The sequence below is a fragment of the Pseudophryne corroboree genome, chromosome 2 (assembly GCF_028390025.1).
Source record: "Pseudophryne corroboree isolate aPseCor3 chromosome 2, aPseCor3.hap2, whole genome shotgun sequence".
Taxonomy (NCBI): Eukaryota; Metazoa; Chordata; class Amphibia; order Anura; family Myobatrachidae; genus Pseudophryne; species Pseudophryne corroboree.
The window spans coordinates 569,041,167-569,113,255 of record NC_086445.1 but is presented as its reverse complement, the minus strand read 5'-3'; the positions used below and the strand labels follow the sequence as shown (position 1 = coordinate 569,113,255).

At 49.1% G+C, this 72,089-nt stretch overlaps 1 protein-coding gene across 2 annotated transcripts; it reads left to right on the top strand.

Moving 5' to 3' along the window:
* Nucleotides 1-12,771: 12,771 nt before the first annotated feature.
* LSM10 (LSM10, U7 small nuclear RNA associated) lies at nucleotides 12,772-41,546 on the top strand. Of its 2 annotated transcripts, none has more exons than XM_063954381.1 (2): nucleotides 12,772-12,819; nucleotides 40,862-41,546. In XM_063954381.1, the coding sequence occupies exons 1-2, from the start codon at nucleotides 12,810-12,812 to the stop codon at nucleotides 41,233-41,235; spliced, it is 384 nt and encodes a 127-aa protein (XP_063810451.1). In that variant the 5' UTR covers nucleotides 12,772-12,809; the 3' UTR covers nucleotides 41,236-41,546. The 2 variants fall into 2 exon arrangements, with proteins under 2 accessions (XP_063810451.1, XP_063810452.1); XM_063954382.1 differs by lacking the exon at nucleotides 12,772-12,819 and adding an exon at nucleotides 12,876-13,100.
* The last annotated feature ends 30,543 nt before the right edge of the window (nucleotides 41,547-72,089 follow it).

Sequence of the window (72,089 nt, the reverse complement as noted above, 5' to 3'; positions counted from 1 at the left end):
TAGGGAGAAACTGGGGACGAGTCCTCAATTCTGCCCTATCCATATGGAAAATCAGATAAGGGCTTTTACATGATAAAGCCGCCAATTCTGACACTCGCCTGGCTGAAGCCAAGGCCAATAACATGACCACTTTCCACGTGAGATATTTCAGATCCACGGTTTTTAGTGGCTCAAACCAATGTGATTTTAAGAAACTCAACATCACGTTGAGATCCCAAGGTGCCACAGGAGGCACAAATGGGGGCTGAATATGCAGCACTCCTTTCACAAATGTCTGAACTTCAGGTACTGAAGCTAGTTCTTTTTGAAAGAAAATTGACAGAGCCGAGATCTGTACCTTAATGGAGCCCAGTTTTAGGCCCATATTCACTCCTGCTTGCAGGAAATGCAGAAATCGACCTAGTTGAAATTCCTCTGTTGGGGCCTTTTTGGCCTCGCACCATGCAACATATTTCCGCCATATGCGGTGATAATGCTTTGCCGTAACATCTTTCCTGGCTTTAATAAGCGTAGGAATGACTTCCTCCGGAATGCCCTTTTCCTTCAGGATCCGGCGTTCAACCGCCATGCCGTCAAACGCAGCCGCGGTAAGTCTTGGAACAGACAGGGGCCCTGCTGCAGCAGGTCCTGTCTGAGCGGCAGAGACCACGGGTCCTCTGAGATCATCTCTTGAAGTTCCGGGTACCACGCTCTTCTCGGCCAATCCGGAACCACGAGAATTGTGTTTACTCCTCGCTTTCTTATTATTCTCAATACCTTTGGTATGAGAGGTAGAGGAGGGAACACATAAACTGACCGGTACACTTACGGTGTCACTAGAGCGTCCACAGCTATCGCCTGAGGGTCTCTTGACCTGGCGCAATACTTCTCTAGTTTTTTGTTTAGGCGGGACGCCATCATGTCCACCTGTGGACGACCCCATTGATTTACAATCATTTGGAAGACTTCTGGATGAAGTCCCCACTCTCCCGGGTGGAGGTCGTGCCTGCTGAGAAAGTCTGCTTCCCAGTTGTCCACTCCCGGGATGAACACTGCTGACAGTGCTAGTACATGATTCTCCGCCCATCTGAGAATTTTTGTGGCTTCTGCCATCGCCGTCCTGCTTCTTGTGCCGCCCTGTCGATTCACATGGGCGACTGCCGTGATGTTGTCTGACTGGATCAGCACCGGCTGGTGTAGGAGCAGGGATTTTGCTTGACTTAGGGCATTGTAAATGGCCCTTAGTTCCAGAATATTTATGTGAAGGGCAGTCTCCTGACTTGATGTTATGCACACCAGTGCCAGCAGGAAAGTACTGGTGTCAGAACTGTTATGCACTCCAGTGTCTGCAGGAATGTACTGGTGTTTGAACTGTTATGCAAAACAGATGGACTCACAGACAAACTGGGGGATATGACATAACGTACACAGAAGGTGATAGGGTAACAAAATACACACAAAGTGAACAGAGAAGCCCAGAGGCTAAGGAACTGGGTATCTCCCTTGTATTAGAACTGCTAAGATGGAAAAAGCAAGATGTGTTTTAATACGTAGAGTACCCGAAATGCTGTTGCTAAGGGCAACAGCAAAACCCTAAAGGGTTACCAACGGGTGTGGCAGTAAACTCCTTGGTCAGAGATGGAATGATAGACACAAGGAGAATCTCCACAATCCTAATTCTCACTTGCAGTGCACAGGTTTTAGCTTACTGCCACTAAACTGACCCCTGACACCTAGCACAGTGAGACAGGATTAGACAGGCAAGTCTTAGAATACAGCCGCCAACTTGCTAAGTTCACAGAGTAGTAACAGAACCCCAGCAAGCTAAACGACTGACTCCAGTCTTACTGCTAGGTCTGGATTGGCAGAGTGTAATACCAAATTCCCAGGCCTATTTGCAGTAAGCAACAAACAAATACAAAGCTACACAGTACTGGCTAACGTTCATGAACTGACTAACCAACAAAGATTCAGCAGCATCTGCTTACCCTGAAAAGAGGCCTTATAAAGCAGGTGCTGTCCACGCCCCACTCAGACCTCACAGACTGTGAGCACAAAAACCAGCACCGGATCCCCTGCCGTGCACAGAGCCTATAACCACTGCACAGCAAAAGACCCGAACCGGAGTATCAGCTGCGCTCAGGTTACTCCACTAGCACTTGTCTCCCGGTTGCCATGACGACGTGGCAGCACAGGGCAGGAGACCCTAACAGTACCCCCCCTCTGACGAGGGGTCAAAGAACCCCTACCACCGGGTTTATCGGGGAACTGCGAGAAGAAAGAGCGTATCAGTCTGGGGGCATGAAGATCACAACTGCGCACCCACGACCGCTCCTCCGGGCCATACCCCTTCCAGTACACCAAAAATGACAGCCGACCCCGAACCACCTTGGAGTCAAGAATCCTTTCAACAACAAACTCCCTCTGGCCACGTATCAGAAGAGGGGAAGGTCTTCCACTGGTAGAAGGATTACTAATCGCCCGTTTTAAAAGGGAACAATGAAATGTTTTATTGATACCCAAAGAACGGGGCAGATCTAACTGAAATGCCACCGGATTGATAACCCTGGTGATCTTATAAGGGCCGATGAACCGGGGCCCTAACTTATGAGATGGCTGTCTCAACTTCAAATTCTTGGTAGACAACCAGACGAAGTCTCCTAATTTGAAGCTGCAGGGTCTTTTCCGCTTATCAAAAACCCTTTTGGTCACTAATGACACAGACACAAGGGCTTTCTTCACTTTCCGCCAAATACCTCTAAGGACCGAAACCACAGAGGAACCACCAGGCGTGGAGTCCAGGGGGTCAAAAGAATTGGCCTTAGGATGATGCCCATACACACAAAGGAAGGGAGAGATCCCTGTAGCAGAGTGAGCCGCGTTGTTATAGGCAAACTCCGCCATGGACAGATGAGCAACCCAGTCAGTCTGACACTTGGAGACATAACACCTGAGGAACTGCTCCAAGGACTGGTTCACCCTTTCAGTCTGCCCATTAGACTGCGGATGGTAGCCTGACGACAAGCTGACAGAAATCTGGAGATCGGAACAAAATGCCTTCCAGAATTTGGCCACAAACTGGGATCCGCGGTCAGAGACCACATCAAGTGGCAACCCGTGGAGACGCACAACATGCAGCATAAATAATTCAGACAGGCGTCTGGCTGATGGCAGCCCAACCAGTGGAACGAAGTGCGCCATCTTCGAAAACCTGTCAACGACAACCCAGATGGCTGTCATCCCCGAGGATTTGGGCAAGTCCACCACAAAATCCATTGAAATGTGGGTCCATGGCTTAGATGGGATAGAGAGTGGATGTAATGGGCCAACAGGAACCCCTCTAGGAGTCTTATTTCGGGCACAGATGTCACATGCCCGAACCCACTGATCCACATCCTTAGCCACCGAGGGCCACCACACCGCCCTAGATAGCAACTCCCGAGTTCTGGCAATACCCGGGTGACCTGCCGACTTCTTGGCATGGAATTCCAGGAACACTCGCTGTCTTAACCTAGGAGGTACAAACAAAAGACCTACCGGAAGGTCTGGAGGAGCCTGCTCCTGTGCTCTAAGGACTAATGATAAGAGGTCCTGGGTAATGCCCACTTTAATACATGATGGGGAAACAATGGGCAACGGCTCCTCGGTGGTCTCCTGGATTGGAGCAAAACTCCGCGAGAGCGCATCAGCCTTGATGTTTTTTGACCCAGGGCGATATGTTATCAAAAAATTAAAGCGAGCAAAAAACAAAGCCCATCGTGCCTGCCTGGCATTGAGACGCTTTGCTGACTCTAAATATGCCAGATTCTTATGGTCAGTGAGAATTGAGACCACAAACTTAGCCCCCTCAAGCCAGTGTCTCCACTCCTCGAGTGCATCCTTAATAGCCAACAATTCCCGGTTACCCACGTCATAATTCATCTCGGCAGGCGAAAATTTACGGGAAAAGTAAGCACAGGGATGAAGGCGATTATCAGACACTCCCATCTGAGAAAGCACTGCCCCAATACCCATCTCAGAGGCATCCACCTCCACCACAAAAGGACGCTCTGGATCTGGGTGTCGCAGCACCTTGGCCGAAACAAATGCCCTTTTGAGACGGGCAAAAGCCGCTTTAGCCTCACAAGACCAGTGAGCAACATCCGCCCCTTTCTTAGTGAGTGCCACCAAGGGCGCCACTATAGACGAAAATCCAGCGATAAATCGTCTATAAAAATTCGCAAAGCCCAGGAAACGCTGAAGCGCCTTCAAACTAGTGGGCTGCACCCAATCCAGGACTGCCTGTACCTTGGAACCCTCCATTTGGAAACCTTCTGGGGAGATAATATATCCTAGAAATGCGATTTGCTGAACTTCAAATTCGCACTTCTCCAGCTTCGCCCCAAGCCGGTGGTCTCTGAGTTTCTGGAGGACTAAGCGTACATGCTTCCGATGTTCCTCCAGGGAATGGGAGAAGATTAGGATGTCATCTAAGTATACAACTAAGAATCTATCCAAATATTCCCTGAGCACATCATTCATGAAATCCTGGAAGACTGCCGGGGCATTACAGAGCCCAAAAGGCATCACCAAATATTCATAATGCCCTGAGTGGGTATTAAAGGCAGTCTTCCATTCATCCCCCTCTCTTATTCGGATTAGATTGTACGCACCGCGTAGGTCAATCTTAGAAAAAATGGTGGCAGTACGAAGCTGGTCAAACAAGACCGAAATGAGAGGCAGTGGGTATGAGTTTTTAATTGTGATACGGTTCAATTCCCTGAAGTCGATGCAGGGTCGCAACGAACCGTCCTTTTTACCCACGAAGAAGAACCCCGACCCAACTGGAGACTGTGAAGGTCTGATAAATCCCTTAGCCAAGTTCTCCTGAATGTACTCTGCCATAGCCTGAGTCTCAGGACGTGACAGGGAGTACAACCTGCTCTTGGGAAGCTTAGCATTTGGCAACAAATCAATGGCACAGTCATAGGGGCGATGGGGAGGTAGTACCTCTGCAACTTTTTTGGAGAACACGTCCGCAAAATCTGCATAACACCCTGGCAATCCTGGCAAACTTAGCTGCGAGAGCCTGACTGGAAGGCTCAAGCAACTCCTGAAACAATCAGTACCCCAACTAAGAATCTCCCCAGAGACCCAGTCAAATTGAGGATTGTGGGCCCTTAACCAGGGTAACCCCAACACCAATGGGGCAAAAGTACAGACAGTCACATAAAAGGACAATTTTTCAGAGTGTGTGGCTCCAATAAACAAAGAAATCTGGCTAGTGCAAGAGGTAATTTTACCTTGGGATAATGGTTCCCCGTTTAACCCACAAATCTCAATTTCCGATGCCAAGGGTACTAAGGGAACAGAGCGTTTCAGGGCGAATTGGCGGTCCATAAAAACCCCAGTCGGCCCCACTGTCCACAAAGGCCTCAGTCTTGACAGTTTGACCGAGGATCTTCAAGGTCACCGGAATGATAAAAGTCTTCTTGGGAAATTCTGACTTCTGGCCTGACAGGATATTTCCCATCACCCTCAGGCCCTGAAGTTTTCCGGCTTTTCTGGGCATGATACTACCACATGACCTTTATTCCCACAGTACAAACACAACCCCTGCTGTCTCCTCCGCGTCTTCTCACGCGAGGAGAGGCGGGTAGCCCCAATCTGCATAGGCTCCTCAGAAAATTCCTCAGAGTCTGAGGTTCCCTTGGGAAGGAAGGAAATCTCAGTCTCCCTTTCAAGCCTACGCTCTCTCAGCCGTCTATCCACCCGGATGGATAACTGCATGAGCTGATCCAAGCTATCAGGCAAGGGATATTGTACCAGTTGGTCCTTTATCTGGTTAGAAAGACCTCTTCGGTACTGGTGTCTCAGGGCTGGGTCATTCCACTGGGTATCATGGGCCAACCTCCGAAACTCCGTACAGTAAACCTCAACTGGCCTTCGCCCTTGCTTAAGGATCGAAATCTGAGCCTCGGCTGAGGCCGTCTTGTCAGGGTCATCATACAACATGCCCAGTGCCGTAAAAAAAGCATCAACACTTTTAAGCGACGGACAGTCAGGCTGCAACCCATATGCCCAGACCTGTGGGTCTCCTTGTAGCAAGGAAATCACTATGCCCACCCGCTGAATCTCCGACCCAGAAGACTGAGGCCTAAGCCGGAAGTATAGCTTGCAGCTCTCCTTGAAACAAAAGAACTGCGAGCGATCTCCAGAAAAACGATCCGGGAGATTTACTTTCGGCTCCTTAACCCCTGCAGGTGCTGCTGCTGCGGGAGCTCCGCCAGCAGCCTGGGAGGTGTGCATTTTAATGGACAAATCATTAAATTGTCGAGTCAGGACCTGCACCTGATCGACCACCTGTTGCAACATATTTTGAGGGGTATGCTCCATATTCCCACAAAATTTCAACAGGAGTATTAGGCTGCTGAATATGTTATGCACACCAGTGCCAGCAGGAAAGTACTGGTGTCAGAACTGTTATGCACTCCAGTGTCTGCAGGAATGTACTGGTGTTTGAACTGTTATGCAAAACAGATGGACTCACAGACAAACTGGGGGATATGACATAACGTACACAGAAGGTGATAGGGTAACAAAATACACACAAAGTGAACAGAGAAGCCCAGAGGCTAAGGAACTGGGTATCTCCCTTGTATTAGAACTGCTAAGATGGAAAAAGCAAGATGTTGTGTTTTAATACGTAGAGTACCCGAAATGCTGTTGCTAAGGGCAACAGCAAAACCCTAAAGGGTTACCAACGGGTGTGGCAGTAAACTCCTTGGTCAGAGATGGAATGATAGACACAAGGAGAATCTCCACAATCCTAATTCTCACTTGCAGTGCACAGGTTTTAGCTTACTGACACTAAACTGACCCCTGACACCTAGCACAGTGAGACAGGATTAGACAGGCAAGTCTTAGAATACAGCCGCCAACTTGCTAAGTTCACAGAGTAGTAACAGAACCCCAGCAAGCTAAACGACTGACTCCAGTCTTACTGCTAGGTCTGGATTGGCAGAGTGTAATACCAAATTCCCAGGCCTATTTGCAGTAAGCAACAAACAAATACAAAGCTACACAGTACTGGCTAACGTTCATGAACTGACTAACCAATAAAGATTCAGCAGCATCTGCTTACCCTGAAAAGAGGCCTTATAAAGCAGGTGCTGTCCACGCCCCACTCAGACCTCACAGACTGTGAGCACAAAAACCAGCACCGGATCCCCTGCCGTGCACAGAGCCTATAACCACTGCACAGCAAAAGACCCGAACCGGAGTATCAGCTGCGCTCAGGTTACTCCACTAGCACTCGTCTCCCGGTTGCCATGACGACGTGGCAGCACAGGGCAGGAGACCCTAACACTTGACCATAGTCCTTGGAAATTTCTTCCCTTTGTGACTGCCCCCCAGCCTCGTAGGCTGGCATCCGTGGTCACCAGGACCCAGTCCTGTATGCCGAATCTGCGGCCCTCCAGAAGATGAGCACTGTGCAGCCACCACAGAAGAGACACCCTGGTTCGTGGAGACAGGGTTATTAAACGATGCATCTGAAGATGCGATCGGGACCACTTGTCCAACAGGTCCCACTGAAAAATTCTGGCATGGAACCTGCCGAATGGAATTGCTTCGTAAGAAGCTACCATCTTTCCCAGGACCCGCGTGCAGTGATGCACCGATACCTGTTTTGGTTTTAGGAGGTCTCTGACTAGAGAAGACAACTCCCTGGCTTTCTCCTCCGGGAGAAACACTTTTTTCTGGGCCGTGTCCAGAATCATTCCCAGGAACATTAGACGTGTCGTGGGGACCAGCTGTGACTTTGGGATATTCAGAATCCAACCGTGCTGGCTCAGCACTTCCTGAGATAGTGCTACTCCCTCTAACAACTGTTCCTTGGATCGTGCCTTTATTAGGAGATCGTCCAAGTATGGGATAATTAAAACTCCCTTTTTTCGAAGGAGTATCATCATTTCCGCCATAACCTTGGTAAATACCCTCGGTGCCGTGGAGAGTCCAAACGGCAGCGTCTGGAATTGGTAATGGCAATCCTGTACCACAAATCTGAGGTACTCCTGGTGAGAATTGTAAATGGGGACATGCAGGTAAGCATCCTTGATGTCCAGGGATACCATGTAATCCCCCTCGTCCAGGCTTGCAATAACCGCCCTGAGCGATTCCATCTTGAACTTGAATTTTTTTATGTATGTGTTCAAGGATTTCAAATTTAAAATGGGTCTCACCGAACCGTCCGGTTTCGGCACCACAAATAGTGTGGAATAGTAACCCCGGCCTTGTTGAAGTAGGGGTACCTTGATTATCACCTGCTGGGAATACAGCTTGTGAATCGCTGCTAGCACCGCCTCCCTGTCTGAGGGAGCAATCGGCAAGGCGGATTTTAGGAAACGGCGGGGTGGAGTCGCCTCGAATTCCAGCCTGTATCCCTGAGATACTATTTGAAGGATCCAGGGATCCACCCTCGGCCGGGCACGAAATCTAACTGAGGCTTGGAGGAGGGTCATAGTGGGAGGAGCCAGTGCACACCAGGTAGTCTAAGATCTTTCTAGAGTGCCCAGCCTCCTTCGGAGCCCGCTATTCCCCATGGTCCTTACGGAGTTCCCAGCATCCACTAGGACGTCAGAGAAAAAATTTTACACAAATTACGCTTGCGTATGCTACACCCAGCGCTAATGATCCCGCGATTTTACGCAAAGCTCGTAAAAAGGGTATCACCTTGCGCTAAGTTTTGCACTCACGAACGCGCGGTCCAATCGCACAGCATATAGGTAACGGTTACTTTTCCGCCGTACGACCAATGGAATCGATTTTTCAGGCTGCGAAACCTCAGCCGGAGTGTATCAAAACAGGCCTATATGGGTTCTTCGCTAACCCCATGGGCTGCGGTATCTAAACAAAAAACCTCGCTGACCTTTGGTCTGTGGTACTCTAAACCTTCGCTGACCTTTGGTCTGCGATATCTACTACCTTGCTCCTTTGTACTTTAATCTATGTTAACGTGAGCAAGCTACTCTCACGCCACCAAGTCTCCACTCACCTGGTGTGGTCTCCTACGGGATCCCGAATTCCCTGGGTCCACAAAAACCTTTATTATGTTTGCACACTCACGGTCGTTCACTCAAATACACTTTGGTTTTTCTGTACAGAAAATTAACTTTCATTCAGATAAACAGCACTAGTACCAGAGGTGATACAGTAAAAAAGGTTTTATTTAAACTAAATCTTGGACACTGAGCAATTTGTGCTATTATCGCGTGGCTACCGTCCCGCGCCTAAACTAAACAATGCTATTGTGTAATTTGTACTTAGCGGCCGTACCTTTACGCACATTGCGTAAACACGCGACCGTGCGTACGTCTTTACGTTGCGTACGCAGTCCCGTACTTTGTCCGAGACACGTGTACAAAGACCGTACGTCCGCAGTAGTACAAATCCCACACTTCTATAAATGTAAGCGATATTACCAATAATCGTTTACTTAACACAACACAGTATCTTTCTGTATAAACCTGTTTAACTAGGCCAGACTGTATTTGTGTTTTACGTTTTACTTCCTTAATATCTAGTCTATGTTTTAACTAAATAGCAACAAATTTCTCAGCACAGGTCAAAATGAATCTAATAATCACTACTTATGGCAACAATGCGAGCAGGTATACAAAGTACAGGTGTATGTGTGTGTTGTGTGCGCATTTGGCGCCAAACAAAAATTCACAGACTTTTAAAATAGCTTTGCGTATTTACCTTACGGGTCCCACCAGCATTCCTACAAACCATGCAGAGCAGACGCTTATCTTATCAGCAATTGAGATAGGGTTTACCAGTGTATTCTACGGCCAGGAAAAGGCTTACGTAGGATACCTGTCCGCCCTTTGCTGATAGATAAAGTCTGCTATCACCTGCTTGGTTGTGGGTATGAGGAAAAACCGGACGATGCCCCCAATTGATAAGGTCGATATTATCTTAAACCATAAAGCTATACCTTTAAACACACTTTTACCATGGAGTCGCTGCGGCCGCTAGACTTATTATACACGCTACGCACTTTGTACGCTATTTGCGCACAGAGTCCCGTACGTTGTACGGACTTAGCGTACACACGCCGCGCTGGGTACAAAGTACGCACAGCGTGCACACACACTCTTGATAACCTTTAAACCTTAGTAATGCAATGCAGTGATATTATACTTTAAACCTTATGCTGCGCTGACGGTATTAAGTACCCGCAGTGCGTACACCTTATCGATACACTCTTAAACCTTATATAGTTAAATACACTTTAAACCCTAGCAGGGAAATGAGGACACAACACCGATTTGTAGTTAACCGCTGGGTTCTAACACCACAGTGGATTATTTGAAAGGGGATAACAATACAAATTATACACTACAAGGCTAACAAGATAAATCTACAACAGAATAATGGCTACAGTCAATGTACATACGTGAGAATGTTCGCTTGCGCAACCTGGACCAGTCCTCCGCTCATCAGGTAGATAGCGTTCAGAGTCTCCTGAACGGCCAGGCAGCAATAGGCTTTTTATACACAACTTCCACAAACAATACAATGGTTACTGTAATCTCATTGTCCATTGGACACAGAGATGCATCTTTACATTACAGGAGAGGTCATAGGTTGATTTGAAAAGGTGGGCGATGTCTTTCCCAACTGCTTTTGTGGGTGGTCTCCTCTGGATTCCCGCCGCATACATAATATACAGTAAATACAGTTTATATCTATATTCTACTTCTGCACATAACTATACGCAGGAACATGCGATCTTTCTCTAACCAACACCGGAATGTTACCCTTAAAATACCCTACAGCTGGATACTAGACATCACCTTATAACCTTTGTCTGTCCCCTCCTATCATGCAAAGGTGAATCCCTTAGTCCAGGAATCATTTAAACTGTTGATACTTGCTGATGTGGTGCAGGGGGGCTATGTGTACAATGTGCACTATTTGGGTTAAATATGTAATGTTTTGATAACCCTCTATGCGCACACAAACTCCGCCGTAAATACCCATACCACGCGCAGGAACACGGGAGCGATCATACGCAAATTGCGGATATGTGCACGCACGGCAGAACGAGTGCACGCGCAGCGGGCATGTGTGTGTGGTTAGTACATGATGTATGCATTACAATATTTTTCGACTTTGACATCACGTAGCTCTTTCACCCATGCAGGCTCTTGGTGTGCCGGTAGCGCCACCACATTACAACTCTGTGTCCCTAAAATGGCTTCCTCCGGGGAGGAACTCCCTGCCTCAGACATGCCTCACACGTGTACACCACACTCACAGACACACTGGGACTTATTTTGGGGACAGACCCACAGTAAAATCTGTCAGAGGGACACAGGATAGGAGCAGCCAGTTCACAAACCCAGCGCCAGTATTGCCTGTGAACACAGTATGTCCACTGCCCAAAAGCGCTTTTAAATAGTAATATACACTGTCAAATGCCCCCCTTTATAGCACCCTGTACTTGTCAGAAGTGGAGGAGAGGACCAGTGTGTTCTCTGCAGCCTGAGTAGAGAGAGAAAATGGTGCTGAGTAGTGTGCTGGCTGCCGGAGGAAGAAGCTCCGCCCCTCAGTATCCATGACAATATTTATACTGGCGGGGGTAGGGCTATGCCAGCGGCATCTTATGCCCCCTTTTAGCCAGTTTGAGGTATTTTTCTTGCTGCCCAGTGCGCCCCCCCGCACCCTGCAGTGCCTGTGTGTGTGGGCAGCAATGGCGCGCTGCGCTCCCGCGCCGCACCTCAGCCGTCACTTACTTGATTGAAGATCATTCTTCTCATACTCACCTGTCTTCTGGCTCTGTGAGGGGGATGACAGCGTGCTGTGGGAGTGAGCATCTAGACACGGCTAGCGTTCAGTTCCCTTCAGGAGCCAATGGTGTCCTGTCAGCCAGAAACAGAGCCATGAAACTCTGAGGAAGTTGGTTCTGCTTCTGCCCCCTCAGTCCGACGAAGCAGGGAGTCTGATGCTAGCAGATCTCCCTGAAAATAAAAAACCTAAGTCTTTTCAGAGAAATTCAGTAGAGCTCCTCAGAGTGCATCCAGTCGACCTGGGCACATTTCTAAAACGGAGGTCTGGAGGAGGGGCATAGAAGGAGGAGCCAGTTCACACCCAATTAAAAGTCTTTAGACAGCCCATGTCTCCTGCGGATCCCGTCTTTACCCCATGGTCTTGATGTCGTCCCCCAGCATCCTCTAGGACGTATGAGAAAAAGGGATGGTATCGGGATCCTGGCGCTTGTGATGCCAACAGCAGCATCCCAATGCACGGAATCCCGACACCTGTTAGGTGAGAATTTTAACTCTAACCACCCCCTATACTACCTAAATCTACTGGCTATATAACCCAGTCATTCAGGTCCTAACATTAACAGTGAATAAAGTGCCATCTGCATTTAAAATATCTATGTAAACCCTTCCCCCTAGCACTTGGCTCCCTGCAGGGTTGACTGTCTCCTCTGCGGGAGCAGCCCACCCCGACTGACCTATGCCAGCTGGCACACACGCGGACAGGGGGAGCGCGCGCAGGGAGATCCAGAGCGGCAGAGGGAGTCGGTAAGCCAGTGTCGCGTTCCGGTTTTCACCCACACGCCACTCATGACTCCTCCCATACATACCTCCCAACATGACCCTCTCCAGGAGGGACAGAACACTCTGCTCCTGCACTTCCCTCTTAATTTGTGATTGCCATCACCTGTGCTGAACACCTTTCTTATCCATTAATCTGTTCAACACAGGTGCTGGTAATCATAGAGAAAGGGAAAAGTCCAGGAACAGAGCATTGTGTCCCTCCTTGAGAAGGTCATGTTGGGAGGTATGCCTATAGTATATACTATTCTGTGTTTCTTCTTCGCGCCGCAGAAAGCCGCTTTCAGGACAGGTCTGTCCACCAGGATGCGTGCTTGTGTGTTGCTCTCACAATTGGTGCGACAGCCTGTCAGTCACTGGGGAGCGCATCCTATTAGTGAGTCGCTTATTCTGGTACTTCCTGGCTGCCAGCTGATTGGCCCAGGCTGAATGGTTAAGTGACAGAGGAGGACACGGAGAGCAGCGGCTGAAAACAGTGAGCGGTATCGACACACCTCTGGCACCTGGGTGAGTAGCCGCTGCCATGCTCGGTGTATAGCCCTAACCTGGCTGCACCCAGCGCTGCTTTGGTGATGCACAGGCGTTGCGCTTCCTGCTGCGGAGACAAGTACAGTGTGTGCTCGGCCGGCACCCTGGCCCGCGGCAGCGCCCGCCTTACGGTTTCTGTATATAAAAGCGGGAAGATTCCAGCCTCCAGGGCATCGGCAGCAGCAGATCACCAACGCACGTGCCAGTTGCTGTAAAGGAGTGGGGGGCAGATTTATTAAGCTCGGTGAAGTGATAAAGTGGAAGGTGATAACGCACCAGCCAGACAGCTCCTAACTGTCATTTTTCAAACCCAGCCTGTGACATGGAAGTTAAAATCTGATTGGCTGGTCCTTTTATTATCTTCCACTTTATCACTTCACCGAGCTTCATAAATCTGCCCGAGTGCGCTTTGGACAGTGCAGCAGATGAGAACGGGATCTACCAGTTACCTGAGTGACAGAGCCGTCTGCGGGCGCAGGAGGACTCGGTGTAGCATAGTGCAACTAGAGGGGCAGATGTATTAAGCCTGGAGAAGTGATAAAGTTTGCACTAATCACTGCTTTATCACTTCTCCAGGCTTAATACATCTGCATCAGATACTGCTATGGGTTGCCTGCATTGTGCGCATTGCCCACATGAATGTAGAACGTTGTCTCAGATTATGGTAACAAGGAGGGCAGGGTCGGATTAAGGTTTAGTGGGGCCCCAAGGGCGGGTAATTGCCTGGTACCCCTAACAATAAAATGGCCAGTGTGACATGCTGGTCATGTTCTTACACACTGTACTGGCCCAAGGTCATATTATGTGACGTGGGGGGGGTGGGTCTGCTTTTATCATATAAAGTATGTGGTAGGTAATAATTATTATAATAGTTTACCTAAATATCACTCCCGAAAATCTCCTCTGTTAGCAGAGACTGCATTTCAGGGTTGGGAGACATTTGTCCTGCAGCTATGGTCTTCCAAGACTCTTTGGGGTCTAATTATAAAGAAAATTGAATTGTTACTTAACCATTCTACATTGCATCGATTCGATGTGATGAATAGCTGTTATAAATAACAATTCATGTATACTCACCCTTCATGCGATGCAGTGTCCTGGGCTCCAGCGATGCTCTCTTTTCTGGTGGTCCCCCTCTGCGGTCTTCAAGTCAGCCGGTGGGTCCTTGGGCATGCGCCACTGGCTGACCTCCCGGAAGGCCGCAGTGGCTGATGGGATGTCAGCGGGGGTGGAGCCAGCGCCAGGTGCGGACAGAGAGCAGGGAAGCATTGAGCTTCCCTGCAGTTACCGCACCACGGTTCAGGTTGCGCCATCCTGAGATGATGAACCTGAACTCCATGGAGAATGCGATTCAGCCGTGGGGCAGGGGGGCCGCTGGAGAAGTCAGGGACTTCTCCACGGTGACCTGCTCCTGAATAGCTTGAAGCAGAGAAAAGCCCCGTTTTCCGCAAAACAGGGCTTTTCTTTGCTTTATGAATAGATCCCTTTGGGGTCGATTCAATTCGGCAACATATGAATAGCGCCGGGAATTAGCTCCAGAAGCTATTCAATTCAGCTGAAGTTAAGTCGGCGAATGCCCATTCTCGCCGACTTAACAGGTAGTTTTGTCGGGAGAACGAGCATTCTCCGACTTAACTACCCGTGGCGATGCTGATTCCCGACAGAATCAGCCTCGCACCTTCTGCGCGGCAGCTCTTTTGTCGGTTTTCTTCTCTCACCCCCCGTGGGTGAGATAAGAATTCCCGACAATTGCGGGTAACTAGTAGCTGAATTGAATAGCGTCGGGAGATAATTCCCGGCGCTATTCATCTGTTGCTGAATTAAATAGACCCCATTGTCTTCAAGGTGTCTATTATGAAGTAATGAAAAGTGTGGAGAAGTGAGCCAGTGGAGAAGTTGCCCATGGCAACCAATAAGCTGCTACGTAAAATTTTATAGAATACATTTTATAAATGTTACCTCAACACTGATTGGTTGCCCCACGCTGCTTCATGAATAGAGCCCAGAGTCTTGGAAGCAGCGTCCGACTGACTGACCAGGCAACTGCTTTCCGGTCCAGTTATGCAGGGAAAATGTTTAGAGGCACCCGGTTCTCTGCACTTGCACCTGCAATGCAAGTAGCGAGTGTAAAGAACGGGTGCTTCTAAACATGTTCCTGGCATAAATGGATCGGAAGTTATTCCATGGTTAGCCAGTCCGACGCTGCTTGGAAGACCGGAACAGCAGGGCAAAAGAGAAGCTGGAGGGCAGCGTTAAAGCTCATACACACTAAACAAATCCCTGCCGCTGCCCATATCGGCATACACACTTGCCGATGCCAGTGGGGAAGGGAGCGATCCCGGGGGGGAACGATGCTGCTGGCGTTAACAAGGACCTCCCACGTCTGTACATGTTCTGACGAGGGAGGGGGTTGTTAACGATGCGCTGGAGCGCGCATCATTAACGACACAGTGTGTACACACTAGACGAGATTGTAAAAGATCTCACTCGGATTAGCCCTTCTGAGCGAGATCTCTCACTTTCTCGTCTAGTGTGTATGGGCATTTACTAGAGGGGCCATCCGGAGAGAGATGTGAGAACCCCAGAATAAAGACTCCTCTCGTGCGGCTGCAGTGGTAAGTGCAGTTATGCCACCTGCTGGTTATGTTTTGAAAATACGGATGGTATAATATTACAGTGGAGACAGAGGTACATAGTGAAGATACAAGAAGAGTAATGCAGAGCTTACACCAGCTCAGGGAATCCCGACAGTCAGGATCCCGAAGGTAAGTATTAACGGCCGCCTTAGGTTTAGGCTGCGGGAGGGGGGTTTAGGTTTAGGCACACTCCAGGAGGGATTAGGGTTAAGGTGTGTACACACGGTAAGATTTTTTTTCTTCCGATTTTGACTATATAGTCAAAATCGCACGAAAAGTTAGTGCAAATTGCAAGGTGACAGTCACCTTGCGATACTGATGCGCGGTCCCACGAGGTCGGTGTCGCAAGCCTAGATAGACTGTGCAGGCAAGTCAATTTTGATTATATAGTATAAAAGTATAGTCAAAATTGACACTTAGCCAAAATCGTACATAGTCAGTATCGCAAGCACAGTCATGGTACTAACTCATCCCTGTCGGCATTGCTGCGATTAGGATGCTGATATTGGGATACTGACCACCAGGATCCTGACCACCGGCTTTTCATACTGAATCCCCTGGAATCCCTGATATGCTTTGTCCCATACATGAGCAGCGATTAGTAGTGTGGTACAACTCTTAGCTCTTCTTATGCAAGCACTGGGGAGTCAGCATTGAGGTCCCTGTTGCAGTGTGGGCAAATGTGAGATCGCGACCAAGTGCAATGGCTGTGATACAGGATGTTAATTAATGCAGCCCCTCCATCTGGAGGGGATCGCTGGTGTTTGGGCAGGCAGAGATGCCCTGGAGAAATTGCGGGCTGCAGGGTGGGGAACCATGCTTACTACTGGCGGTTGATACAAACTTGAATTCCCACATGGAGGCAGCAAGATGGCGGCTACGGGCAGGTCCCGGTGCTCCCTGCTCCATCGGGGAGTCTGGCAGTGCGTAGGCCACCGACATACCTACCGGTGCTGGTCCTGGCATGGGTCCCGCCCTGAGGATCATCTGCTCCGACTAGGCTTCATCAGCAGTGGTGGCGTATACAGGCCCCAGGCATTGTAGTGGGGGTGGGGGGCTGGCACAACCTCTGATGACAAGGTGAGGCAAGTAGGTGGCCAGGTTCCAGTGTCTAAGAGCTCGGCCTGATTGTCAAAAGCTGGGTCTCCCCTGGGTGAGATCGAGGAACTGGCCCAGCTTGTGACTGCTCCCACAGAACACCGGAAGTCTTTAAGTGCAGTCAAGAGATTCTGAAAGTGAGTGGAGGCACTGATGTGTACAGTAGTGTTGACAATTGATGGTTAAGCAGCCATTAATGGTCAGAGGCCACAGGCGCTAATTTCGCATGTGCAAAACAAAAACCACTGATTCCTTCTGGTGGTTTAAACTCATTGACTGTCACCAGTAGTGTACAGTAAAATATATTTCTCTGACGTCCTAGTGGATGCTGGGAACTCCGTAAGGACCATGGGGATTAGCGGCTCCGCAGGAGACTGGGCACAAAAGTAAAGCTTTAGGACTACCTGGTGTGCACTGGCTCCTCCCCCTATGACCCTCCTCCAAGCCTCAGTTAGATTTTTGTGCCCGGCCGAGAAGGGTGCATTCTAGGAGGCTCTCCTGAGTTTCTTAGTAAAAGTTTAGTTTTAGGTTTTTTATTTTCAGTGAGACCTGCTGGCAACAGGCTCACTGCATCGAGGGACTAAGGGGAGAAGAAGCGAACCTGCCTGCTTGCAGCCAGCTTGGGCTTCTTGGCTACTGGACACCATTAGCTCCAGGGGGACCGAACACAGGCCCAGCCTCGGAGTCCGGTCCCAGAGTCGCGCCGCCGGCCCCCTTACAGAGCCAGAAGCAAGAAGAGGTCCGGAAAATCGGCGGCAGAAGACATCAGTCTTCACCAAGGTAGCGCACAGCACTGCAGCTGTGCGCCATTGCTCCTCAGGCACACTTCACACTCCGGTCACTGAGGGTGCAGGGCGCTGGGGGGGGGGGGGGGGGGCGCCCTGAGCAGCAATAAAAACACCTTGGCTGGCGAAAATACATCACATATAACCCCCAGGGCTATATGGATGTATTTTAACCCCTGCCAGAATACAGCAAAAAGCAGGAGAAAAGTCTGCCGAGAAGGGGGCGGAGCCTATCTCCTCAGCACACAGGCGCCATTTTCCCTCACAGCTCCGCTGGAAGGACGTCTCCCTGACTCTCCCCTGCAGTCCTGCTCTACAGAAAAGGGTAAAACAAGAGAGGGGGGCACTAATTAGGCGCAGTATTAATAAAACAGCAGCTATAAGGGGAAAAACACTTCTATAAGGTTATCCCTGTATATATATATATATATATATATATATATATATATAGCGCTCTGGTGTGTGCTGGCATACTCTCCCTCTGTCTCCCCAAAGGGCTAGTGGGGTCCTGCCCTCTATCAGAGCATTCCCTGTGTGTGTGCTGTGTGTCGGTACGATTGTGTCGACATGTATGAGGAGGAAAATGGTGTGGAGGCGGAGCAATTGCCTGTAATGGAGATGTCACCCCCTAGGGAGTCGACACCTGAGTGGCTGAGCTTATGGAAGGAATTACGTGACAGTGTCAGGTCTTTACAAAAGACGGTTGATGACATGAGACAGCCGGCTACTCAGCTGGTGCCTGTCCAGGCGTCTCAAAAGCCATCAGGGGCTCTAAAACGCCCGTTACCTCAGATGGCAGATACAGACGCCGACACGGATACTGACTCCAGTGTCGACGATGAAGAGACGAATGTAACTTCCAGTAGGGCCACACGTTACATGATGATGCTATGAAAAATGTTTTACATATTTCTGATAATACAAGTACCACTAAAAAGGGTATTCTGTTTGGTGAGAAAAAACTGCCTGTAGTTTTCCGGCATCTGAGGAATTAAATGAAGTGTGTGATGAAGCGTGGGTTTCCCCCGATAAAAAACTGATAATTCCTAAAAGGTTATTAGCATCATACCCCTTCCCGCCAGAGGATAGGGCACGTTGGGAAACACCCCCTAGGGTGGATAAAGCGCTCACACGTTTGTCTAAACAGGTGGCACTACCGTCTGCCGACACGGCCGCCCTTAAGGAACCTGCTGACAGAAAGCAGGAGAATATCCTAAAATGTATATACACTCACACGGGTGTTATACTGCGACCAGCAATCGCCTCAGCCTGGATGTGCAGTGCTGGGGTGGCTTGGTCGGATTCCCTGACTGACAATATTGATACCCTAGATAGGGACAGTATATTACTGACTATAGAGCATTTGAAAGATGCATTTCTATATATGCGTGATGCACAGAGGGATATTTGCCGACTGGCATCAAGAGTAAGTGCGCTGTCCATTTCTGCCAGAAGAGGGTTATGGACGAGGCAGTGGTCAGGTGATGCTGATTCCAAAAGGCATATGGAAGTATTGCCTTATAAAGGGGAGGAGTTATTTGGGGTAGGTCTATCAGACCTGGTGGCCACGGCAACTGCTGGGAAATCCACATTTTTACCCCAGGTAGCCTCTCAACATAAGAAGACGCCGTATTATCAGGCGCAGTCCTTTCGGCCCCATAAGGGCAAGCGGGCAAAAGGCTCCTCATTTCTGCCCCGTGGCAGAGGGAGAGGAAAAAGGCTGCAGCAAACAGCCAGTTCCCAGGAACAGAAGCCCTCTCCCGTTTCTGCCAAGTCCTCAGCATGACGCTGGGGCTTTACAAGCGGACTCAGGCACGGTGGGGGCCCGCCTCAAGAATTTCAGCGTGCAGTGGGCTCACTCACAGGTGGACCCCTGGATTCTTCAGGTGGTATCTCAGGGGTACAAATTGGAATTCGAGACGTCTCCCCCTCGCCGTTTCCTAAAGTCTGCTTTACCGACATCTCCCTCCGACAGGGAGGCGGTATTGGAAGCCATTCACAAGCTGTATTCCCAGCAGGTGATAATCAAGGTACCCCTCCTGCAACAGGGAAGGGGGTATTATTCCATATGGTGTCTTTGGACATCAAGGATGCTTACCTCCATGTCCCAATTTACCCTTCTCACCAAGGGTACCTCAGGTTTGTGGTACAGAACTGTCACTATCAGTTTCAGACGCTGCCGCTTGGTTTGTCCACGGCACCCCGGGTCTTTACCAAGGTAATGGCCGAAATTATGATACTCCTTCGAAGGAAGGGAGTTTTAGTTATCCCGTACTTGGACGATCTCCTGATAAGGGCAAGATCCAGGGAACAGTTGGTAGTCGGGGTAGCACTATCTCAAGTAGTGTTGCGGCAGCACGGTTGGATTCTCAATATTCCAAAATCGCAGCTGATCCCGACGACACGTCTTCTATTCCTAGGGATGATCCTGGACACAGTCCAGAAAAAGGTGTTTCTCCCGGAGGAGAAAGCCAGGGAGTTATCCGAACTAGTCAGAAACCTCCTAAAACCAGGCCAAGTGTCAGTGCATCAATGCACAAGGGTCCTGGGGAAAATGGTGGCTTCCTACGAAGCAATCCCATTCAGCAGATTCCACGCAAGAACTTTCCAGTGGGACCTGCTGGACAAATGGTCCGGATCGCATCTTCAGATGCATCAGCGGATAACCCTGTCACCAAAGACAAGGGTGTCTCTCCTGTGGTGGTTGCAGAGTGCTCATCTTCTAGAGGGCCGCAGATTCGGCATTCAGGACTGGGTCCTGGTGACCACGGATGCCAGCTTGCGAGGCTGGGGAGCAGTCGCACAGGGAAGAAATTTCCAGGGCTTGTGGTCAAGCCTGGAGACATCACTTCACATAAATATCCTGGAGCTGAGGGCCATTTACAATGCCCTAAGCCAAGCAAGACCTCTGCTTCAAGGTCACCCGGTGCTGATCCAGTCGGACAACATCACGGCAGTCGCCCACGTGAACAGACAGGGCGGCACAAGAAGCAGGAGGGCAATGGCAGAAGCTGCAAGGATTCTTCGCTGGGCGGAAAATCATGTGATAGCACTGTCAGCAGTGTTCATTCCGGGAGTGGACAACTGGGAAGCAGACTTCCTCAGCAGGCACGACCTCCACCCGGGAGAGTGGGGACTTCACCCAGAAGTCTTCCACATGATTGTAAACCGTTGGGAAAAACCAAAGGTGGACATGATGGCGTCCCGCCTCAACAAAAAATTGGACAGGTATTGCGCCAGGTCAAGGGACCCTCAGGCAATAGCTGTGGACGCTCTGGTAACACCATGGGTGTACCAGTCAGTGTATGTGTTCCCTCCTCTGCCTCTCATACCCAAGGTACTGAGAATTATAAGACGGAGAGGAGTAAGAACTATACTCGTGGCTCCGGATTGGCCAAGAAGGACTTGGTACCCGGAACTTCAAGAGATGCTCACAGAGGTCCCGTGGCCTCTACCTCTAAGAAGGGACCTGCTCCAGCAAGGACCCTGTCTGTTCCAAGACTTACCGCGGCTGCGTTTGACGGCATGGCGGTTGAACGCTGGATCCTGAAGGAAAAAGGCATTCCGGAAGAAGTCATTCCTACCCTGATCAAAGCCAGGAAGGATGTGACCGCAAAGCATTATCACCGCATTTGGCGAAAATATGTTGCGTGGTGCGAGGCCAGGAAGGCCCCAACGGAGGAATTTCAACTGGGTCGATTCCTGCATTTCCTGCAAACAGGAGTGTCTATGGGCCTAAAATTAGGATCCATTAAGGTTCAGATTTCGGCCCTGTCGATTTTCTTCCAGAAAGAACTGGCTTCAGTTCCTGAAGTTCAGACGTTTGTCAAGGGGGTGCTGCATATACAGCCTCCTTTTGTGCCTCCAGTGGCACCTTGGGATCTCAATGTAGTTTTGGGGTTCCTAAAATCACATTGGTTTGAACCGCTTAAATCTGTGGATTTGAAATATCTCACATGGAAAGTGGTCATGCTGTTGGCCCTGGCTTCGGCCAGGCGCGTGTCAGAATTGGCGGCTTTATCTTATAAAAGCCCTTACCTGATTTTTCATACGGACAGGGCAGAATTGAGGACTCGTCCACAATTTCTCCCTAAGGTGGTTTCAGCGTTTCACCTGAACCAGCCTATTGTGGTACCTGCGGCTACTAGGGACTTGGAGGATTCCAAGTTGCTGGACGTTGTCAGGGCCCTGAAAATTTATGTTTCCAGGACGGCTGGAGTCAGAAAATCTGACTCGCTGTTTATCCTGTATGCACCCAACAAACTGGGTGCTCCTGCTTCTAAGCAGACTATTGCTCGTTGGATTTGTAGTACAATTCAGCTTGGACATTCTGTGGCAGGCCTGCCACAGCCAAAATCTGTAAATGCCCACTCCACAAGGAAGGTGGGCTCATCTTGGGCGGCTGCCCGAGGCGTCTCGGCTTTACAACTTTGCCGAGCAGCTACTTGGTCAGGGGCAAACATGTTTGCAAAATTCTACAAATTTGATACCCTGGCTGAGGAGGACCTGGAGTTCTCTCATTCGGTGCTGCAGAGTCATCCGCACTCTCCCGCCCGTTTGGGAGCTTTGGTATAATCCCCATGGTCCTTAAGGAGTTCCCAGCATCCACTAGGACGTCAGAGAAAATAAGAATTTACTTACCGATAATTCTATTTCTCTAACGTCCTAGTGGATGCTGGGAACTCCGTAAGGACCATGGGGAATAGCGGGCTCCGAAGGAGGCTGGGCACTCTAGAAAGATTTAGGACTACCTGGTGTGCACTGGCTCCTCCCACTATGACCCTCCTCCAAGCCTCAGTTAGATTTCGTGCCCGGCCGAGGTTGGATGCACACTAGGGGCTCTCCTGAGCCCTTAGAAAGAAAGTATAATTTTAGGTTTTTTATTTTCAGTGAGACCTGCTGGCAACAGGCTCACTGCAGCGAGGGACTAAGGGGAGAAGAAGCGAACTCGCCTGCTTGCAGCCGGATTGGGCTTCTTAGGCTACTGGACACCATTAGCTCCAGAGGGATCGACCGCAGGCCCAGTCCTTGGTGTTCGGTCCCGGAGCCGCGCCGCCGTCCCCCTTACAGAGCCAGAAGCAAGAAGAGGTCCGGAAAATCTGCGGCAGAAGACATTAGTCTTCACCAAGGTAGCGCACAGCACTGCAGCTGTGCGCCATTGCTCCTCATGCACACTTCACACTCCGGTCACTGAGGGTGCAGGGCGCTTGGGGGGGGGGCGCCCTGAGCTGCAATAAAAACACCTTGGCTGGCAAAAATACCACAATATATAGCCCTAGAGGCTATATATGTGGTAAATTCCCCTGCCAGAATCCAGAAAAAAGCGGGAGAATAGGCCGCGGAAAAGGGGCGGAGCTATCTCCCTCAGACACACTGGCGCCATTTCTCCTTCACAGATCCGCTGGAAGGAAGCTCCCTGGCTCTCCCCTGCAGTCTACACTTCAGAACAGGGTAAAAACAGAGAGGGGGGGCACTAAATTTGGGCGCTATACATATATAATATAAAAAGCAGCTATAGGGGACATAACTTAGTTAGTCCCTGCATTATATAGCGCTCTGGTGTGTGCTGGCATACTCTCACTCTGTCCCCCCAAAGGGCTTTTGTGGGTCCTGTCCTCATTCGGAGCATTCCTTGTGTGTGTGCGGTGTGTCGGTACGGCTGTGTCGACATGTTTAATGAGGATAATGATGTGGAGGCGGAGCAGATGCCTTTAGAAGGGATGTCACCCCCTGCGGGGCAGACACCTGAGTGGATGGGCTTATGGAAAGTAATGAGTGCACGTACAGACTCCTTATATAAGAAAATCGACGACATGCCAAATGTGGGACAGCCGACTTCTCAGCTCGTGCCTGCCCAGGCGTGGCATGGGTCGTCAGGGGCTCTAAAACGCCCGCTACCTCAACCAGACCCAGATGTCGACACGGATACTGACACCAGTTTCGACGACGATGAGTCAAACCTGATGCCCACTAAGGCCATTCACTGTATGATTGAGGCAATGAAAGAGGTGTTAAACATTTCTGATATAACTACTGGTACCACTAAAAAGGGTATTATGTTTGGAGAGAAAAAACTACCCGTAGTTTTTCCCCCATCAGATGAATTAAATGAAGTGTGTGAAGAAGCGTGGGTTTTCCCTGATAAAAAATTGGTAATTCCTAAGAAGGTACTAATGGCGTTCCCTTTCCCGCCAGAGGATAGGTCACGTTGGGAAACACCCCCTAGAGTGGATAAAGCGCTCACACGTTTGTCTAAAAAGGTGGCACTACCGTCTCCGGATACGGCCGCCCTCAAGGAACCTGCTGATAGAAAGCAGGAGGCGATCCTGAAGTCTGTATATACACACACAGGCATTATACTTAGGCCAGCTATTGCGTCAGCTTGGATGTGCAGTGCTGCCGCTGCGTGGTCAGATAAACTGTCAGAAAATATTGACACATTAGACAGAGACACGATCCTGTTAACCATAGACCATATAAAAGACTCAGTCTTATATATGAGAGATGCCGATTGGCATCTAAAGTAAGTGCATTGTCCATTTCTGCTAGGAGAGGCTTATGGACTCTCCAGTGGACAGGAGATGCAGATTCAAAAAAGCACATGGAAGTGTTACCATATAAGGGTGAGGAATTATTTGGGGATGGTCTCTCGGACCTAGTTTCCACAGCAACGTCTGGGAAGTCAGCATTTTTACCCCATGTCCCCTCACAGCCTAAGAAGGCGCCGTTTTATCAGGTTCAGTCCTTTCGGACCCAGAAAAACAGGCGTGGAAAAGGCGGGTCCTTTCTGTCCAGAGGCAGAGGTAGGGGAAAAAGACTGCAACGAACAGCAGGTTCCCAGGAGCAAAAGTCCTCCCCCGCTTCTTCTTCCAAGTCCGCCGCATGACGGTGGGGCTCCACAGGCGGAGCCAGGTACGGTGGGGGGCCGCCTCAAGAATTTCAGCGATCAGTGGGCTCGCTCACAGGTGGATCCCTGGATCCTTCAAATAGTATCTCAGGGGTACAAACTGGAATTCGAGGCGTCTCCACCCCACCGGTTCCTAAAATCTGCCTTGCTGATTGCTCCCTCAGACAGGGAGGCGGTGCTTGCGGCAATTCACAAGCTGTATTCCCAGCAGGTGATAATCAAGGTACCCCTACTTCAACAAGGCCGGGGTTACTATTCCACACTATTTGTGGTACCGAAACCGGACGGTTCGGTGAGACCCATTTTAAATTTGAAATCCTTGAACACATACATAAAAAAATTCAAGTTCAAGATGGAATCGCTCAGGGCGGTTATTGCGAGCCTGGACGAGGGGGATTACATGGTATCCCTGGACATCAAGGATGCTTACTTGCATGTCCCCATTTACCATCCTCACCAGGAGTACCTCAGATTTGTGGTACAGGATTGCCATTACCAATTCCAGACGCTGCCGTTTGGACTGTCCACGGCACCGAGGGTGTTTACCAAGGTGATGGCGGAAATGATGATACTCCTTCGAAAAAAGGGAGTTTTAATTATCCCGTACTTGGACGATCTCCTAATAAAAGCGAGGTCCAAGGAACAGTTGTTGGTGGGAGTAGCACTATCTCAGGAGGTGCTGCACCAGCACGGCTGGATTCTGAATATCCCTAAGTCACAGCTGGTTCCGACGACACGACTACTGTTCCTGGGTATGATTCTGGATACAGTCCAGAAAAAAGAGTTTCTCCCGGAGGAGAAAGCCAGGGAGTTGTCATCTCTAGTCGGAGACCTCCTGAAACCAAAACAGGTATCAGTGCATCGCTGCACGCGGGTCCTGGGAAAGATGGTGGCTTCTTACGAAGCAATTCCCTTCGGCAGGTTCCATGCCAGAATCTTTCAGTGGGACCTGTTGGACCAGTGGTCCGGATCGCATCTTCAGATGCATCGCTTGATAACCCTGTCTCCAAGAACCAGGGTGTCGCTACTGTGGTGGCTGCAGAGTGCCCATCTTCTAGAGGGCCGCAGGTTCGGCATACAGGACTGGGTCCTGGTGACCACGGATGCCAGCCTTCGAGGCTGGGGGGCAGTCACACAGGGAAGAAACTTCCAAGGACTATGGTAGAGTCAGGAGACTTCCCTTCACATAAATATTCTGGAACTAAGGGCCATCTACAATGCCGTAAGTCAAGCAAAATCCCTGCTCCTACACCAGCCGGTGCTGATCCAGTCAGACAACATCACGGCAGTCGCCCATGTAAATCGACAGGGCGGCACAAGAAGCAGGATGGCGATGGCGGAAGCCACAAGAATTCTCAGATGGGCGGAGAATCATGTACTAGCACTGTCAGCAGTGTTCATTCCGGGAGTGGACAACTGGGAAGCAGACTTCCTCGGCAGACACGACCTCCACCCGGGAGAGTGGGGACTTCATCCAGAAGTCTTCCAGATGCTGGTAAACCGTTGGGAAAAACCACAGGTGGACATGATGGCGTCCCGCCTCAACAAAAAGTTAAAAAGATATTGCGCCAGGTCAAGGGACCCTCAGGCGATAGCTGTGGACGCTCTAGTGACACCGTGGGTGTACCAGTCGGTTTATGTGTTCCCTCCTCTGCCTCTCATACCAAAGGTATTGAGAATAATAAGAAAGCGAGGAGTAAACACCATTCTCGTGGTTCCGGATTGGCCAAGACGAGCGTGGTACCCGGAACTTCAAGAGATGCTCACAGAGGACTCGTGGCCTCTACCGCTCAGACAGGACCTGCTACAACAGGGGCCCTGTCTGTTCCAAGACTTACCGCGGCTGCGTTTGACGGCATGGCGGTTGAACACCGGATCCTAAAGGAAAAGGGTATTCCGGAAGAAGTCATTCCTACGCTTATTAAGGCCAGGAAAGATGTTACGGCAAAGCATTATCACCGCATATGGCGGAAATATGTTGCATGGTGCGAGGCCAAAAAGGCCCCAACAGAGGAATTTCAACTAGGTCGATTTCTGCATTTCCTGCAAGCAGGAGTGAATATGGGCCTAAAACTAGGCTCCATTAAAGTACAGATCTCGGCTCTGTCGATTTTTCTTTCAAAAAGAACTAGCTTCAGTACCTGAAGTTCAGACATTTGTGAAAGGAGTGCTGCATATTCAGCCCCCATTTGTACCTCCTGTGGCACCTTGGGATCTCAACGTGATGTTGAGTTTCTTAAAATCACATTGGTTTGAGCCACTAAAAACCGTGGATCTGAAATATCTCACGTGGAAAGTGGTCATGTTATTGGCCTTGGCTTCAGCCAGGCGAGTGTCAGAATTGGCGGCTTTATCATGTAAAAGCCCTTATCTGATTTTCCATATGGATAGGGCAGAATTGAGGACTCGTCCCCAGTTTCTCCCTAAGGTGGTGTCAGCGTTTCACCTGAACCAGCCTATTGTGGTGCCTGCGGCTACTAAGGATTTGGAGGACTCCAAGTTGCTAGACGTTGTCAGGGCCCTGAAAATATATGTTTCCATGACGGCTGGAGTCAGAAAATCTGACTCGCTGTTTATCCTGTATGCACCCAACAAGCTGGGTGCTCCTGCTTCTAAGCAGTCTATTGCTCGCTGGATTTGTAGTACAATTCAGCTTGCACATTCTGTGGCAGGCATGCCACAGCCAAAATCTGTAAATGCCCATTCCACAAGGAAGGTGGGCTCATCTTGGGCGGCTGCCCGAGGCGTCTCGGCTTTACAACTTTGCCGAGCAGCTACTTGGTCAGGGGCAAACACATTTGCAAAATTCTACAAATTTGATACCCTGGCTGAGGAGGACCTGGAGTTCTCTCATTCGGTGCTACAGAGTCATCCGCACTCTCCCGCCCGTTTGGGAGCTTTGGTATAATCCCCATGGTCCTTACGGAGTTCCCAGCATCCACTAGGACGTTAGAGAAAATAAGAATTTACTCATCGGTAATTCTATTTCTCGTAGTCCGTAGTGGATGCTGGGCGCCCATCCCAAGTGCGGATTGTCTGCAATACTTGTAAATAGTTATTGTTAACTAAATCGGGTTATTGTTGAGCCATCTGTTGAGAGGCTCAGTTGTTTTTCATACTGTCAAACTGGATATAGTATCACGAGTTGTACGGTGTGATTGGTGTGGCTGGTGAGAGTCTTACCCGGGATTCTAAATCCTTCCTTATTATGTCTGCTCGTCCGGGCACGGTGTCCTAACTGAGGCTTGGAGGAGGGTCATAGTGGGAGGAGCCAGTGCACACCAGGTAGTCCTAAATCTTTCTAGAGTGCCCAGCCTCCTTCGGAGCCCGCTATTCCCCATGGTCCTTACGGAGTTCCCAGCATCCACTACGGACTACGAGAAATAGAATTACCGGTGAGTAAATTCTTATTTTCTCGTAGTCCGTAGTGGATGCTGGGCGCCCATCCCAAGTGCGGATTGTCTGCAATACTTGTACATAGTTATTGTTACCTAAATCGGGTTATTGTTGTTGTGAGCCATCTATCCAGAGGCTCCTCTGTTATCATACTGTTAACTGGGTTCAGATCACAAGTTGTACGGTGTGATTGGTGTGGCTGGTTTGAGTCTTACCCGGGATTCATAAATCCTTCCTTATTGTGTACGCTCGTCCGGGCACAGTATCTTAACTGAGGCTTGGAGGAGGGTCATAGGGGGAGGAGCCAGTGCACACCAGGTAGTCCTAAAGCTTTACTTTTGTGCCCAGTCTCCTGCGGAGCCGCTAATCCCCATGGTCCTTACGGAGTTCCCAGCATCCACTACAGACTACGAGAAATAGAATTATCGGTAAGTAAATTCTTATTATTTGAATGAGTACCTGAAAATAGAGGTCTGATATAAAGATGTGTAAACTTACTGAGGGTTTCGTAGGCTACCCCTAAACGACAGTGGGACCCAGTGGCTATGCAGTGTAACCATCGTATTATTGTATGACAACAGTATATCATTACATGATTCGTGTAACAATACTGCGGTTTTCATGGAATCGTTCTGTTGGACATGCAGAACATCCAGTAGGACAATGCTAACATCCAATTCATCAAACAAACCTCTTATACACTGTCTCAGCATAAATTAAGATCAGATATTGACTGGGAAAAAATAAATATGTAATAAACTAAAATCTGTAGTGCAGTACTAAAGTATATAGATGATTTGTCAGTAATAATAATTTCATTTATATAGCGCCTTGAGACCTGTTGGAGAAATATAGCGCTCTTTCTCAAGGTCTCAAGGCGCTTTACAGATTTTTATTTTTTAAACCTCAGTATATTAATATTATTTTCCCTAAACAATGGCATGCAGAAAATAAAAGGACTATATTGTATATAGAATATGAAATGCGTACATATAGTCACTTGACTCCATTCCATACAACAGATTTGAGTAGTACCCAAACATACACTTTATTTCTCTGACGTCCTAGTGGATGCTGTGGACTCCGTAAGGACCATGGGGAATGGACGGCTCCGCAGGAGACTGGGCACATCTAAAGAAAGCTTTAGGACTATCTGGTGTGCACTGGCTCCTCCCCCTATGACCCTCCTCCAAGCCTCAGTTAGATTTTTGTGCCCGGCTGAGCTGGATGCACACTAGGGGCTCTCCTGAGCTCCTAGGAAGAAAGTATATGTTAGGTTTTTTATTTTTAGTGAGACCTGCTGGCAACAGGCTCACTGCACCGAGGGACTAAGGGGAGAAGAAGCGAACCTACCTAAGTGGTGGTGCTAGCTCCAGAGGGATCGAACACGGGACCCGACCTCGTCGTCCGTTCCCGGAGCCGCGCCGCCGTCCCCCTTACAGAGCCAGAAGCAAGAAGGTGGTCCGGAAAATCGGCGGCTGAAGACTTCTGTCTTCTCCAAGGTAGCGCACAGCACTGCAGCTGTGCGCCATTGCTCCTCATGCACACCACACACTGCGGTCACTGATGGGTGCAGGGCGCTGGGGGGGGGGCGCCCTGAGCAGCAATATTAACACCCTGGCTGGCGAACTGACACCATATATAGCCCCAGGGGCTATATAGGTGTTTATTAACCCCTGCCAGAACTTTTACAATAGCGGGAGAAAGCCCGCCGAAAAAGGGGCGGAGCCATCTCCCTCAGCACACTGGCGCCATTTTCCCTCACAGCTCTGCTGGAGGGATCGCTCCCTGACTCTCCCCTGCAGTCCTGCACTACAGAAAAGGGTTAAAAAGAGAGGGGGGGCACAAATTAGGCGCAATATATATAATGCAGCTATAAGGGAAAACACTCTCTATAGGTGATATCCCTGTGATATATAGCGCTCTGGTGTGTGCTGGCATACTCTCCCTCTGTCTCCCCAAAGGGCTTTGTGGGGTCCTGTCCTCTGTCAGAGCATTCCCTGTGTGTGTGCTGTGTGTCGGTACTGCTGTGTCGACATGTATGATGAGGATAATGATGTGGAGGCGGAGCAAATGCCTGTGAATGGGATGTCACCCCCTGCGGGGTCGACACCGGTGTGGATGGACTTATGGAAGGAATTACGTGACAGTGTCAACTCCTTACATAAAAGGTTTGACGACATAGGACAGCCGGCTGCTCAGCTTGTGCCTGTCCAAGCGTCTCACATGTCATCAGGGGCTCTAAAACGCCCACTACCTCAGATGGCAGACACAGATGTTGACACGGATACCGACTCCAGTGTCGACGACGATGAGACTAGTGTACCTTCCAATAGGGCCACCCGTTACATGATTGAGGCAATTAAAAATGTATTACACATTTCTGATATTACCCCAGATACCACAAAAAAGGGTATTATGTTTGGTGACAGAAAACTACCAGTAGTTTTCCTGCATCTGAGGAATTGATATGAGGTGTGTGAGGAAGCGTGGACTACCCCCGATAAGAAATTGATAATTTCTAAGCAGCGTACCCTTTTCCGCCAGAGGATAGGTCACGTTGGGAAATAACCCCTAGGGTAGATAAAGCGGTTACACGCTTATTAAAAAAGGTGGCACTACCGTCACGGATACAGCCGCCCTGAAGGACCTGCTGATAGAAAGCAGAAAACTACCCTTAAAGCTATATACACACACACGGGCATTATATTGAGACCTGCTATTGCCTCGGCATGGATGTGCAGTGCGGCAGCTGCGTGGTCAGATTCCCTGTCGGATAATATTTATACTATAGATAGGGACAATATTTTGCTGAAAATAGAGCATATAAAAGACGCTGTCTTATACATGCGTGATGCACAGAGGGATATTTGCCGACTGGCATCACTAATAAGCGCTATGTAAAACCATTGCCGCCAGACGGGGGTTATGGACTCGGCAATGGTCGGGCGATGCCGATTCAAAACGGCACATGGAAGTTTGCCCTAGAAGGGGGTGGAACTGTTTGGGGATGGTCTTTCAGACCTCGTTTCCACAGCTACGGCTGGGAAATCAAAACTTTTGCCACAAGCTACCCCACAGCAAAAGTAAGCACTGTATTATCAGGTACAGTCCCTTCGGCCCCAGAAATGTAGAGGGCTAGAGGCTCATCTTTTCTGCCAAGAGTAAAAGGTAGAGGGAAAAAGCTGCAGCACACAGCTAGTTCCCGGGAGCAGAAGTCCTCCCCTGCGTCCGGTAAGTCCACAGCATGACGCTGGGGCTGCTCAGGCGGACCCGGGTACGGTGGGGGCCCGTCTCAGATATTTTCAGCGCACAGTGGGCTCTCTCACAGGTGGATCCCTGGGTTCTTCAGACAGTATCTCAGAGGTACAGGCTGGAATTCGAGACGTCTCCCCCCCCCGCCGTTTCCTAAAATCTGCCTTACCGGCAACTCCCTCTGCCAGGGAGGCAGTGTTGGTGGCTATCCAAAAAACTGTATTCACAGCAAGTGATTATCAAGGTACCCCTCCTTCAACAGGAAAAGGGTTACCTTTCCACAATGTTTGTGGTACCGAAACCGGACGGTTCGGTGAGACCCATCTTAAATTTAAAATCCTTGAACACATATAACAAAAGATTCAAGTTCAAGATGGAATCGCTCAGGGCGATTATTGCGATCCTGGACGAGGGGGATTACAGGGTCTCTCTGGACATCAAGGATACTTACCTGCATGTCCCCATTTACCCTCCTCACCAGGAGTACCTCAAGATTGTGGTACCGGACTGTCACTATCAGTTCCAGACGCTGCCGTTTGGATTATCCACGGCACCGAGGGTCTTTACCATGGGTAATGACCGAAATGATGATACTCCTTCGCAAGAAGGGAGTTTTAATTATCCCGTACTTGGACGATCTCCGGATAAAGGCGAGGTCCAAGGAACAGTTGGTAAGGGGGTAGCACTTTCTCGGGAAGTGCTGCAACAGCAGGACTGGATTCTCAATTCCAAAGTCACAGCTGGTCCCGACGACACGTCTTCTGTTCCTGGGAATGATTCTGGAAACGGACCAGAAAAAAGTGTTTCTTCCAATGGAAAAAGCCGAGGAGTTGTCATCTCTAGTCAGAAACCTCCTAAGACCGGGACAGGTGTCGGTACATCAATGCACCCGAGTCCTGGGAAAAATGGTAGCTTCGTACGAAGAAATTCCATTCGGAAAGTTCCACGCAAGGATTTTCCAGTGGGACCTGTTGGACAAATGGTCCGGGTCCCATCTCCAGATACAGCAGCGGATAACCCGGTCGGCAAGAACCAGGGTGTCGCTGCGGTGGTGGCTGCAGAGGGCTCATCTACTAGAGGGCCGCAGATTCGGAATACAGGACTGGGTCCTGGTAAACACGGATGCCAGCCTTCGGGGCTGGGGTGCAGTCACACAGGGAGTAAAATTCCAAGGACTGTGGTCCAAACAGGAGATTTCACTTCACATAAATTTTCTGGAGCTAAGAGCCCTTTACAAGGCCGTAAGCCAAACAAGGCCCCTGCTTCAAAACCAGCCGTACTGATCCAATCAGACAACATCACGGCGCTCGCCCATGTAAACAGGCAGGGCGGCACAAGAAGCAGGAGGGCAATGGCAGAAGCCACAAGGATTCCACGTTGGGCGGAAAATCATGTGGTAGCACTGGCAGCAGTGTTCATTCCGGGAGTGGACAACTGGGAAGCAGACTCCACCCGGGAGAATAGGGACTTCATCCAGAAGTCTTCCAAATGCTGGTAAACCGTTGGGAAAGACCACAGGTGGACATGATGGCGTCCCGCCTCAATAAAAAAGATATTGCGCCAGGTCAAGGGAACCTCAGGCGATCGCTGTGGACGCTCTAGTGACACCGCGGGCGTACCAGTCGGTTTATGTGTTCCCTCCTCTCCCTCTCATACCCAAGGTACTGAGGATAATAAGGAAAAGAGGAGTAAGAACTATACTCATTGTTCCGGATTGGCCAAGAAGAGCTTGGTACCTGGAACTTCAGGAGTTGATCTCAGAGGACCCATGGCCTCTGCCACTCAGACAGGATCTGCTGCAGCAGGGGCCCTGTCTGTTCAAAGACTTACCGCGGCTGCATTGACGGCATGGCGGTTGAACACCGGATCCTGAGTGAAAAGGCATTCCGGAGGAAGTCATTCTTATCCTGATCAAAGCCAGGAAGGATGTCAGCCTGAAGTGCAGACGTTGTAAGGGAGTGCTGCATATTCAGCCCCTTTTTTGTGCCCCAGTGGCACCTTGGGATCTCAATGTGGTTTTGAAGTTCCTGGAATCACATTGATTTGAGCCACTTAAAACCGTGGATTTGAAATATCTCACATGAAACACGTGTTGGCTCTGGCTTCGGCCAGGTATGTGTCAGACTTGGCGGCTTTGTCATAAAAAAGCCCTTACCTGACTTTCCATATGGATAGGGCAGAGTTGAGGACTCGTCCTCACTTTCTCCCGAAGGTGGTATCAGGTTTTCACTTGTACCAACCTAGTGTGGTGCCTGCGGCTACTAGGGACTTGGAGGATTCCAAGTTACTGGACGTAGTCAGGGCCCTGAAAAATTATATTTCCAGGACGGCTGGAGTCGGGGAAAACTGACTCGCTGTTTATCCTAGATGCACCCAACATGCTGGGTGCTCCTGCTTCTAAGCAGACTATAGCGCGCTGGATTTGTAGCACTATTTAGCTTGCGCATTCTGCGGTGGGACTACCGCAGCCTAAATCTGTAAAAGCCCATTCCACATGGAAGGGGGCTCATCTTGGGCGGCTGCCCGAGGGGTCTCGGCTTTACAACTTGGCCGAGCTGCTACTTGGTCAGGGGCAAACACGTTGCAAAATTCTACAAATTTGATACCCTGGCTGAGAAGGACCTTGAGTTCTCTCATTCGGTGCTGCAGAGTCATCCGCACTCTCCCGCCCGTTTGGGAGCTTTGGTATAATCCCCATGGTCCTTACGGAGTCCCCAGCATCCACTAGGACGTCAGAGAAAATAAGATTTTACTCACCGGTAAATCTATTTCTCGTAGTCCGTAGTGGATGCTGGGCGCCCATCCCTAGTGCGGATTGTCTGCAATACTTGTAAATAGTTATTGTTACACAAATCGGGTTGTTATTGCGAACCATCTATTCAGAGGTTCCATTGTTATCATACTGTTAACCGGGGTTCCTATCACGAGTTATATGGTGTGATTGGTGTGGCTCGTATGAGTCTTACCCGGGATTCAAAATCCTTCCTTATTGTGTCAGCTCTTCCGGGCACAGTGTCCTAACTGAGGCTTGGAGGAGGGTCATAGGGGGAGGAGCCAGTGCACACCAGATAGTCCTAAAGCTTTCTTTAGATGTGCCCAGTCTCCTGCGGAGCCGTCTATTCCCCATGGTCCTTATGGAGTCCCCAGCATCCACTACGGACTACGAGAAATAGATTTACCGGTGAGTAAAATCTTATTTTTTGGGAAACCAATCCATTCTTTGGGGGGTAGTCAATTAGGACGAGAAAACCTGTGCTTTTCGCTATCTTTAGGGCGAATGGAGATTTGCCATATTCAATAGCAGGGCCGTTTTTTTTTTTTTTTTTTCTCTTACGTCCTAGGGGATGCTGGGGACTCCGTAAGGACCATGGGGTACATACGAGTTCCGCAGGAGATATGGGCACTATAAAGAACTTTAGAATGGGTGTACACGGGCTCCTCCCTCTATGCCCCTCCTCCAGACCTCCGTTAGATCCTGTGCCCAGAGGAGATTGGGTGCATTACAGGGGAGCTCTCCTGAGTTTCTCTGATAAAGAATTTTGTTAGGTTTTTTATTTTCAGGGAGCACTGCTGGCAACAGGCTCCCTGCATTGTGGGACTGAGGAGAGAGAAGCAGACCTACTTAAGTGATAGGCTGTGCTTCTTAGGCTACTGGACACCATTAGCTCCAGAGGGAGTCGGAACGCAGGTCTCCCCTCACTGTTCGTCCCAGAGCCGCGCCGCCATCCTCCTCGCAGAGCTGGAAGATAGAAGCCGGGTGAGTATAAGAAGAAAAGAAGACTTCAAGGCGGCAGAAGACTTACTGCTGCGCGCCATTGCTGCCACACACTACTCACACTAGCGGGCACTAATGGGTGCAGGGCGCACTGGGCAGCAATAAAAACCTCTAATTCTGGCATTATAAGGTTAGACACTGCGGAGGCAGTAATTCTATAAATCCCCAGCCAGTTTTGTGATATTTTGAGCGGGACTGAAGCCTGCCGCTGGAGGGGGCGGAGCTTGGTCCCTCAGCACTAACCAGCGCCATTTTCTCCACAGAGATCTGCAGAGAAGCTGACTCCCCGGTCTCTCCCCTGCTGAACACTGTGACACAGGGCTGAAAAGAGGAGGGGGGGCACTTGGAAGGCGCAGTGAGTGTATTAACACAGTGATTAAGATAAAAGCGCTATTTTCTGGGAGATTATTTTCCAGTGTCAGTTGGCGCTGGGTTTGTGCTGGCATACTCTCTCTCTGTCTCTCCAAAGGGCCTTATTGGGGAACTGTCTCCTTATAACTATATCCCTGTGTGTGTGGGGGTGTCTGTACGAGTGTGTCGGCATGTCTGATGCGGAAGGCTCAGCTAAGGAGGAGGTGGAGCAGATGATTGTGGTGTCTCCGTCGGCAACGCCGACTCATGATTGGATGGACATGTGGAATGTTTTAAATGCAAATGTGACCTTATTACATAAGAGATTGGACAAAGCAGAGTCCAGAGAAAAAGCTGGGAGTCAATCCACCGCTTCGACTGGGTCACCGGGCCCTTCTGGGTCTCAAAAACGTCCCCTATCCCAAATAGCGGACACTGATACCGACACGGATTCTGACTCCAGTGTCGACTACGATGATGCGAGGTTACACCCAAGGGTGGCCAAAAGTATTCATTATATGATTATTGCAATAAAAGATGTTTTGCATATCACAGATGACTCCTCGGTCCCTGACACGAGGGTGCGCATGTATAAGGAAAAGAAACCTGAGGTAACCTTTCCCCCATCACATGAGCTTAACGAGTTATTTGAAAAAGCTTGGGAAACTCCTGATAAAAAACTGCAGATTCCCAAAAGGATTCTTATCCTTTCCCTGCACAGGACGGTACGTTGGGAATCCTCACCTAGGGTGGACAAGGCTTTAACACGCCTGTCCAAGAAGGTGGCGCTACCGTCTCCGGACACGGCAGCCCTCAAGGATCCTGCTGATCGCAGACAGGAAACTACTTTAAAGTCTATTTATGCGCATACAGGTGCTTTGCTCAGACCGGCAATAGCATCGGCATGGGTGTGTAGTGCAGTTGCAGCTTGGACAGATACCTTGTCAGCTGACCTTGATACCCTAGACAGGGATACCATTTTATTGACCTTAGGCCACATTAAAGCCGCAGTCTTATATATGAGGGACGCTCAAAGAGACGTTGGGCTGCTGGGTTCGAGAGCCAACGCCATGGCGATTTCTGCTAGGCGAGCTCTGTGGACCCGCCAATGGACGGGTGATGCCGCCTCAAAGAAACACATGGAGGTTTTGCCATACAAAGGTGAAGTTTTATTTGGGGAAGGTCTCGCGGACCTGGTTGCCACAGCTACCGCGGGTAAAGCTACCTTTTTGCCTTTTGTTCCCCCACAACAAAAGAAAACTCCACAATATCAGATGCAGTCCTTTCGGTCGCATAAGTCCAGAAGAGGTCGGGGCTCATCTTTCCTCGCCAGAGGTAAGGGTAGAGGAAAGAGAGCACCTGCTCCAGCTAGTTCCCAGGAGCAGAAGTCCTCCCCGGCTTCTACTAAATCCACCGCATGATGCTGGGGCTCCACTGGGGGAGTCCGCACCGGTGGGGGCACGTCTTCGACTCTTCAGCCAGGTCTGGGTTCTGTTAGACGTGGATCCTTGGGCGATGGATATTGTATCCCAAATAGGCTACAAACTGGAATTCGAAGAGGTGCCCCCTCGCCGATTTTTCAAGTCGGCCTTGCAAGCTTCTTCCCCAGAGAGGGAAGTGTTAGCTGCAATTCAAAAGCTGTGTCAACAGCAAGTGATTGTCAAGGTTCCCCTAGTCCAACAGGGGAAAGGGTACTATTCGACCCTGTTCGTGATCCCGAAGCCGGATGGTTCGGTCAGACCCATTTTAAATCTAAAATCCCTAAACCTGTACTTGAAAAAGTTCAAATTCAAGATGCAATCGCTCCGGGCTGTGATCTCCAGTCTGGAAGGGGGGGGATTTTATGGTGTCACCCGACATAAAGGATGCATACCTTCATGTCCCGATATATCCTCCTCATCAGGCGTACCCGAGATTCGCTGAACGGGACTGTCATTACCAGTTTCAGACGTTGCCGTTTGGGCTTTCCACGGCCCCGAGGATTTTCACCAAGGTGATGGCGGAGATGATGGTGCTCCTGCGCAGGCAGGGAGTCACAATTATCCCATACTTAGACGATCTCCTGACAAAAGCGAGATCGAGAGATCAATTGCAGAAGAGCGTGTCGCTCTCCCTGAGAGTGCTACAACAACATGGTTGGATTCTCAATCTGCCAAAGTCACAATTGATTCCAACGACTCGACTATCATTCCTAGGCATGATTCTGGACACGGAACAGAAGAGGGTTTTTCTCCCGATGGATAAAGCCCAGCACCTCCAGAACATGGTCCCGAGACCTGCTAAAACCAAAAAGAGTATCTGTTCATCAATGCACTCGAGTTCTGGGGAAAATGGTGGCAGCCTACGAGGCCATCCCCTTTGGCAGGTTTCATGCAAGGACGTTTCAGTGGGACAAGTGGTCAGGGTCCCATCTACTAATACATCAGAAGATAAGCCTGTCCCCCCGGGCCAGGGTGTCTCTCCTGTGGTGGCTGCAAATTGCTCACCTTCTAAAAGGTCGCAGGTTCGGCATTCAAGACTGGGTTCTGGTGACCACGGACGCGAGCCTCCGAGAATGGGGAGCAGTCACACAAGGAAGAAATTTTCAGGGGCTATGGTCAAGCCAGGAGGCTTGTCTACACATCAACGTACTGGAATTGAGGGCCATATACAACGGCATACGACAAGTGGAGAGTCTTCTTCGCGACCTACCGGTTCAATCAGACAATGTCACAGCCGTGGCTCATGTAAACCGCCAAGGCGGGACAAGGAGTAGAGTGGCAATGGCGGAAGCCACCAGGATTCTTTCCTGGGCGGAAAATCACGTAAGCGCTCTGTCAGTGGTCTTCATTCCGGGAGTGGACAACTGGGAAGCAGACTTCCTCAGCAGACACTATCTCCATACAGGAGAGTGGGGACTTCATCAAAATGTTTTTACAGAGATAACAAGTCTTTGGGGAATTCCTCACGTAGACATGATCGCGTCACGCCTCAACAAGAAGCTTCAGAGGTTTTGTGCCAGGTCAAGGGACCCTCAGGCAGTAGCGGTAGACGCCCTGGTGACACCTTGGGTGTTTCAGTCGGTCTATGTGTTCCCCCCTCTTCCTCTCATCTCAAAAATATTGAGAATCGTAAGACAAAAAAGAGTGAAAACAATCCTCATTGTTCCAGATTGGCCTCGAAGGGCCTGGTATTCAGATCTTCAGGAGATGCTCACAGAAGATCCATGGCCTCTTCCTCTCAGGGAGGACCTGTTACAACAGGGGCCCTGCGTGTTCCAAGACTTACCGCGGTTACGTTTGACGGCATGGCGGTTGAACACCGAATCCTAGCTGGGAAAGGTATTCTGGAGGAAGTCATCCCTACTCTGATAAAGGCTAGGAAGGAGGTGACGGCAAAACATTATCACCGTATCTGGAGGAAATATGTTTCTTGGTGTGAAGCCAAGAATGCTCCTACGGAAGATTTCCATTTGGGCCGTTTTCTCCACTTTCTACAGACAGGAGTGGATATGGGCCTAAAATTAGGCTCCATTAAGGTACAGATTTCGGCCCTGTCTATTTTCTTTCAGAAGGAATTGGCTTCTCTCCCAGAAGTCCAGACTTTTGTAAAGGGAGTGCTGCACATCCAGCCTCCTTTTGTGCCCCCAGTGGCACCTTGGGACCTTAACGTGGTGTTGCGGTTCCTGAAGTCTCACTGGTTTGAACCTCTTCACAGTTGAATTGAAATTTCTCACTTGGAAGGTGGTCATGTTGTTGGCCTTGGCATCTGCAAGGCGGGTGTCCGAATTGGCGGCCTTGTCTCACAAGAGCCCCTATTTGACCTTCCATGTGGATAGAGCAGAGTTGAGGACTCGTCCTCGATTTTTGCCTAAGGTGGTTTCTTCATTTCATATGAACCAACCTATTGTGGTGCCTGTGGCTACAGGTGACTTGGAGGATTCCAAATCCCTGGATGTAGTCAGGGCCTTAAAAATCTATGTAGCCAGGACGGCTCGGGTTAGGAAAACAGAAGCACTGTTTGTCCTGTAGGCAGCCAACAAAGTTGGCGCTCCTGCTTCGAAGCAGACTATTGCTTGCTGGATCTGTAACACGATTCAGCAGGCTCATTCTACGGCGGGTTTGCCGTTAACAAATTCAGTAAAGGCCCATTCCACTAGGAAGGTGGCCTCTTCTTGGGTGGCTGCCCGAGGCGTCTCGGCTTTACAGCTTTGCCGAGCAGCTACCTGGTCAGGTTCAAACACTTTTGCAAAGTTCTATAAGTTTGATACCCTGGCTGATGAGGACCTTGCGTTTGCTCAGTCGGTGCTGCAGAGTCGTCCGCACTCTCCCGCCCGGTCTGGAGCTTTGGTATAAACCCCATGGTCCTTACGGAGTCCCCAGCATCCTCTAGGACGTAAGCGAAAATAAGATTTTAAACCTACCGGTAAATCTTTTTCTCCTAGTCCGTAGAGTATGCTGGGCGCCCGTCCCAGTGTGGACAAAATCTGCAAGGCTTGTATATAGTTGTTGCTTCCATAAGGGTTATGTTACAGTTGAGATCAGTCTTTAGCTGATACTGTTTTTTGTTCATACTGTTAACTGGTTGCGTATATTCCAGGTTATACAGTGTGGATGGTGTGGGCTGGTATGAATCTTGCCCTTAGATTAACAAAATCCTTTCCTCGTATTGTCCATCTCCTCTGGGCACAGTTTCTCTAAATGAGGTCTGGAGGAGGGGCATAGAGGGAGGAGCCAGTGTACACCCATTCTAAAGTTCTTTATAGTGCCCATATCTCCTGCGGAGCCCGTCTATACCCCATGGTCCTTATGGAGTCCCCAGCATCCTCTACGGACTAGGAGAAAAAGATTTACCGGTAGGTTTAAAATCTTATATTTTTTTTTTTTTTATGCCTAGGCGAAAAATTCGGTAGGAGCGAAAAACTCTTAACAGATCCATGTGTTTTTGCCCCTGCACCAGCGAAAACGCAGACTGTTTTTGCAATTTTGAGGCCTATTTTGCCAATGTCTTTTCGCAAAAAAAAAAAAAAGTGACAAACCATTGGCGAAAATGTCTTTAAAAATGGGTGAAAACGACCCCGCAATTGAATACACAGGGGGGTGAATTCAATACCTCTGAAATTAATGTAGCTAACTGAATACCCCCCTTTGCCTAATAAGCTTTATCAGTATTAAGTTTAAGCAACCTTAGGAAAGATTTTATTTATTTTTGCTAACAACATTTTTTTATTTTATTTTTTATTTATTTTTTAGGGATCCCCATACTTGAGCACAGATGGTTTAATCAAAATTAATGAGGTACTAATTAAGTCACCTGTGATCAAGCATGGATATCCTTAGAATCTGGACAGTGAGGGTGCCTTAACGAACAGAGATTGGAAGCCATTGGCGTAAGGCGAAATAAACATAATTTTATAAACTCGTATAGAGCACATCTGTTAGTCCCCTGATCTTATCTTTGGGATAACTCCTGTCCTGTGTTAACTATTTTCCTCTACATGGTTTCCTTTTAACACACGAAATTTACTGTGAATAACCTCTTAATATATGGGTTTGCAGGTGCCATCATGGAAGTAAGCCATTCGGTGAAGGAAAGAACAATTGCTGAAAACAGCCTAGTCATCCTTTTGCAGGGGCTAACCGGTCATGTCACAACCATCGACCTGCGGAACGAAAGCTCTGCCACAGGTGCTATTGTCAATGTAGATGCTTTCATGAATATACGTCTGGCAAAGGTCACATATAGAGATCGACGCGGGGAGGAGGCTAAACTGGATGATTTATTTATTACTGGACGCAATGTTCGATATGTCCATATACCAGATGAAGTGGACATCATTCATACTATCGAAGAACAGTTGACGATGATCCAGAGTGTCAGAGGATTTGGTGGAAAGGGAAGAAAAGAGTTTACCTTAAGTAAGGGCAAGTGATTTCCGAACTGTTTATCCCAAACAAAAAGAACAAACTACAATAAACGTTCTAGTTCTTCATTAAAAACCTGAAAAATCCCTCCCCAAGCACCTACCTGATTCTTGATCTAGTGCACAAAGGATTCATGTGTTTTAAAATGACAGCATTCATCCATATAATTTCCTGGTGTAAGAGCCATGATTCTATTCTGGCATCAGTGTAGAGGAAAAGGGAGAAACAAAGGCAGTTCTGGACTTTAACTTTAACAGTGAAAATACTGCTTGTAAGTCCAGGATCCTCTTTATGCTGCATTAAATCCAAAATTATCTTACATTTTGTTTTCATGTTTATATGAATGAAACAGTAGTTATCCTAGGTATGTAGCATACAGATACAGCTTCGTCGACATCAAATTCCGTAGAATGAATTCTCTAGAGGTCAAGTCCCACACATGGTAAAAGTATTTGGTCTCCAGTGAGTGTTGCTATAGCAGGCTTGAATGTACACTCTGACTTGCTATACCTATTTGCTTATTTTTAAGGTTATTTCCAACCTTTTAAATGACTTTCATTTATTTGCTTATTTATACTTCACTTTTAATGAACTCTTTACTTGATCTTTCTAGTTTTTCAGACAGGGTTTATTAAATCAGGTAGTGTTTCTTTTCCTGTAACACAGTTATACTGTATGTGATGCAATGGTATATAATACCCCAGGGCATTGAAGGCAAAATTGTCAGAATACAAATGCAGAACGGCAAAAGAAGTTAGATTTAGTGAATGATTACTTAAACATACATTGAAGGGACCTTCTATTATTATTATTTGTGAAGCGACCGTAATTACACAGGCCTGTACAGATAATTTTTGCCACTCCACTTGACATTTCTCGCCCCAATGGCGTTTACAGTCTAAATTCTCTAACACACATACACAAGCGTAGATTGTGGTTGGCAACCAGTTAATCTACCAGTATGTTTTTATATGGCCGGAGGAAATTGTAAACCGGGCCTTGGTCAAGTACCAGCTCATTACCCCAGCCCTGATACAGCAGTACTAACCACTGTGCCACCATGTGCCCTACGTGCATATATTTAGTTGTCAGACACCAATCCCCTAATGGCTAAATGGCAACAACAATGCTTTCTTGTCTGCAGTGTTGAAATGCACTGGATGACTCGCTGCAATTAACCAGCAATAGGTGGTGCTGTTCAGTCTAAATCCATGATTTGTATAGAAGATTAAATAATTTGTCTAGCAGATTGAAATGAAAGCAGACTCACCCTTGTAGCATTACCTCTTTCTCTGACGTCCTAAGTGGATGTTGGGACTCCGTAAGGACCATGGGGATTAGCGGCTCCGCAGGAGACTGGGCACAACTAAAGAAAGCTTTAGGACTACCTGGTGTGCACTGGCTCCTCCCACTAAGACCCTCCTCCAGACCTCAGTTAGATTCTTGTGCCCGGCTGAGCTGGATGCACACTAGGGGCTCTCCTGAGCTCCTAGAAAGAAAGTATATTTAGGTTTTTTATTTTACAGTGAGATCTGCTGGCAACAGACTCACTGCAGCGAGGGACTAAGGGGAGAAGAAGCGAACCTACCTAACAGGTGGTAGTTTGGGCTTCTTAGGCTACTGGACACCATTAGCTCCAGAGGGATCGACCGCAGGACCCGACCTTGGTGTTCGTTCCCGGAGCCGCGCCGCCGTCCCCCTTACAGAGCCAGAAGCATGAAGAGTCCGGAAAATCGGCGGCAGAAGACTTCGGTCTTCACCAAGGTAGCGCACAGCACTGCAGCTGTGCGCCATTGCTCCTCATGTACACCTCACACTCCGGTCACTGATGGGTGCAGGGCGCTAGGGGGGGCGCCCTGAGGGCAATATATGACACCTTGGCTGGCAAATCTACATCATATATAGTCCTAGAGGCTATATAGATGTAAAATTACCCCTGCCAGTATTCCAGAAAAAGCGGGAGAAAGTCAGTTGAAAAAGGGGCGTGGCTTCTCCCTCAGCACACTGGCGCCATTTTCTCTTCACAGTGCAGCTGGAAGACAGCTCCCCAGGCTCTCCCCTGTAGTTTTCAGGCTCAAAGGGTTAAAAAGAGAGGGGGGGCACTAAATTTAGGCGCAATATATGTATACAAGCAGCTATTTGGGGAAAAATCACTCAGTTATAGTGTTAATCCCTGCATTATATAACGCTCTGGTGTGTGCTGGCATACTCTCTCTCTGTCTCCCCAAAGGACTTTGTGGGGTCCTGTCCTCAGTCAGAGCATTCCCTGTGTGTGTGCGGTGTGTCGGTACGGCTGTGTCGACATGTTGGATGAGGAAGGTTACGTGGAGGCGGAGCAGAGGCCGATAAATGGGATGTCGCCCCCTGTGGGGCCGACACCAGAGTGGATGGATAGGTGGAAGGTATTAACCGACAGTGTCAACTCCTTACATAAATGGATGACGTAACAGCTATGGGACAGCCGGCTTCTCAGCCCGTGCCTGCCCAGGCGTCTCAAAGGCCATCAGGGGCTCCAAAAACGCCCGTTACCTCAGATGGCAGACACAGATGTCGACACGGAGTCTGACTCCAGTGGCGACGAGGTTGAGACATATACACAATCCACTAGGAACATCCGTTACATGATCTCGGCAATGAAAAATGTGTTACGCATTTTCTGACATGAACCCAAGTACCACATAAAAGGGGTTTTATATTTGGGGAGAAAAAGCAGCCAGTGTTTTGTTCCTCCATCAGATGAATGAATGAAGTGTGTAAAGAAGCGTGGTTTCCCCCGATAAGAAACTGGTAAATTCTAAAAAGTTACTGATGGCGTACCCTTTCCCGCCAGAGGATAGGTCACGTTGGAAGATATCCCTTAGGGTGGATAAGGCGCTCACACGTTTGTCAAAAGGTGGCACTGCCGTCTTAGGATACGGCCACCTTGAAGGAACCTGCTTATAAAAAGCAGGAGGCGATCCTGAAGTCTGTATTTACACACTCAGGTTATATACTGAGACCTGCAATTGCCTCAGCATAAATAGGGCTGCTGCAGCGTGGTCTGATACCCTGTCAGATAATATAAATACGCTAAGACAGGGATAATATTTTGCTAACATTGAGCATATTTAAGATGTTGTCTTATATATAAAGGATGCACAGAGGGATATTTGCCGGCTGGTATCCAGAATTAATGCAATGTCCATTCTGCCAGGAGGGTATTAGAAACCCGGCAGTGGACAGGTGATGCTGCCTGTAAAAGGCACATGGAGATTCTGCCTTATAAGGGTGAGGAATTGTTTGGGGATGGTCTCTGGGACCTCGTATCCACAGCAACAGCTCGGAAGAATTTTTTTTACCTCCGGTTTCCTCACAGCCTAAGAAAGCACCGTATTTTCAGGTACAGTCCTTTCGGCTTCAGAAAAGCAAGCGGGTCAAAGGCGCTTCCTTTCTGCACAGAGACAAGGGAAGAAGGAAAAAAGCCAGTTCCCAGGATCAAAAATCTTCCTCTGAGTCCACCGCATGACGCTGGTGCTCCACAGGTGGAGACAGGTGCGGTAGGGGCGCGTCTCGGGGTCTTCAGGGACCAGTGGGCTTGCCCACAGGTGGATCTCTAGGTTCTGCAAATAGTATCACAGGGATACAGGCTGGAGTTCGAGGCGACTCCCCCTCGCCGTTACCTCACATCAGCCTTGCCGGCTGCCCTCGGAGAAAGGTAGTACTGGCGGCAATTCACAAGCTGTACTTCCAGCAGGTGAAAGCAAGGTACCCCTCCTTCAACAAGGCCGGGGTTACTATTCCAAAATGTTGTGGTACCGAAACCAGACGGTTCGGTGAGACCCATTCTAAAATTGAAAGCCTTGAACACTTTTATATACGAAGGTTCTAGTTCAAAATGGAATCGCTCAGGGCGATTATTGCAAGCCTGGAGAATTTCATGGTATCACTGGACATCAAGGATGATTACCTGCATGTCCCTATTTACCCTCTTCACCAGGAGTACCTCAATATTGTGGTACAGGATTGTCATTACCAATTCCAGACGTTGCCGTTGGTCTGTCCCCGGCACCGAGGTATTTACCAAGGTAATGGCCGAAATAATTATCTCGTACTTGGACGATCTCCTTATAAAGGCGAGGTCCAGGGAGCAGTTTTTCGTCGGAGTAGCACTATCTCGGGAAGTGCTACAACAGCACGGCTGGATTCTGAATATTCCAAAGTCGCAGCTGGTTCCTACGACGCGTCTACTGTTCCTGGGTATGGTTCTGGACACAGAACAGGATAAAAAGGGTTTCTCCCGGAGGAGAAGTCCAAGGAGTTGTTGTCTCTAGACAGAGACCTCCTAATACGTATACTGGTGTCGGGTCATCAATGCACGCAAGCCCTGGGAAAGATGGTAGCTTCTTACGAAGAAATTCCATTCGCCAGGTCCCATGCAAGGATTTTCCAGTGGGATCTGTTGGACAAGTGGTCCGGGTCGCATCTTCAGATGCATCGGCGGATAACCCTGTCTCCAAGGGTCAGGGTGTCGCTGTTGTGGTGGCTGCAGAGTGCTCATCTTCTAGGGGGCCGCAGATTCGGCATGCAGGACTGGGTCCTGGTGACCACGGATGCCAGCCTTCGAGGCTGGGGGGCAGTCACACAGGGAAGGAACTTCCAAGGCTATGGAAAAGTCAGGAGACTTCCCTACACATAAATATTCTGGAACTGAGGGCCATTTACAATGCCCTAAGTCAGGCTAGACCCCTGCTTCAACACCGGCCGGTGCTGATCCAGTCAGACAACATCACGGCGGTCGCTCATGTAAACCGACAGGGCGGCACAAGAAGCAGGATGGCGATGGCAGAAGCCACAAGGATTCTCCGATGGGCGGAAAATCATGTGTTAGCACTGTCAGCAGTGTTCATTCCTGGAGTGGACAACTAAGAAACCTCCACCCGGGAGAGTGGGGACTTCATCCAGAAGTCTTCCAAATGATTGTACACCGTTGGGAAAGGCCACAGGTGGACATGATGGCGTCCCGCCTCAACTAAAAGTTACAAAGATATTACGCCAGGTCAAGGACCCTCAGGCGATAGCTGAGGACGCTCTGGTAACACCGTGGGTGTACCAGTCGGTGTATGTGTTCCCTTCTCTGCATCTCTTACCCAGGGTAATGAGAATAATAAGAAGGAGAGGAGTAAGAACTATACTCATTGTTCCGGGTTGGCCAAGAAGAGCTTGGTAACCAGAACTCCAAGAAATGATCTCAGAGGACCCATGGCCTCTGCCGCTCAGACAGGACCTGCTGCAGCAGGGGGCCTGTCTGTTCCAAGACGTACCGCGGCTGCGTTGATGGCATGGCGGTTGAACGCCGGATCCTGAAGGAAAAGGGAATTCCGGAGGAAGTTATCCCTACGCTATTTGAAGCTAGGAAAGAAGTGAACGCAAACCATTATCACCGCATATGGCGGAAATATGTTGCGTACTGTGAGGCCAGGAAGGCCCCAAAGGAGAAATTTCAGCTAGGTCAATTTCTGCACTTCCTACAGTCAGAGGTGACTATGGGCCTAAAATTGGGTTCCATTAAGGTCCAGATTTCGGCTCTATCGATTTTCTTCCAAAATTGAACTGGCTTCACTGCCTGAAGTTCAGACTTTTGTTAAGGGAGTGCTGCATAGTCTGCCCCCGTTTGTGCCTCCAGTGGCACCGTGGGATCTCAACGTGGTGTTGGATTTCCTGAAGTCGCATTGGGTTGAGCCACTTAAATCCGTGGAGCTATAATACCTCACGTGGAAAGTGGTCATTCTGTGGACCTTGGCGTCGGCCAGGCGTGTATCAGAATTGGCGGCTTTGTCATACAAAAGCCCTTATCTGTATTTTATATGGATAAGGCGGAATTGAGGACTCGTTCCCAATTCCTTCCTAAGGTGGTATAATTTTTTAATGTGAACCAACCTATTGTGGTGCCTGCGGCTACTTGGGACTTGGAGGATTCCAAGTTACTGGATGTAGTCAGGGCCCTGAAAAGTATATGTTTCCAGGACAGCTGGAGTCAGGAAAACTGACTCGCTATTTCTCCTGTATGCACCCAACAAGCTGGGTGCTCCTGCTTCTAAGCAGACGATTGCTCGCTGGATCTGTAGCACGATTCAACTTGCACATTCTGCGGCTGGACTGCCGCACCCTAATTCTGTAAAAGCCCATTCCACGAGAAAAGTGGGCTCTTCTTGGGCGGCTGCCCGAGGGGTCTCGGCTTTACAACTTTGCCGAGCTGTTACTTGGTCGGGTTAAAACATTTTTGTAAGAGTCTACAAGTTTGATACCCTGGCTGAGGAGGACCTAGAGTTTGCTCATTCGGTGCTGCAGAGTCATCCGCACTCTCCCGCCCGTTTGGGAGCTTTGGTATAATCCCCATGGTCCTTACGGAGTCCCAGCATCCACTTAGGACGTCAGAGAAAATAAGATTTTACTCACCGGTAAATCTATTTCTCGTAGTCCGTAGTGGATGCTGGGCGCCCATCCCAAGTGCGGATTGTCTGCAATACTTGTTTATAGTTATTGCCTAACTAAAGGGTTATTGTTGAGCCATCTGTTGAGAGGCTCAGTTATATTTCATACTGTTAACTGGGTATAGTATCACGAGTTATACGGTGTGATTGGTGTGGCTGGTATGAGTCTTACCCGGGATTCAAAATCCTTCCTTATTGTGTCAGCTCTTCCGGGCACAGTATCCTAACTGAGGTCTGGAGGAGGGTCTTAGTGGGAGGAGCCAGTGCACACCAGGTAGTCCTAAAGCTTTCTTTAGTTGTGCCCAGTCTCCTGCGGAGCCGCTAATCCCCATGGTCCTTACGGAGTCCCAGCATCCACTACGGACTACGAGAAATAGATTTACCGGTGAGTAAAATCTTATTATTTATAGTATTGTTTGAGGTGTCATGTTGCTTCTTGTTCATGAACATTTTTGAATACATGAGCTGGAGATGTTTATATACAGTATGTAAATCTTTTTGTACCGCTAAAACAACACAGATCAAATATAAGAAACAAAGTTTCTCATTGCTGGTAAGCTTCAATTTTCTTATCTATCTGTAGGACACGGGTTCCCATATGCAGTCCTCAATGCACCCTAACAATCCATGTATAAGGATATCCATGCTTGTGCACAGATGGTATAATCAACCTGACTGAGGTACTAGTTAAGTCAACTGGGCTATAGAATGGATATCTTTAAAACTTGGACTGTTAGGGTGCCTTGAGGATTGTGGGGCAGATGTACTAAGCCTTGGAGAGTGATAAATTACCAGCCAATCAGCTCCTAACTTTGTTTTCTGCTGCGGGGTACACTGGGCTCCACAAGGATTGGACAATGGGGTGTAGAGTAGGATCTTGATCCGAGGCTCAAAGCTTTGACTGTTCCCAGAATGCACAGCGCCGCCTCCTCTATAACCCCGTCTCCCTGCACAGGAGCTCAGTTTTGTAAGTTGGTTCTGACTCTGATACGGCTGATGGGGAGGGTAGTTCACATGTGGATGTTCCTGATCTTTTGAAGGCTATTAAGTTAATTCTACAGATTACGGATGATCCAGAGCCATCCGTCCCTCCTAAGAAACCAGATAGGTTCAAGCGTCAGAAGGTGGTTAAACAAGTTTTACCTCACTCTGACCACCTAGTGGATATACGTCAGGAACCCTGGGAAAACCCGGGTACGAAGTTTGTGCCTCAAAAGAAGATGCTGGCTCGCTATCCCCTCGCGCCAGAGCTGTCTAAGAATTGGGAAACGCTTCCAGTGGACTCACATGTGGCCAGGATGGTGGTTTCCTCAGCTCTACCTGTCACTACCGTCACGTCTCTAAAAGAGCCTACAGATAAGCTTTTGGAGGGTTGTCTGAAAGCGATTTACACCCTCACAGGTGCTGCGCAAAGGCCCACTATTGCAGCTACATGGGCTGCCGAGGCTATTGAAGCATGGGCCTTGCAACAATGCTTGTCATATATTGTCACAGCTTCTCGATATATTAAAGAGGCGGCTTCGGATGCCGGTATCCTAGCAGCCAAGGCCTCTACTACGTCAGTCCTGGCTCGCCGGATATTGTGACTGAGATCCTGGTCTGTGGATCTGGACTCTAGAAAAACCCTAGAGGTACTCCCTTTCAAGGGAGATATTCTGTTTGGGGAGGACTTAAATAAGATAGTGGCTGACTTGGCATACCGCTCCTTCTGTGTCGAAGGCTAAAGGTATGTCCTTTCGCCCTTCAGGTAAAGCAAAAGATCAGGCGTACCACAAGCAGGCCCGCACTTCCAAACCTGGTAAGCCGAAGCCGAAAAGAGCCTGTGCTGCCCGTCAGCCAGCTTCCAAGACCGATAAGCCTGCCGCATGACGGGGCGGGCCTCCCCCTGGGGGATCCCAGGGTGGGGGGCCGGCTTCTAGGGTATACCCAGGAATGGTTGAAGACCACTTCAGATGCCTGGGTACGGGAAGTCGTCACTCGAGGTTACGCCATAGCCTTCAAAAACCGACCCCCTCATCGATTTTGCCAGACAGATGTCCCTTTGGACCAGACAAAGGCAAACACTCTGCATTCAGTGGTACAGACTCTCCTGGATACAGGAGTTGTAGTACAGGTGCCTCTTGCTCAGAGGGGCCGGGGGTACTATTCTCCGCTGTTTCTGGTCCCAAAACCGAATGGGTCCTCCCGGCCCACTCTCAACCTCAAGGCATTGAACAGGTTTGTGAAGGTTTCCAAGTTCCGTATGGAAACTCTTCGCTCTATAGTTCTGGCCTGGGGACGTCATGGTCTCCCTGGACATACAGGATGCTTACCTGCATGTTCCTATAGCAGCGTCACATCAGCAATACCTGAGGTTTGCTATTGGCATCCTCCATTACCAGTTTCGAGCGTTACCTTTTGGTTTAACAACTGCTCCGCGAGTCTTTACCAAAGTAATGGCGGTGATGACGGTGGTACTCTGCCGTCAAGGGGTCAGGATACTGCCGTACCTGGACGACTTGTTAATACTGGCAAATTCCCCAGAACTTCTCCTAAGTCATCTGGATATGACTGTCCGGTTTCTACAAGCCAACGGGTGGCTCATCAACTGGAAGAAATCCTCCCTGGTCCCTGCTCAGAGCATGGTGCACCTGGGAGCGCTATTGGACACTCACAGCCAGCGGTTGTTCTTGTCTCAGGAGAACGTCCTGAAGCTTCAGGACAGGATTCGTTGCTTCCTTTCTCGTCCGCAAGTGTCGATACATTCGGCAATGCAGGTGCTGGGCCTCATGGTCTCAGCATTCGACATGGTGGAGTATGCTCAATTCCATTCTTGCCCCCTTCAGAGGCTGATTCTAGCCAAGTGGGACGGCCTGCCTCACCGGATCAGGTCTCAAATGATCTCATTTGACTCCGGTGGTCCGTGTGTCGCTACTTTGGTGGCTCCGGGACCAAAAATTGTGCAGGGGCCGTCCCTTCTGGATACTCAACTGGGTCCTGTTGACGACAGATGCCAGTCTAAGAGGTTGGGGCGCGGTGCTGGAGCAACACTCCCTTCAGGGGTCGGTGGACCAAGGAGGAATCTCTGCTCTCGATCAACATTCTGGAATTGCGGGCGGTCTTCAATGCGTTGAACCTGGCCCAGCATTTAATTCAGAACCGTCCTGTTCAAGTACAGTCGGACAACTCCACCACAGTGGCTTACATAAATCATCAAGGCGGCACTCGAAGCCATTTGGCAATGAAGGAAGTCTCGCGGATTCTACGTTGGGCCGAACGGCATCTACCGGCCATATCTGCAATATTCATTCCGGGAGTCCTGAATTGGGAAGCGGACTTTCTCAGTCGTCAGGACGTGCATGCCGGCGAGTGGGGCCTCCATCCAGAAGTGTTTCAACTCCTAGTGGAAAAGTGGGGTCTTCCAGATGTAGATCTGATTGCGTCTCGACACAATCACAAGGTTCTGGTCTTCGGAGCAAGGACAAGGGATCCTCAAGCAGCATTCGTGGATGCGCTGGCGGTGCCGTGGAGGTTTCGGCTGCCGTACGCGTTCCCTCCGGTGTCACTCCTGCCCAGGGCAATTTGGAAGTTCAAGCAAGAAAAAGGAAATCTGCTTCTCATAGCTCCGGCTTGGCCCAGACGGCACTAATTCTCAGACCTGCAAGGTCTATCGTCGGAGCGTCCACTTCTACTTCCACAATGCCCAGACCTCCTCGTTCAGGGCCCCTGTGTCTACCAGGACCTAGCCCGGCTGTCTTTGATGGCGTGGCTCTTGAAGCTTCCGTCTTAAGGGCTAAGGGTTTTTCTGAAGAGGTCATTAAAACTATGTTGCGGGCCCGGAAACCGGCTTCTGCTCGGATTTACCATAGGGTCTTGCATTCCTACTTTGGTGCGCATCTCATAATTATGACGCTTCCAAGTTTAGTACAGCCAAACTTTTGGCTTTTCTGCAGCAGGGCCTAGATTTAGGCTTGCGTCTGGTCTCCCTCAAGGTTCATATTTCTGCCTTGTCTGTGTGGTTTCAGAGAAAAATTGCGACTTTACCTGATGTTCATACTTTCACTCAGGGTGTGTTGCGTATCCAACCTGCCAAGGAGCCTGTGGCTCCTTGGGACTTGTCGATGGTTTTGGAGGCGTTGCAGAAGCCTCCGTTTGAACCCCTGGGTTCAGCTGACCTTAAGTGGCTTTCCCTTAAGGTGGTGGTCTTGCTGGCTGTTGCCTCTGCTAGAAGAGTGTCGGATCTGGGTGCCTTGTCTTGTAGTTCCCCATATCTGATTTTTCACCGTGACCGGGCGGTTCTTAGGACTCGTCCCGGATATTTGCCTAAGGTGGTTTCTTCGTTCCACCTTAATCAGGAGATTGTGGTTCCGGCCTTTGTCTCTCCTGATTTGTCTCCCAAAGAGCGGTCTTTGGATGTGGTACGGGCTCTCCGTATCTACGTGAAGAGAACTGCTTCTTTTCGAAAATCTGATTCTCTTTGTTTTGGATTTCACAAACGTGGCTGGCCTGCTCACAAGCAGACCCTGGCCAGATGGATTAGAATGGTGATTGCACATGATTATGTGAGGGCTGGTCTGTCAGCTCCTGCTCACATTACGGCCCATTCTACTCGGTCTGTTGGACCCTCTTGGGCGGCCCAACATCAATTGTGCAAGGCGGCTACGTGGTCCTCTGGGAATACGTTCATAAGGTTCTATGCCTTCGATACTGCCGCTTCCCAGGATGCTTCCTTTGGATGGACGCCGGGTTCTTGTGCCCGCTACAGTGCGTCCCCCCGCCCATAAGGAACTGCTTTAGGACATCCCCATTGTCCAATCCTTGTGGAGCCCAGTGTACCCCGCAGCAGAAAATTAGATTTATGGTAAGAACTTACCTTTGTTAAATCTCTTTCTGCGAGGTACACTGGGCTCCAGAAGGCGCCCACCCTGACGCACTTAGCTTCTTTGGGTTGATATGGCATTAGCCGCTGACACTTCTCTTGTCGTGAGAGGGTGGTGTATGTGGCTACTAACCGTTGTCGTCTCTTTTCCTGCTACTGCATTGGGCTGGTTAACTAAAAACTGAGCTCCTGTGCAGGGAGGCGGGGTTATAGAGGAGGCGGCGCTGTGCATTCTGGGAACAGTCGAAGCTTTGTGCCTCGGATCAAGATCCTACTCTACACCCCATAGTCCAATCCTTGTGGAGCCCAGTGTACCTCGCAGAAAGAGATTTAACAAAGGTAAGTTCTTACCATAAATCTTGTTTTTTCTCTCTTACGTCCTAGAGGATGCTGGGGTTCCTTTTAGTACCATGGGGTATAGATGGGTCCACCAGGAGCCATTGGCACTTTAAGAGTTTAACAGTGTGGGCTGGCTCCTCCCTCTATGCCCCTCCTACCAGACTCAGTTTAGAAAATGTGCTCGGAGGAGCCGGTCACAGTTATCGGAGCTCTACAGAGCTTTCTTAGTAAAAGTTTATTTTTAGAGTTATTTTACAGGGAGGCTGCTGGCAACAGCCTCCCTGCATCGAGGGACTGAGGGGGGGGAGTAGTGTCCGCCCTGCGGGGCCTGAGCCACTGTCTCCGCTGATTGGACACCGCTCCAGAGGGGATAGATCGCTCACCCCAGCAGCATACCGCCACCGCCTTGCTGAGCTGAAGTTTGTGACAAGCGAGTCACCCCCCTAGCAAGCGGGGGGTTGGTGTGAAGATGGCGGCATCAGGGTAGGAGCGCAGCATTAACTGCGCTCCAGGATGGCTCAGCGGTACTTGGGTGGTGCGCCCTGAGCCGGCGCCTTAACCCTACATTGGCCAGAAAGCCTGTCGCGGTCTGCGGATCTCAGCCAGCACAAAATCCTCAGGCCAGTATAATCTTGGAAGAGTGGGAACACAGCGCCATTAAGAGGGCAGAGCTTCTCAGCGGACCCAGCAGCGTTCAGTGCCGTTTTCCTGCCTGCAGACACGCTGCCAGTGGAAGAGCAGTCCCTCCAGAGCACCTCCAGCTATCTGTATGGTACCAGGGGGTTGTAGAAGGGAGGGGAGGCTGTGTAAGACTGTCACCTATTAAGGGACACAGTCAGCGCTGGTTAAGGATCTCCCCATACCTACATAGCGCTGTGTGTGGGCTGGCTCCAATCTCTGTCTCTCTGCCATTCTTGGGGGGGAAACTCTGTCTGCTCTGTACCCTGTGTGTGTATAAGCAAACATGACTAGAGACTGTCTCATTTGCTGCAGAGGATTTATCTTCAATTCTGACACGGCAGACGGAGATGGGGATGTGTCGAGGGGGACAGCATCACTTGCTAAGGGGGTGCAGTTGATGATTGAGGCCATGCGGGATGTGTTACATATTTCTGGCACTCTTCCTGAACAGATGGAGGAGGCTTTTTTCATAGACAGTAAGAAAGCCCCTCTCACCTTCTCGGCATCTAAGGAATTAAATGCTATATTTGAAAAAGCCTGGGAAAACCCGGAGAGAAAATTCCAGATCCCTAAAAGAGTTCTAGTTGCTTTTCCCTTCCCTGAGGAAGATAGGAAAAAATTGGAGTCACGGCCTATAGTTGACGCCTCTGTCTCCAGGCTGTCAAAACAGGTGGTCTTTCCAGTCTCTGGATCTACCGCGTTGAAGGACCCGGCTGATCGCAAGGTGGATGCTACGCTCAAATCCATATACATGGCATCAGGGGCTATACTGCGGCCTACTATTGCCTGTGCGTGGATTTCTAAAGCTATAGCAAAGTGGTTTATCACTCTGCAGGAGGATTTGACTAAGATGGATAAAGGTGACGTTGATTTGTTTTTACGTAACATACAGGATTCTGCAGGGTTCCTGGTAAAATCCATGAAGGATCTGGGTTCCATGGATGCGGGGATCTCCTCCATGTCCGTCTCGGCTCGAAAGGGTCTCTGGCTGCGGCAATGGTCTGCGGACGCGGATTCCAGGAAAAGTGTGGCGAGCCTACCCTATACAGGTCAGGCTCCATTTGGGGAGGCACTGGATGCATGGATTGCCACGGCTACCGCGGGTAAGTCTCCTTTTCTCCCCTCAGCTGCACCGGCTACGAAGAAGCCTTTTACTCCCAACACGTCAAAGTCCTTTCGGCCCGCTAGACCTAGAAAGAACAAGCCCTCCCACACCTTCTTTAGAGGTGGTCGTGCCAAATCCAAAAAGCCTGCTCCCGCAGGTTCCCAGGACCAGAAGCCTGCTTCTGGTACCACAAAAACCTCAGCATGACGGTGGACCGCACAGCCTGGAGGTAGGTCAGGTTGGAGTGAGACTCCGGCATTTCAGCCACGTCTGGGTGTCGTCTGGCCTGGACCCCTGGATACAGGATATTGTGTCCAGGGGGTACAGGCTGGAGTTTCAAACTTTCCCACCTCACAGTTTCTTCAAATCAGGCTTGCCCGCTTTGCCGGCAGACAGAGCTATTCTACTGGACGCTATCTGAAAGTTGGTAGTGTCTGAGGTCATTGTTCCAGTTCCACCTCATTAGTTGAACAAAGGTTATTATTCGAACCTTTTTGTGGTACCGAAGCCGGATGGTTCGGTAAAGCCAATTCTGAACTTGAAATCTTTGAACCCTTATCTCCGGGACTTCAAATTCAAGATGGAGTCTCTAAAAGCACTTATCTCAGGACTGGAGGGTGAGTTCCTGGAATCAAGGATGCGTACCTCCACATTCCCATTTGGTCGCCGCATCAGGCTTATCTCAGGTTTGCACTGTTAGACTGATAGATCACTATCAGTTTCAGGCACCGCAGTTCGGTTTCTCCACGACACCGAAGATTTTCACCATGGTGATGGCAGAGATGATGGTTCTCCGCAGCAAGCAAGGGGTGAACATAATTCCATATCTGGACGATCTGCTGATCAAGGCATTGTCCAGGGAGAAGTTGTTAAGATCCATTGCTCTCACGACACATCTGCTCAAGGAGCACGGTTGGATCCTGAACCTTCCAAAGTCTCATCTGGAGCCGACAGGGGGCTGTCCTTCCTAGGGATGATCCTCGACACGGAGGTGCAGAGGGTGTTTCTACCGGTGGAGAAATCATTGGTGATTCAGACAATGATCCGGGATGTCTTGGAGCCTGCCCGGGTATCGGTGCACCCGCCTTCTGGGGAAGATGGTTGCCTCCTACGAGGCTCTGCGGTACGGAAGGTTTCATGCTCGATCCTTTCAACTGGATCTCTTGGACCAGTGGTCGGGATCTCACCTACACATGCACCAGAGGATACGTCTCACCGAAAGCAAGGATTTCGCTCTTCTGGTGGCTACAACTACCACACCTTCTGGAGGGCCGAAGGTTCGGAGTTCAGGACTGGATCCTTCTAACCACGGATGCGAGTCTAAGAGGTTGGGGAGTAGTCGGTCAAGGGGACACCTACCAAGGGAGGTGGTCAAGTCAGGAGTCCCTTCTTCCGATAAACATCGTGGAACTAAAGGCCATATACAATGGCCTTCTTCAAGCGGCACACCTTCTACAGGATCGGGCTAATCAGGTTCAGTCGGACAACGTGACCCCAGTGGCCTACATAAACCTACAAGGCGGAACGAAGAGCAGGGCTGCTATGTCAGGTGCCGAGAATCCTCCTCTGGGAGAACAGTGTGCTGTAGCGATGTCAGCAGTCTTCATTCCGGGAGTAGACAACTGGGAAGCAGACTTCCTCAGCAGACACTATCTCCATCCAGGAGAGTGGGGCCTCCACCTAGAGGTGTTCGAAGAGGTAACCGGTTAGTGGGGGGGTTCCTCACATAGACATGATGGCCTCCCGTCTCAATAAGAAGCTGCGGAGGTACTGTTCCAGGTTGAGGGACCCACAGGCAGTGGCGGTGGACGCACTAGTAACACCGTGGGTGTTCGCTTCAGTGTATGTGTTCCCTCTAATTCCGAAAGTTCTTCAACTTGTAAAAAGAACAAAAGTTCTGGCAATCCTCATTGCTCCAGACTGGCCAAGGCAGGCTTGGTACGCGGATCTGCTGGATCTATTGCTGGAAGATCCATGGCCCCTACCTCCTCGAGAGGATCTTCTACTGCAGGGACTGTTTGCTAATCAAGACTTACCACGGCTACGTTTGACGGCATGGCGGTTGGGCGCCAGATCTTAGTTCGGAAAGGTATTCCGAGCGAGGTTATTTCTACCCTGATACAGGGGGTAACGTCTAAACACTACCATCGAATTTGGAAAAAATGTGTGTCTTGGTGTGAATCCAAGAAATTTCCTGCGGTGGAGTTTCAACTTGGTCGTTTTCTCCTTTTCCTGCAAGCAGATGTGGATATGGGCCTGAGATTGGGCTCCATCAAGGTCCAGATCTCAGCTTTATGAAACAATTGGCTGCCCTCCCTGAGGTTCAGACCTTTTTGAAAGGGGTTCTGCACATCCAGCCTCCCTTTTGTGGTGCCAACGGCACCCTGGAATCTTGATGTGGTGTTACAGTTCCTGCAATAGTATTGGTTTGAGCCTCTACGGGAGGCTGAAATAAAGTTTCTCACGTGGAAGGCGGTCACTTTGTTGGCCTTAGCTTCTGCTCGACGTGTGTCGGAATTGGGGGCTTTGTCCTGTAAAAGTCCCTATCTGGTCTTCCATGAGGATAGGGCGGAACTCAGGACTCGTCAGCAGTTCCTTCCTAAGGTTGTTTCAGCTTTTCATACCAACCTATTGTGGTGCCAGTGGCTACTGACTCCTCAATTGCTTCAAAGGCCTTTGGATATTGTGAGGGCTTTGAAGATTTTATGTTAAGAGGACGGCTCGTCATAGAAAATCTGACTCGCTTTGTCCTATGATCCCAAGAAAATTTGGTGTCCTGCTTCAAAGCAGTCCATTTCACGCTGGATCAGGTTCACCATCCAGCATGCATATTCTACGGCAGGATGGCCGTGTCCAAAATCTGTTAAGGCCCACTCTATTCGTAAGGTGGGTTCTTCCTGGGCGGCTGCCCGGGGTGTCTCTGCTGTACAGCTTTGTTGAGCAGTCTGGATGACCGACAGTCACATGACCACCTCCAGCATCCTGACCCCTCACTATCCCGATGGTCGGAATGCCGACCAACAGGGACTATTTTTCTACTCGTGGGTGTCCACGACACCCATAGAGTGGGAATAGAACCCGTGGCGCCCGCAAGTCGCCATTGAGCCCGCAGCGTGGCGAGTGCAGCATGCCCGCAAGGGGCTTGCTGCACTCGCCCCTCCCCGGCGGTCTCCTGACTGCTGGTCAGCCATACTACACCCGGTCTGGATCGAACACGTTTGCTAAGTTTTACAAGTTTGATACTTTGTCCTCTGATGACCTCAAGTTTGGTCAAGCAGTTTTGCAGGAGCCTATGCGCTCTCCTTCCCGTTCTGGGAGCTTTGGTACATCCCCATGTGGACCCCAGCATCCTCTAGGACGTAAGAGAAAATTGGATTTTGGTTACTTACCGGTAAATCCTTTTCTCGTAGTCCGTAGAGGATGCTGGGCGCCTGCCCAGTGCTTCGTTTTCCTGCAGTGGCTATTTACTTAAGTACTGCCTGGTTCCTTGGTAAGTTCTGCGTTATTTACTGTTTCAGCTGTTGCTGAGTTTATCCGGCATGTTGGCCGTATTTGCCTTGTTGTGTGAGCTGGTATGAATCTCGCCACTATCTGTGTATTGCTTTCTCTCGAAGTATGTCGTCTCCTTGGGCACAGTTTCTAGACTGAGTCTGGTAGGAGGGGCATAGAGGGAGGAGCCAGCCCATACTGTTAAACTCTTAAAGTGCCAATGGCTCCTTTTGGACCTGTCTATACCCCATGGTACTGATATGGACCCCAGTATCCTCTACGGACTACGAGAAAATTATTTACCGGTAGGTAACCAAAATCCTATTTTTATACACTGCTTGTAACATGGCAGTTAGGAGCTGATTGGCTGGTACTTTATCTCTCTCCACTTAATCACTTTCCAAGGCTTAGTACAGAGAGGATCATTCAGACCTGATCGCTCGCTAGCGTTTTGCTGTGATCAGGTCAGACCTGCGCATGCATTGCAATACGCAGGCGCATCGCACAGGTACAAAGCGGATTGTTGCGATGCGATGGCTTTTACGAAGAATCCATTCGCACAGCTGATCGCAGAGTGATTGACAGAAAGAGGGCGTTTGTGGGTGGCAACTGACCGTTTTCAGGGAGTGGTTGGAAAAATGCAAGCGTGTCCAAGCGTTTGCAGGGCGGGTGTCTGACGTCAATTCCGTTCCCGGACAGGCTGAAGTTATCGCAGCGGCTAAGTTGTGGGCAACTCGGAAACTGCACAAAACTTTTTTGTAGTGCTCTGCTGCTCATACGATCGCGCACTTGCAAAGCAAAAAAAAAATCCCTTGTAGGCGGCGACTATCTGATTGCAGTGCTGCAAAAAATTGCGAGCGATCAGCTCTGAATGACCAACAAAGACCCCTGTATTTGGGGACCACTGCTATAGAGCATTCTGCCAGTAACTGTGTTCGCCCAGATGTTTCAAAGCTGAGGTTGGTAGCAATATTCTGTTTTCTACAGTGGTTTCCTTTGTGTCGTCCAGTTCACCCCAGTCTTGGGCAATACTGTTTTTATGACATTAGTTATTAAACCTAACTGACCTGGGTAATATTTGCTATTGCATTGAGATTCTTTGGCATCTCTTGCTTAAAAAAAAAACACCAAAACTTTATTTTTTCTTTTCAGCAGAAAAGGAAAAAAAATGACAAACATTAGCCCAAAATGGTTACATAATGAATATAGATAAAGGAGGGTACATGGTATCGATGAGACAGAAATCTTGAATGTAGTAACGCACAGATTATGGCATCCATGGAATGATGCACTACAGAATAGTGAAAATAAACACAAAAGCCCTTGTGGTCCAAGGGTACAAATCAAATGGCATAGTATGACAGGTGTAAAATCCAAAATATGACTAATGGGATTGGTATGGGAGGATGCAAGGGAAAGTATGAAATGGGGAAGGGGGAAGGGATAAGAGTGCAGCAGAGGATCCTTGTTAGTAACTGTACAGTATGGGAATATGAAATAACAGCCTAGAGACTTGATAGGCCTAGGAATTGAATGCAAATGGCTCACAATGGAGGAAGCAAAGGGAATTCAGAAAGCCAAGAACAGCTGACGAAGACATCCAAAGAATCTGTATAAAGACACCACTTTCTCTATCGTCCTAGTGGATGCTGGGGTTCCTGAAAGGACCATGGGGAATAGCGGCTCCGCAGGAGACAGGGCACAAAAAGTAAAGCTTTCCGATCAGGTGGTGTGCACTGGCTCCTCCCCCTATGACCCTCCTCCAAGCCTCAGTTAGATTTTTGTGCCCGGCCGAGAAGGGTGCAATCTAGGTGGCTCTCCTAAAGAGCTGCTTAGAAAAGTTTAGCTTAGGTTTTTTATTTTACAGTGAGTCCTGCTGGCAACAGGATCACTGCAACGAGGGACTTAGGGGAGAAGAAGTGAACTCACCTGCGTGCAGGATGGATTGGCTTCTTGGCTACTGGACATCAGCTCCAGAGGGACGATCACAGGTACAGCCTGGATGGTCACCGGAGCCTCGCCGCCGGCCCCCTTGCAGATGCTGAAACAAGAAGAGGTCCAGAATCGGCGGCAGAAGACTCCTCAGTCTTCTAAAGGTAGCGCACAGCACTGCAGCTGTGCGCCATTTTCCTCTCAGCACACTTCACACGGCAGTCACTGAGGGTGCAGGGCGCTGGGAGGGGAGCGCCCTGGGAGGCAAATGAAAACCTATTTGGCTAAAAAATACCTCACATATAGCCTCCGGGGGCTATATGGAGATATTTAACCCCTGCCAGAATCCACTAAAGAGCGGGAGACGAGCCCGCCGTAAAAGGGGCGGGGCCTATCTCCTCAGCACACAGCGCCATTTTCCTTACACAGCTCCGCTGGTCAGGACGGCTCCCAGGTCTCTCCCCTGCACTGCACTACAGAAACAGGGTAAAACAAGAGAGGGGGGGCAAAATAGTGGCAAAAATTATATTATAAAAGCAGCTATACAGGGAGCACTTATTATAAGGCTATCCCTGTCATATATAGCGCTTTGGTGTGTGCTGGCAGACTCTCCCTCTGTCTCCCCAAAGGGCTAGTCGGGTCCTGTCTTCGTTAAGAGCATTCCCTGTGTGTCTGCTGTGTGTCGGTACGTGTGTGTCGACATGTATGAGGACGATATTGGTGTGGAGGCGGAGCAATTGCCAAATATGGGGATGTCACCTCCTAGGGGGTCGACACCAGAATGGATGCCTTTATTTATGGAATTACGGGATAGTGTCAACACGCTAAAGCAGTCGTTTGACGACATGAGACGGCCGGACAATCAATTAGTGCCTGTCCAGGCGCCTCAAACACCGTCAGGGGCTGTAAAACGCCCTTTGCCTCAGTCGGTCGACACAGACCCAGACGCAGGCACTGATTCCAGTGGCGACGGTGACGAATCAACCGTATTTTCCAGTAGGGCCACACGTTATATGATTTTGGCAATGAAGGAGGCGTTACATTTAGCTGATACTACAGGTACCACTAAACAGGGTATTATGTGGGGTGTGAAAAAACTACCTATAGTTTTTCCTGAATCAGAAGAACTAAATGAGGTGTGTGATGAAGCGTGGGTTGCCCCCGATAAAAAGATGCTAATTTCAAAGAAGTTATTGGCTTTATACCCTTTCCCGCCAGAGGTTAGGGCGCGCTGGGAAACACCTCCTAGGGTGGACAAGGCGCTCACACGCTTATCTAAACAAGTGGCGTTACCCTCTCCTGAGACGGCCGCACTTAAAGATCCAGTAGATAGGAGGATGGAAAATATCCAAAAAAGTATATACACACATACAGGTGTTATACTACGACCAGCTATAGCGACAGCCTGGATGTGCAGTGCTGGAGTAGCTTGGTCAGAGTCCCTGATTGAAAATATTGATACCCTGGATAGGGACAATGTTTTACTGTCTTTAGAGCAAATAAAGGATGCATTTCTTTATATGCGTGATGCACAGAGGGATATCTGCACACTGGCATCACGGGTAAGTGCTATGTCCATTTCGGCCAGAAGAAGTTTATGGACGCGACAGTGGTCAGGCGATGCGGACTCAAAACGGCATATGGAAGTTTTGCCGTATAAAGGGGAGGAGTTATTTGGAGTCGGTCTATCAGATTTGGTGGCCACGGCTACAGCCGGGAAATCCACCTTTTTACCTCAAGTTACTCCCCAACAGAAAAAGACACCGACTTTTCAACCGCAGCCCTTTCGTTCCTTTAAAAACAAGAGAGCAAAGGGATATTCATATCTGCCACGAGGCAGAGGAAGGGGGAAGAGACAGCAACAGGCAGCTCCTTCCCAGGAACAGAAGCCCTCCCCCGCTTCTACAAAAGCCTCAGCATGACGCTGGGGCTTCTCAAGCGGACTCGGGGGCGGTGGGCGGTCGTCTCAGGAATTTCAGCGCGCAGTGGGCTCACTCGCAGGTAGATCCCTGGATCCTGCAGATAATATCTCAGGGATACAGGTTGGAACTAGAGACAGATCCACCTCGCCGTTTCCTGAAGTCTGCTTTACCAACGTCCCCCTCCGAAAGGGAGACGGTCTTGGAAGCCATTCACAAGCTGTACTCTCAGCAGGTGATAGTCAATGTACCTCTTCTACAACAAGGAAAGGGGTATTATTCCACTCTATTTGTGGTACCGAAGCCGGATGGCTCGGTAAGACCTATTCTAAATCTGAAGTCATTGAACCTGTACATAAAGAAGTTCAAGTTCAAGATGGAGTCACTCAGAGCAGTGATAGCGAACCTGGAAGAAGGGGACTTTATGGTATCCTTGGACATCAAGGATGCGTACCTCCACGTTCCAATTTACCCCTCACACCAGGGGTACCTCAGGTTCGTCGTACAAAACTGTCACTATCAGTTTCAGACGCTGCCGTTCGGATTGTCCACGGCACCTCGGGTCTTTACAAAGGTAATGGCCGAGATGATGATTCTTCTTCGAAGAAAAGGCGTATTAATTATCCCATACTTGGACGATCTCCTGATAAGGGCAAGGTCCAGAGAACAGCTAGAGATGGGATTAGCACTGTCTCAAGAAGTGCTAAAACAGCACGGGTGGATTCTGAATATTCCAAAATCCCAGTTAATGCCAACAACTCGTCTGCTGTTCCTAGGGATGATTCTGGACACGGTTCAGAAAAAGGTTTTTCTCCCGGAGGAAAAAGCCAAGGAGTTATCCGAGCTTGTCAGGAAGCTCCTAAAACCAGGAAAGGTGTCTGTACATCAATGCACAAGAGTCCTGGGAAAAATGGTGGCTTCTTACGAAGCAATTCCATTCGGCAGATTCCACGCAAGAATTTTCCAGAGGGATCTGTTGGACAAATGGTCAGGGTCGCATCTTCAGATGCACCAGCGGATAACCCTGTCTCCAAGGACAAGGGTATCTCTTCTGTGGTGGTTGCAGAGTGCTCATCTATTGGAGGGCCGCAGATTCGGCATACAGGATTGGATCCTGGTGACCACGGACGCCAGCCTGAGAGGCTGGGGAGCAGTCACACAAGGAAGAAACTTCCAGGGAGTGTGGACGAGCCTGGAAACGTCTCTTCACATAAACATTCTGGAACTAAGAGCAATCTACAATGCTCTAAGCCAGGCAGAACCTCTGCTTCAGGGAAAACCGGTGTTGATCCAGTCGGACAACATCACGGCAGTCGCCCATGTGAACAGACAGGGCGGCACAAGAAGCAGGAGTGCAATGGCAGAAGCTGCAAGGATTCTTCGCTGGGCAGAGAATCATGTGATAGCACTGTCAGCAGTGTTCATCCCGGGAGTGGACAACTGGGAAGCAGACTTCCTCGGCAGACACGACCTTCACCCGGGAGAGTGGGGACTTCATCCAGAAGTCTTCCACATGCTGGTAACCCGTTGGGAAAGACCAATGGTGGACATGATGGCGTCTCGCCTCAACAAAAAACTGGACAGGTATTGCGCCAGGTCAAGAGATCCGCAGGCAATAGCTGTGGACGCGCTGGTAACGCCTTGGGTGTACCAGTCGGTGTATGTGTTTCCTCCTCTGCCTCTCATACCAAAAGTATTGAGAATTATACGGCAAAGAGGCGTAAGAACGATACTAGTGGTTCCGGATTGGCCAAGAAGGACTTGGTACCCGGAACTTCAAGAGATGATCACGGAAGATCCGTGGCCTCTACCTCTAAGGAGGGACTTGCTTCAGCAGGGTCCCTGTCTGTTTCAAGACTTACCGCGGCTGCGTTTGACGGCATGGCGGTTGAACGCCGGATCCTAAAGGAAAAAGGCATGCCGGAAGAAGTCATTCCTACTTTGATTAAAGCAAGGAAGGAAGTAACCGTGCAACATTATCACCGCATTTGGCGAAAATATGTTGCGTGGTGCGAGGATCGGAGTGCTCCGACGGAGGAATTTCATCTGGGTCGATTCCTACATTTCCTGCAATCAGGATTGTCTATGGGTCTCAAATTGGGATCTATTAATGTTCAAATTTCGGCCCTGTCGATTTTCTTCCAGAAAGAATTGGCTTCAGTCCCTGAAGTCCAGACTTTTGTTAAGGGAGTGCTGCATATACAGCCTCCTGTGGTGCCTCCAGTGGCACCGTGGGATCTCAATGTGGTTTTGGACTTTCTAAAATCTCATTGGTTTGAACCACTAAAAAATGTGGATTTGAAATATCTCACATGGAAAGTGACCATGCTACTAGCCCTGGCTTCGGCCAGGAGAGTGTCAGAACTGGCAGCTTTATCTTACAAAAGCCCATATCTGATTTTCCATTCGGACAGGGCGGAACTGCGGACTCGTCCGCATTTTCTCCCTAAGGTGGTGTCAGCATTTCATCTGAACCAGCCTATTGTAGTGCCTGCGGCTACAAGTGACTTGGAGGACTCCAAGTTACTGGACGTTGTCAGAGCATTGAAAAATATATTGCAAGGACAGCTGGAGTCAGAAAATCTGACTCGTTGTTTATATTGTATGCACCCAACAAGATGGGTGCTCCTGCGTCTAAGCAGACGATTGCTCGTTGGATCTGTAGCACAATCCAACTTGCACATTCTGTGGCAGGCCTGCCACAGCCTAAATCTGTAAAGGCCCACTCCACAAGGAAGGTGGGCTCATCTTGGGCGGCTGCCCGAGGGGTCTCGGCATTACAACTTTGCCGAGCAGCTACGTGGTCAGGGGAGAACACGTTTGTAAAATTTTACAAATTTGATACTCTGGCTAAGGAGGACCTGGAGTTCTCTCATTCGGTGCTGCAGAGTCATCCGCACTCTCCCGCCCGTTTGGGAGCTTTGGTATAATCCCCATGGTCCTTTCAGGAACCCCAGCATCCACTAGGACGATAGAGAAAATAAGAATTTACTTACCGATAATTCTATTTCTCGGAGTCCGTAGTGGATGCTGGGCGCCCATCCCAAGTGCGGATTATCTGCAATAATTGTACATAGTTATTGTTAACTAATTCGGGTTATTGTTGTAGGGAGCCATCTTTCAGAGGCTCCTCTGTTATCATACTGTTAACTGGGTTTAGATCACAAGTTGTACGGTGTGATTGGTGTGGCTGGTATGAGTCTTACCCAGGATTCAAAATTCCTCCCTTATTGTGTACGCTCGTCCGGGCACAGTACCTAACTGAGGCTTGGAGGAGGGTCATAGGGGGAGGAGCCAGTGCACACCACCTGATCGGAAAGCTTTACTTTTTGTGCCCTGTCTCCTGCGGAGCCGCTATTCCCCATGGCCCTTTCAGGAACCCCAGCATCCACTACGGACTCCGAGAAATAGAATTATCGGTAAGTAAATTCTTATTTTTTGTAAAGCTTTTTGAGTCCCTTGAGACTACAGGTTGAGTATCCCATATCCAAATATTCCGAAATACGGACTTTTTTGAGTGAGAGTGAGATAGTGAAACCTTTGTTTTTTGATGGCTCAATGTACACAAACTTTGTTTAATACACAAAGTTATTAAAAAATATTGTATTAAATGACCTTTAGGCTGTGTGTATAAGGTGTATATGAAACATAAATGAATTGTGTGAATGTAGACACACTTTGTTTAATGCACAAAGTTATAAAAAATATTGGCTAAAATGACCTTCAGGCTGTGTGTATAAGGTGTATATGTAACATAAATGCATTCTGTGCTTAGATTTAGGTCCCATCACCATGATATCTCATTATGGGATGCAATTATTCCAAAATATGGAAAAATCCCATATCCAAAATACCTCTGGTCCCAAGCATTTTGGATAAGGGATACTCAACCTGTATTATCAAGAGCAGCTCGCCTATCAAAATAAAGTAATTGTAACAGACTCTGCTTAGTCCAATGGACTAAAATTAACTTTATCGTGACAGTTACCAAAATTGTGATTTAGGGGTAATATGTTTGATTACTGAGGACCTAAATCCCAGCGTTTGAAGTTAACGAAGAGACAAGCCAGTGGATTAGGTGTGAGACTAAGAGAAAAGATAGTGTTAATTAAAATTAACTTTACAGCAGATTTTTTTTTTTCATTTTCCTGTATTCCAACATGCAGTGAATGCAAATGTATGCCCTATGGATGGTTCAGATATGTACATCTGTAAATATACAGAGTTCAATCATTTTAAGGTAACATCATCATCATTGGTTCAAAAGGGATTTAAAAGGGAGCATAGAGAATCTTTAGATAAAAGGGTACATATTAAATATTTAGGGAGGATTTGTAGTGACAAGCTTGGAGGTACATGAAAAATTGTTGGTTAGGGATGTCATAGGTTCGTTGGAGATCAACAAACAAGAGTACAATGCCTCCAAGGTCAAAAACTTTAGAGGTACAGGACAAACCCTTATTCCTCCAACCAAGGAAGGTAGAATTAGACGGGGAGGGGGGGTTATATGAAGCTTCTTATTTAATAGAAATCCAGGTTTGGTAGTTATCCTGAAAAATAATGATTTAGAAAAGTGGGTTGGGATGTCAGACATTTTTGCATGTAAAAGAGTGCTGGGTAAATATGGAATGAAGAACGCTATATCTAAAGAGTTATCAGTGTATGTGCTTTTTTCCCAAAAGCCAATCGCTGATGTATCTGAAAAAAAAAATTGGTAGGGAATAGGAGGATAAGTCTGGGGCCCCCCATTCTTCCTGTGCCACGCATGGTTTGTGCGAATCGAGGCCGTTTCTACCATAAGAATCGAGACCGTGCAATATAACCTTTCTGGAAATAAGTGTTTGCCAATAACAATAATGCTTTTTACCACGGCCATGCGACCTAGCAAAGAGAAGGAAAGGGATTCTAGTTATTGAATAAGGTAGAGGAAAAATGTTCTTTATACAAGAGTGAAAGTTCAGATGTAATATATACTCCTAAGTATTTTATGTTATCAGAAGCTAATCGTAAAGAATTTAAGGTAGGGTCAGTATGAAAAGAGGGAGGGGAACCTCTGAGAGGGATAATTTCAGATATGACTGTTAAATTTATAATCGGAGTAAGATCCAAATGACAATGATATCCAGCACCGCCGGGATCGTGGTCCTAGGGTCTGTGAGAACTAGCAGTATATCGTCAGCAAGTAGAGTGACTAAGCATGACATTTCCAACTAAATTCCCGGACAGAGGATGAAGTGCATATCGCCACTGCCAGAGGCTTAAATGCTAGAACAAATCGGAGAGCAGAAAGGGGCAATCCTTGTTTTGTGCCTCTACAAATGGGAGACCTGAGACCTAGAATCAGTGTACAAAGCACGTATAAGATCAATAAAAGGCTGAAGAAGTCCAAAATTATGTAAAGTACGGAAAAGATGAGACCAAATGAATACATCAAAGGCCTCCACATCTAAGGCCAATATGACATTAGGGTCTGAACAATTATGCTAGATAGTAGACAAAACTTTGCACATTGACTGCAGTATATAATGCTCAATAAATGAAAAGTAGAATATGATTGATTGCTATGGGCAACGTCTCCACTTTTATAAACCCGCACTGTAGTAAATATACTCCATAGTGCCCCATGTAGAGAAACCAGGCAAAACATCCAGAGGTGGGGGTGGTGCAATTTTTTCTTTTTAAATCCCTTGCTAAGTTAGGTTTTGCAGACTCGGGGGGGAATCTAATTACCCACAATAGTGCTGTGGCCATGAAAAAAAATTGTTGTGATATTTTTTTTCTATTACGCCCTAGAGGATGCTGGGGACTCCAAAAGGACCATGGGGTATAGACGGGATCTGCAGGATCTATAAGACTATAAGACTTTGAATGGTTGTGAACTGGCTCCTCCCTCTATGCCCCTCCTCCAGACCTCAGTTAGATTCTGTGCCCAGAGAGACTGGACACACACTAGGGGAGCTCTCCTGAGTTTCTCTGAAAAGACTTTGTTAGGTTTTTTATTTTCAGGGAGACCTGCTGGCTACAGGCTCCCTGCTTCGTGGGAGTGAGGGGAGAGAAGCAGACCTACTTCTGAGTTCAAAGGCTCTGCTTCTTAGGCTACTGGACACCATTAGCTCCAGAGGGTTCGATCACTTGGTGCGCCTAGCTGCTTGTTCCCGGAGCAGCGCCGTCAACCCCCTCACAGAGCCAGAAGAAAGAAGCCGGGTGAGTATAAAGAAGAACAGAAGACTTCAGTGACGGCAGAAGACTTTGGTAATGAGGTACCGCGCAGCGGTCGCGCTGCGCGCCATGCTCCCACACACACACTTATGGCGGAACTTGCTGGGCGCAGGGGGGGGCGCCCTGGGCAGCATGCTTACTGGAGTTTGACAATAAATCTGGCCAAAGTATAAATGTCGGAAGTGCCTAGGCACTTGATATAGCCCCCGCCAGTATAAATATTTTCAATTTGAGCGGGATTACAGCGTGCCGGTGAGGGGGCGTGGCTTAGCCCTCACAGTTTACCAGCGCCATTTTCTCTTACACAGGATGCAGAGACGCTGGCCCAGACCCCCACTCTCCTGCACAAGTAACAGAGCAAAACGGGGGGCGGGGGGCACAGTAATTTGGTGCGATTACCCATTGAGGATAACGGCGCAAACAGGTCTCAGGCAGTGTGTATTTGCTCTCAGTACCGGGATAGACGCTGGGATGTGAGCTGGTAAACTCCCTCTGTGTGTCTCTAACAGGCTTTCCGTGGGTCTGTCCCCTGTTGTTAGTGTGTTGGTGCGTGTCAGTACGTGTGTGTCCAAGGCTGAGTGCTCCTCCCCGGAGGAGGTTGCTGTGGGGGCGGATAAGGCGCTGGGAGTGACTCGGTCTGCACCGCCGACTGCTGATTGGGTGGATATGTTGAGTACATTGAATACAAATGTGGTGTTATTGATTAAAAGGCTAGATAAATCTGATTCTGAGACACAAACGTGGAGAAAATCCATGGAGGACGCCTTGTCTCAGGTCCAGACCCCTTCAAGGTCACAAAAGCGTTCATTTACCCAGATGGCGGATACTGATACCGACACGGACTCTGATTCCAGTGTGGACTATGGTGTGCTGCCCTAGGGTGGTCGGACCTGAGCCGACTTTGTGGGGTCCAAGCCCTGGACTTATGCTTAGTTAGGGACCTCCAGCAATAGAGCAGCCGTGAAGTGGCCTGGAGGCTTATCATATCTTTTGCAAAACATATATAACGAAGAGCTCCAAATTTTCTATTATTACATAGTGTATACAGTTCTTCTTACTAACAGCCAGCAGAGTGCGTGGGAAAAATCCCTTTTGTATTTCTTGTCTAGAGTAACCCCCTCCCGCAGCACCTGGGGATTGTTACCAGCTTGATTAGAGCAGTTTTCAGGAGGCATAGATGGAGCCAGCATTAGGAGGGCATGCTGGGTCCTGTGGTGCCATTTGGAGGATACAGGGGTGCCTCCAGGTAAACTAGCTCTCAATCTGGATATGTTTTGTATGTGCCATTATCATGTGGCCATACATTAAGCAATTGTATGACCCATAGTGGATGTTATTATTATGCTGTGCATGGGTTTGGGGAGTGGTACCCCCCAGGTCTGGTGGGGCTGGGCCACCTTGGGGTAGCACGCCATATTATTTATTTAGCACTTATGTAACACTCCTATTTCTCTATCGTCCTAAGTGGATGCTGGGGTTCCTGAAAGGACCATGGGGAATAGCGGCTCCGCAGGAGACAGGGCACAAAAAAGTAAAGCTTTACTAGGTCAGGTGGTGTGCACTGGCTCCTCCCCCTATGACCCTCCTCCAGACTCCAGTTAGATTTTGTGCCCGAACGAGAAGGGTGCAATCTAGGTGGCTCTCCTAAAGAGCTGCTTAGAGAAAGTTTAGTTTAGGTTTTTTTCTTTACAGTGAGTCCTGCTGGCAACAGGATCACTGCAACGTGGGACTTAGCGGGAAAGTAGTAAACTCACCTGCATGCAGAGTGGATTTGCTGCTTGGCTACTGGACACCATTAGCTCCAGAGGGATCGAACACAGGCCCAGCCGTGGAGTCCGGTCCCGGAGCCGCGCCGCCGACCCCCTTGCAGATGCTGAAGCGTGAAGAGGTCCGGAAACCGGCGGCTGAAGACTCCTCAGTCTTCATAAGGTAGCGCACAGCACTGCAGCTGTGCGCCATTTTCCTCTCAGCACACTTCACTGGGCAGTCACTGAGGGTGCAGAGCGCTGGGGGGGGGCGCTCTGAGAGGCAAATATAAACCTTATACAAGGCTAAAAATACCTCACATATAGCCCATAGGGGCTATATGGAGATATTTAACCCCTGCCTGACTGGAAAAATAGCGGGAGAAGAACCCGCCGAAAAAGGGGCGGGGCCTATCTCCTCAGCACACGGCGCCATTTTCTGTCACAGCTTCGCTGGTCAGAACGGCTCCCAGGTCTCTCCCCTGCACTGCACTACAGAAACAGGGTAAAACAGAGAGGGGGGGCACATTAATGGCTATATATATATATATTAAAGCAGCTATAAGGGAGCACTTAATATAAGGATATCCCTTGTATATATAGCGCTTTGTGGTGTGTGCTGGCAGACTCTCCCTCTGTCTCCCCAAAAGGGCTAGTGGGTCCTGTCTTCATTAGAGCATTCCCTGTGAGTTTGCGGTGTGTGTCGGTACGTGGTGTCGACATGTATGAGGACGATATTGGTGTGGAGGCGGAGCAATTGCCAAATATGCAGATGTCACCCCCCAGGGGGTCGACACCAGAATGGATGCCTTTATTTGTGGAATTACGTGATGGTTTATCTTCCCTTAAACAGTCAGTTGAGGACATGAGGCGGCCGGACAATCAATTAATGCCTGTCCAGGCGCCTCAAACACCGTCAGGGGCTGTAAAACGCCCTTTGCCTCAGTCGGTCGACACAGACCCAGACACGGGCACTGATTCCAGTGACGACGGTAGAAATTCAAACGTATTTTCCAGTAGGGCCACACGTTATATGATTTTGGCAATGAAGGAGACGTTACATTTAGCTGATACTACAGATACCGTAAAACAGGGTATTAGGTATGGTGTGAAAAAACTACAAACAGTTTTTCCTGAATCAGAAGAATTAAATGACGTGTGTGATGAAGCGTGGGTTGCTCCTGATAAAAAGTTGATAATTTCAAAAAAGTTATTGGCATTATACCCTTTCCCGCCAGAGGTTAGGGCGCGCTGGGAAACACCCCCTAAGGTGGACAAGGCGCTCACACGCTTATCCAAACAAGTGGCGTTACCCTCTCCTGAGACGGCCGCACTTAAGGATCCATCAGATAGAAAGATGGAAGTTATTCAAAAGAATATATACACACATGCAGGTGTTATACTACGACCAGCTATAGCAACTGCCTGGATGTGCAGTGCTGGAGTAGTTTGGTCAGAATCCCTGATTGAAAATATTGATACCCTAGATAGGGACAATGTTTTACTGTCGTTAGAACAAATAAAGGATGCATTTATCTATATGCGTGATGCACAGAGGGATATTTGCACACTGGCATCTCGGGTGAGTGCTATGTCCATTTCAGCCAGAAGAGCCTTATGGACACGACAGTGGACAGGCGATGCGGATTCAAAACGTCACATGGAGGTTTTGCCGTATAAAGGGGAGGAGTTATTTGGAGTTGGTCTATCAGACTTGGTGGCCACGGCTACTGCCGGGAAATCCACTTTTTTACCTCAAGTCACTCCCCAACAGAGAAAGGCACCGACCTTTCAACCGCAGCCTTTTCGCTCCTACAAAAATAAGAGAGCAAAGGGCTTGTCGTACCTGCCACGAGGCAGAGGAAGAGGGAAGAGACACCAACAGGCAGCTCCTTCCCAGGAACAGAAGCCCTCCCCGGCTCCTGCAAAAACCTCAGCATGACGCTGGGGCCTCTCAAGCGGACTCGGGGACAGTGGGGGGCCGTCTCAAAAATTACAGCGCGCAGTGGGCTCACTCGCAGGTAGACCCCTGGATCCTGCAGATAATATCTCAGGGGTACAGGTTGGAATTAGAGACGGATCCTCCTCATCGTTTCCTGAAGTCT